The 71,697-nt window shown below is 43.9% G+C and overlaps 1 long non-coding RNA gene and 1 other non-coding gene across 2 annotated transcripts; both read left to right on the top strand.

Moving 5' to 3' along the window:
* The first annotated feature begins 11,661 nt into the window (after positions 1-11,661).
* Positions 11,662-11,733, top strand: TRNAR-CCG (transfer RNA arginine (anticodon CCG)). The gene has a single exon. It is a non-coding gene; the product is annotated as a tRNA-Arg (tRNA).
* Positions 11,734-12,690: 957 nt separating this feature from the next.
* On the top strand, positions 12,691-47,653 carry LOC145504822 (uncharacterized). The gene is made up of 6 exons (XR_014052539.1): positions 12,691-13,135; positions 14,613-14,727; positions 22,016-22,098; positions 40,245-40,395; positions 41,102-41,398; positions 46,557-47,653. It is a non-coding gene; the product is annotated as an uncharacterized LOC145504822 (long non-coding RNA).
* The last annotated feature ends 24,044 nt before the right edge of the window (positions 47,654-71,697 follow it).

The following is a 71,697-nucleotide window of genomic DNA, read 5'->3' as shown; positions in this document are numbered from 1 at the left end:
GTTGCAGCACATGGGCTCAGTAGTTGTGGCACGTGGGCTTAGCTGCTTCCCAGCATGTGGCATCTTCCTGGATTGGGGATTGAGCCCATGTCCCCTGTTTTAACAGGCAGACTCTTTCCTACTGAGCCACTAGGGAAGCCCTAGGACCTGGTGCTTAACTGAGAAGTTAGAGCTGAAGTAGACTTGGCTTCATGGGGATGAAGGTGGTCATGGAGGCTCTGGGCTTGGACGAGGTCCTGCTCTGAAAGTATACAGAGAAAGAAGACTAAGGTCACTGCCTGGAGAGCAGTGGCCTCCTCCTTCGTGTGCAGAGGCCCTTGTCCTTACCCCGGGCCCTTTGGCTTTCATTTTCCCTCTCCATTTCCCTCTCCCACCGCATTCCCCTGGTTATTCTTGGAACACAGCTAATAGCCACCTACTTCGGCTTCTTTGGACTTGCTGTTCTATTTTCCACACGTACGCTCCCCTAGCTCTCCACATCAGTCCCTCTCTCACATTGTTCCAGCTCTGATGTACTGTCTCCTTCTCAGAGAGCTGATTTCTGATCACTTTTATCCAGTGAGATTCCCCACCTCACTGTCACTCTCTATCAGCTTTGCCTTGCTTTATTTCGCTGCCCAGGATTTATGACCCTTTGACATCGTCTGACATACTTCTTCATTTATCGTTCACTCCTTGCTCTTCTTCCTTCCTTCTGTGTTGGATTGTAAGTTCCATGAAAGGAGAGATTACTGTCACTGCTGTATCTACTGGCAAATAGTTGGTGCTCCACAAATGTTTGTTGAGTAAACGAATGAGCATCAAAGAGGAGTTGAGGAAAGCTTAAGAAGGGACACAGACATAGAAAGGAAGTCAGGGCAGATAGGGGTGCAAATATTTCCAGTAGGAGTTAAAGGGATCAGCAGTGCTGGATGTCAGCATGATGACTAAAAAGATGAAGGCCAGGAAACTTCCACTGGCTTGGCCTTGGGAAGATAGTGGGTCACTTTAGTGATGGCAGAGGGGCATGGGGCAGAGGGCAGACTGCAAGGGATTGGGCAGACACTGGAAGTGAAGATGGATGCCCAGTGCTTAGGACTTCCTCAAGAAATTTGGACTGAATGGATGAGGACAAGGAGGACAATAACTAGAGGGTGACCAGCTTTTATTTTCCCCCCAGCTTGCTGCTTGTTGGTTTTAGGGGCAGCAGTCAGACAGGTGAGAGGGTGCAGTCTGAATGGAGTCTGGTGGGCAGCATTTCTGAGCATCTGGGGTGGCGGTCGCAAATGTGGGTGACGGGAGGGACCCCAGGGGCTCTGCATCTCCTTCTTCAATATCTACCTCACTAAGGTCAAGTCAGGATTAGATTCTCCTCCTGCCTCATCCCTTCTGCTGCTCTTGATTTCCTTTTATGTGGTATTCTAACAAAATTGGCTTCGGTAAATATCTGTTTTCTGCCAGGGAGATTGCTGCTAGAAGCAAATAGAAGAATCACAGCCCACTGTCTTATAGAGGGGGATGTAAGTGTATGCTTGTGATCCCCCCACCCCCAGATTCATATCTTGAAATTCTAATCCAAGAAGTGATGGTATTCGAAGATGAGGTCTTCAGGAGATCGTTAGGTCATGAGGATGGAGCCCTCGTGTGGGACTGAGTGTTAGTCATGTCCCACTCCTTACAACCCCATGGGCTGTCACCCGTCAGGCTCCTCTGGCCATGGAATTCTTGCCATTCCCTTCTCCAGGGGATCTTCCTGACCCAGGGAGCAAACCTGCATCTTCTGCATTGCAGGCAGATTCTTTACCGTCTGAGCCACCAGGGAAGCCCATTGTAGGATTGGTGCCCTGATAAGACAGACTCAGGAAGAGGGTTCTCACTCAGCCCAACTGAACTGGCTCCCTGATCGCCGACTTCCAGCCCCCAGACCTGTAAGACATACGTGTCTATTGTTTAAGCACCTTGCCTGCGGTATCTGTCAGAGAAGCCTGAACTGACTAAATCAAGACAGAAGGAAAAATTATGTGAAGGACAGCTCTAAGGATTACAGATAATAGCATTTCAGAGAGCACAGAATGGAGATGAGGGCAAAACCAATAATTAAAGAAATAACGGAATTAAAGAAATTTAAAAAAAAAATAGTGGAATAAAATACCCATGAACCCTAAAACAGAACTCGAAATTGAGGAAATCATGACTGGAAAGAGCAGGGGGTGTGTAGAGTTAAATATTGAAATTGAGGTAGCAATTTTTAGAACAAACCCACCATCTTCCTCAAAGGATATTACAAAGTTTACTTTCCTGCTGACTCTGATGACTGGTTTCCCTTCAGGTAAAGAATACATTTTAAATGCATTTAAAAAATCTATGATGTAGTAATTAACAGAATTAAAAGGCTGTTTGCTCTACAGATGACAATGAAGTCTAGCATCATAAAAGAAAAAACAGAGAAACCAAAACCTATCAGAACAAAACAGAGCAAGCAATTAGAAAACAAAGAAAAAAAACATCAAAAAAGATGACAGAAGCAAAACTGAATATAAATGATGACAGTGAGTATAAGTGGGTTATTCCTCTAAGTTAAAGGGGAAAATTGAATGAAAAATCCCCCAAACCCAACAATAGGCTCCTTACAAAAGTCAGTCTTAAAACTTGATGAAAAAGAGATAAATTGAGGCCAACACATATCAGGTAAATGAGAACTAAAAAGGAAGTGAGAGAGGATATGTTAGTATCTGTCAACAGAGTCAAAGTGAGAAGCCTTCGCAGGAAAGTGGAGCTCAGTTCACTTTGAAGACAAAGGTCTCACCCTCTCTCCTTGGGGAGAGGCACTCAGTTCCTCATCAGCCAAATGTTAGCAGCTCCAATTTACACCTCAAGCCCCAATCCATCCTATCAGCTCAGCACAACTCTCTGCTCATCACCCCTTCCCAGCAGGGGCCACTCCTACCTGCTAAGTGACTAATCAATTTCCAGTTTGCCCAGGACTGAGTGGGTTTCCAGGGAATTTTGCCATGAAACTGAGACAATCCCAGGCAAACCAGGGTGGTTGGTCAGCCTGAGTCCCTCTGCACAGAGAAGGGAGATATCTTGCCACTTTCCTTGGGGATGCTCACCACAGATTGCTTTAATTCCAGGCTTATTTCTGTTTCCTTAGCCTCCAAGTGAAAGAAAGTGAAAGTGAAGTGGCTCAGTCGTGTCCAACTCTTTGCGACCCCATGGACTGTAGCCCAGCAGGCTCCTCCATCCATGGAATTTTCTAGGCAAGAGTACTGGAGGGGGTTGCCATTTCCTTCTCCAGGGGATCTTCTTGATCCAGGGATTGAACCTGGGTCTCCTGCACCACGGGCAGACGCTTTACCATCTGAGCCACCAAATACCTCACTTAGCCTCCAAGTACAGGAGGCTAATGGTGTTTGCAGCCATGAAATTAAAAGACGCTTACTCCTTGGAAGGAAAGTTATGACCAACCTAAATGGCATATTTAAAAGCAGAGACATTACTTTGCCAACAAAGGTCTGTCTAGTCAAGGCTATGGTTTTTCCAGTGGTCATGTATGGATGTGAGAGTTGGACGGTAAAGAAAGCTGAGCACCGAAGAATTGATGCTTTTGAACTGTGGTGTTGGAGAAGATTCTTGAGAGTCCTTTGGACTGCAGGGAGATCCAACCAGTCCATCCTAAAGGAGATCAGTCCTGGGTGTTCATTGAAGGACTGATGTTGAAGCTGAAACTCCAATACTTTGGCCACCTGATGTGAAGAGCTGACACATCGGAAAAGACCCTAACGCTGGGAAGGATTGGGGGCAGGAGGAGAAGGAGATGACAGAGGATGAGATGGCTGGATGGCATCATCGACTCGATGGGCATGGGTTTGGGTAGACTCTGGGAGTTGGTGATGGACAGGGAGGCTTGGCGTGCTGTGATTCATGGGGTCGCAAAGAGTCGGACTCGACTGAGCGACCGAACTGAACTGAACAGGAGGGCAAAGCTTGTGGGTGTTTGCCTTTGTATTCTGCCCTCTCTCACAGGGTCTGACACTCAATCATTCCTGGCTGAATGAGAGAATAAATGAAAGATGGTGTAATAGTCAGGAGAAGGAGAAAGTGGAGGCAGAGGATGAGACGGTGAGATAGCATCACCAACTCAAAGAACATGAATTTGAGCAAACTCCAGGAGATAGGGGAGGATAGAGGAGCCTGGTGGGTGCTGCAGTCCATGGGGTCACAAAGAGTTGGGCACGACTTGGCGCCTGAACCACGGCAACATAATAGTCTGGAATCTTCTTGTGCTACATAACAGCATCAGAACATGCAAGGCAACTTCCAAATAATTTGTTCATTTAAACACAATTAAAAAAAAAGCACAAAATGATAAAACAGAACTGTATATAGATGAGTGTGTGTGTGTGTTGCATTTGGCCACCTTGTCTTTTAGAGATGATTCTGGAATACCCCTATAACCTCAAAACCCATCCACTGTCATTCAGTTATCTGTATCTCTTTGTTGTGCTTCCCCAAAGCTTAACTTCTGCAGGCATTTTAGTTTCCTAATATTTTGGAGTTTCTTCCATTTTACTAAGTACGTTTGGATCCCCAAAATCAAGAATTAAAATAGACTCCCCACTTATTACCAACCAAAGTTATTCCTCTTGATGTTAAGGATTGTTCTTCTTGGTATTATTTACAGAAACACTTTCACTTCCCTAAATATTTATTAATGAGATATTTTTATCGGCCACCATGCCTTATAAATATTTACTTCTTAGGAATCCTCTCGTGACACTCTGTTTACAAAAGCACTCGGAGCAGGCGAGACAAGCCCTGCCTCACAGGACTCAAGTGACTTTGACAACAGAGGAGAAAGTTGGTTTGGCTGTCGGCTTTGCGGCTATTCTCTGAATAGATTTGGTGCTGCCATGTTCTATACAGTGGTTCCGATGTTTAGAAAGACTTATCCAAGAATGAAAGTGTTAGTCGCTCAGCCGTGTCCAACTCTTGCAACCCCATGGACTGTAGCCTCCCAGGCTCCTCTGTCCATGGAATTATCCAGACAAGCATACTGGAGTGGGCTGCCATTCCCTTCTCCTGGGGATCTTCCTGACCCAGGGATTGAGCTGGGGTCTCCTGCATTTGCAGGCAGATTCTTTACCATCTGAGCCACCAGGGAAGCCCTATCCAAGAACAGGTGCATGCGGATTTTCTGAAGGGGCTCTCCTCTTGGTCCCAAAGAGGACAGTGAAATGTGAGACACAGGACTGGGAACTCGAAGTTTTGGTTCACAGCAGTGCAGGCTGGTGGACACAGCCAGGGTTGCCTCACCACACCCAAGGACACACCCACCGCGCACACCTCATGCTGTATGGATCAAGTAATGATCCCCATTCCTCTCTGCCCTCCGGATTGTCTTCCAGTCCTAATCATTCGCTTCTGTCCGCACTTTGGCTGAGCATTCTCCCTGCTTCCCATACCTGACTTCACAACATCTCAGATATTACGGAACCATCTTCAATTTATAAATATTTAATCTGGTTTTTCTTTTTTTTGACCACCTGTAGCAGATTTGTCCCAATCTAGGGCTTGGAAAATGTGATCCTCCCATAGCTGGGTGACTTTCAGTACTTTCGTTAATAAAGTAGTGTAGTTGTGTTAGTCGCTCAGTCGTGTCTGACTCCTTGAGACCCCATGGGCTGTTGCCCACCAGGCTCCTCTGTCCATGGGATTCTCCAGGCAAGGATACTGGAGTGGGTAGCCATTCCCTTCTCCAGGGGCTCTTCCAGACCCAGGGATTGAACCCAGCTCTCTTGCACTGCAGGCAGATTCTTTACTATCTGAGTCACCAGGAAAACCCAAACATAATGTACGTGCTAAGATGAGTGGCAAATTCAAGTTTTGTGGTTTTGGAATTTCATGGAATTTTTTTTCAAATATTTTCCATTCTTCAGTTGAATCCATGGGTATGCAGATATAAAGGGCCGACTGTATTGTCTTCTCTCCACATATCAAATGCCTAACAAATATATAATACCATATACAGTTTCAAATTAAAGTAAATTCATAGGGTTTTTGTTTGTTTGATTTTGCTTTAGCCTGTCATGTAACATACTAACGACAGAGGATGAAATGGTTGGATGGCATCACTGACTTGATGGACATGAGTTTGAGTAAGCTCCAGGAGTTGGTGATGGACAGGGAAGCCTGGCGTGCTGCAGTCCATGGGGTTGCAAAGAGTCGGACATGACTGAGCGATTGAATGGATATTACTGATAACATACTGTCTTGAGTCTTCAGACGAAGCATCTAACCAAAGAAAGTTGCATATGCTCACTCTTGGTATGAAAGGTGTAAATACGTAAGGCAACATTTTTGTGGTTGGTAAAAGAGAATGGATAGTCTTCAGTGTGCCTGCAGCCAGCTTCCCAGGAGACTTCGGGCTTAGATTTTACAAATTTAGTGCGAACCACTCAGTTGTGGAGAAGGCAATGGCACCCCACTCCGGTACTCTTGCCTGGTATATCCCATGGACGGAGGAGCCTGGTAGGCTACAGCCCATGGGGTTGCTGAGTCGGACACGACTGAGCGACTTCACTTTCACTTTTCCCTTTCATGCACTGGAGAAGGAAATGGCAACCCACTCCGGTATTCTTGCCTGGAGAATCCCAGGGACGGGGGAGCCTGGTGGGCTGCCGTCTATGGGGTCGCACAGAGTCGGACACGACTGAAGCGACTTAGCAGCAGCAGCAGCAGCAGCAACTCAGTTGTGTCCCACTCTTTGTGACCCCATGGGCTGTGGCCCGCCAGGCTCCTCTGTCCATGGAATTCTCCAGGCCAGAATACTGGAGTGGGTTGCCATTTTATGTATTCGGTTGCTTGCGAAATAAATGCCATTTTTGGGGGGGGAATGTGTATCACTTAAGATGTCAGGATTGTTTGATACTCTACATGAGTTCTTTTCATCCTCGCTGTTGCAGCACATGGGGATAGCCCGCACGCTTGGGATACTCTAAGTCATTTGTTGCTGGCAGTGTATAGAGGACTCAGGTTGGTGAATGATTTACTTTACAATAAATGAGAGCTGCTGCTCCCAGGATGCGATCCTCCCTGACTCACATGTGTTTTGCTTTATTGGAAGGCAAGAAGGGCTGGAATGACACAGCCAGCAAGCAGGATCTGTGTCATGCCTGTGAACATCATCTGGTCTGTGTAGCTGGGGGGACTCAAGTGTGAGAACACCTGCGTTAGGTCACTTGTTTGCCAAAACTGCTCTTTTCTTTCTCTCTGAGGTGAAGAAGGCAGTTCTGGAGAAGGCACTGCGTGCCTTAGTGGAAACGGAAAACTTTAAGTAGAGCTAAGGAAATCTTTTGTTATAAGGTTCATAATAGTTTCAATGTACTTTATATAACTGAATTATTTGTGCTAATGGAGGAGGTAATGAGAAGACAATGCAAAATGGGCACAAAACTTAATGGTTTTTATTTTTAGCTTTAGAGTATGTCTCCAACCAATCGTCCTGACCAAATCTGTTTTCTCAAGTCAGAGCTGCACTGAGTGGCATTCCCATTTGTGGTGAGCAAGCTGTGGTCAGTCACAGGAAGATGTCTCCAAAATGGCTATAGGAGGAAGCTTGGAGGTTAATACTGATTGTAGGAATCCACAAACTGGCTACTCTGCACTCCCTTAGTTGCTGCTGCTGCTGCTAAGTCGCTTCAGTCGTGTCAGACTCTGTGCGACCCCATAGACGGCAGCCCACCAGGCTCCCCCATCCCTGGGATTCTCCAGGCAAGAACGCTGGAGTGGGTTGCCATTTCCTTCTCCAATGCATGAAAGTGAAAAGTGAAAGTGAAGTCGCTCAGTCGTGTCTGACTCTTAGCGACCCCATGGACTGCAGCCTTCCAGGCTCCTCCGTCCATGGGATTTTCCAGGCAAGAGTACTGGAGTGGGGTGCCGTTGCCTTCTCCACTCCCTTAGTTAAGTGTTGGTTAAGAACAAACAGATGAGGGAGAGGGGGTGGGAGGGATAAATTAGGAGTTTGGGATTAACAGATACACACTATTATAATTAAATAAACAACAAGGACTTATTGTATAGCACATGGAACTATCTGCAGTATCTTGTAACAGCCTATAGTGGAAAATAATCTACCAAAGAATATATATGTATATGAAACTGAATCACTTTACTGTACACTTGAAATTAATATGACATTGTAAGACAACTGTACTTCTATTAGAAAAAAACAACAAACAGAAGTCAGTACTATATTCAAGTAAATGGAAATGTAATAATTTATCAATGTTCTAATAATGAGTGATGCCATCAAGATCTAGTGGAACTGACGATTAGCAAATTGGTCCAGATTACTCATTCTGCTGAAAAATATGTGTTCTAGATGTCTATGAGAGTATGCCTAAAATTCAGTATTCTTCAAATAGCACTTTTATTATTCTAATTCACCTAGCAATTATTCCTCAACTGCCACATGGTATCCACCCAGTTGTTACCTTTAGCTGCTATTTAGAATTTTAGTTTTTCAGCTTTTCGCATGCTTTCTTTTCATCTGTTCAATATTGGTGTTTGTTTTAGTAACCGGAACCCTCTGAAGTGCCAAGAACAATGTCTACATGGGGTAAAGTTCCAGCCAGTTTTCATTTGATTTGCTTCTTTCCTCTCAGAGCAGTAGATAGATTTCAAGGTCACATGTTCACAGAGAACATTAAATACCATCTCTTTACACGTGCAGAACTCACCCCAGACCTGGGTTCAGCTAAGTATCACCGCAGGTGCTGGGTTCATGGAGCTGGGTTGTTGCTGTTGTGGTTTTCAGCTTCGGCCACTTTGAGGACGTTGCCAAGAAACCTGGGTGACTCAGGGTCTTGCAGCCTTGCGGGTGTTGAACATCTCATGCTGCTCACCTTCGCTGGGCTCCAGAGCCAAGCTCCTTGTGAGTGCCCCACCAGCAGCTCAGTTCTCTTTCTTTGCTGCATTTGTCTCTCAACAGTGAGCCGTGGAGTTTCACTGGACACTAAGTCCCCTACATACAAGTGAGATCTGTTCCAAGAGTGTGTTCATAAGCCCAGTTTGTTTGTAAGTCCACAAAGTTAGCCTAGGTACCCAACTAACACCATGGGCTACACAATTCTGTACTGTGATAGATTTACAATACTTTTCACACAAATAATACATAAAAAATAAACAGACAGAAAAAAAAAAGAAAACATGTTTCAGCCCTACTGTATAGCACCTTATAGTGCTAGTGGTAAAGAACCTGCCTGCCAACGCTGGAGACTTAAGAGATGAGGGTTCCGTCCCTGGGCGGGGAAGATCCCTTGGAGGAGGGTACGGCAACCCACTCCAGGATTCTTGCCCGGAGTATCCAATGGACAGAGGGACCTGGAAGACTACAGTCCTTGGGGTTGTAAACAGTTGGACATGAATGAAGTGACTGAGCACATAACACGCATAGTACCTTGAAAAGCACAGTTGTACAGTATAACAGCTGACTCTTCTTAGCAGTACCAACCACATCACTGTTGCTTTTACACTTTGCTTCTGGATATCCTGGGCTTGAGATAAAGACACTATACTACTGTCCTCTATACAGCACCGCACAGTAAAGTACACAAAAGCACAGCGAGTTGTAGAGAATGCACGCACACGCCAATGTACTCCAGACACATGAACTAACTTATGTGATTGGACGTGAGAATGCACGTTCACATGTTTGAAAGGTTGCAACTTGAAGGTTCATATATAGGGGACTTACTGTACAGACTTTGCTGCAATGATCTTCTTGCTAAGTTGCTTCAGTCATGTCTGACTCTGAGGCCCCGTGGACTATAGCCCACCAGGCTCCTCTGTTCATGGAACTCTCCAGACAAGCATACTGGAGTGGGTTGCCATGTCCTACTCCAGGAGATCTTCCCGACCCCGGAATCAAACGTACGTCTCCTGTGTATTCTGCATTGCAGGCAGATTCTTTAGAGCTGAGCCACCAGGGAAGCCTGATGTGTTCTTCACCTGGCTGTGTATCCAGGATCTGATAAGGGCAGGCCAGACAGATAGGCAGCTCTCAGTGATGGAAGACCTGGCTCCCTGAATGTTCCCTGGGATTCATAGGTTTTCCTGCACATCTCTTGGAGCAAGTCTTTTGGGTCAGAATGGCCCCCCGAATCTGCCCTGGTACTCAAACAGGTTTCCCAGCTCTCCCAGCTCAGTCGTGGAGGACTAGCTAGAGAACTCCAGGGACTGCCTGTGGATGCCTGAGGTCTACATTCTTGTCTCCTTTTTAACCCCCCAAAGACAGAAATTCATACAGATGAATGCATTTTCCAGAAAAATGGAAAGCAAATCAGGAACAAATTACCAAATGCTCCTGATTCTTCCTATTTTATTTCCTAAAGTAGACCAAATATCAAACGATGTGTTTTGAAATCTGGCTGTTCTAGTAACAGAATTTGTGATTCAGGATTATGTTGAGAAGCAAGTTTTAATATGTCTCCCCTGGTATTTCCAGGAATTTGCCCTTTAAGATGGACTTGCAGATGGACGTTTATATGCACCCTATTCTACTGTACATGACTCTGAGTGAGCTCTGAAGAGTGCTAACAGTGCACTCCTATTTTCTGAATATTTAACACCCTAGAAATGTGTTTGCTGTACCATCTAAATGCATAGCCATTTGCCTTTCACTGTAAAATGCATTGTCAAAATGATGTACTGTTCACTCAACTGTGTATCAAGGATTTTATATCAAATGTCTTACTCCAATTATAAGAGATCTCAAACAGGCAGGTATGGCTGGAAATATTATATCACCATAGAAACTGGAAGTTTCTAGCAGAGAGTGAAGTAATTAGCATCATGTTATCTTGAAATCTTGAAAATGCAGTATTGTTAAGGAAAGTCTATATTTACATCTATCAATCTATCGTAATCCTCTATAGTTTTAGGAAGATGTAAATTATATTAGCTTAATGATTATAACTAGAACTATTCTTAGGTTAGGAGCTGTCTTTTGAAGAAAACATTGTGATAAGCCACTTGATGAAAATTAAAACCCAAAGGGTATTGGATGGTAAAGTACAGAGACAAAAAGATAGCTAATTTGCTTCATTTTAAAGCAATTTGTGAGAGAAAAATGGATGAGAGGAATAAGGGGAGATGAGAGATACAGGCAACGATGCCAGAATCTAAGTTGTGAAAATAAAGGACTTCTAAGAATTTGCACATTGGTCATTGTATTTTAAATTTTAATTTAATATTATAAAAATATAACATACACATGAAAATCTTTACAGTAGGTCTTGAAATCAGATAGTGTTAGCTCTCCAATTCTTTCTGCTTTTTCAATATTGTTGCATTTCCAAATCAATTGTAGAGTCGGCTTCTAAATCACTACCAAAATGCTTGCTAGGATTTTGGTTGGAGTTGCATTCAGTCTATAGATCACTTCTGAGACACTTGACATTTGGGTAATATTGAATTATCCAATTCACTAATTTGATATATCTCTTTATTTATTTCAGTCTCTTTTAATTACTTGAAGCAACGCTTTGTAATTTCCAGCGTGAAGGTCTTAAGGTAGTTTGCTAAATTTTTCCCTCAGTATTTCATAAGTTTTTGATACTGCTGTTAGTGCTGTTGTTTTTGTTTCACATTATATTTTCCAATTATGTGTTGCTAGTGACTTCCCTGGTGGCTCAGAGGTTAAAGCGTCTGCCTCCGATGCGGGAGACCCGGGTTCGATTCCTGGGTTGGGAAGATCCCCTGGAGAAGGAAATGGCAACCCACTCCAGTATTCTTGCCTGGAGAATCCCATGGATGGAGAAGCCTGGTAGGCTACAGTCCATGGGGTCGCAAAGAGTCGGACATGACTGAGCAACTTCACTTTAGTATACAGAAGTACAATTGCTTCTCATATACGGATTGTTATTTTATCCTGTGGTCTTACTAAATCCACGTCATAGTATTTTTTATTGGAGTGTAATTGCTTTACAATGTTGTGTTAGTTGCTGCTATACAACAACGTGAATCAGCTATGTGTATACATATATTCCCTCCCTCTTGAGCCTCCCTCACTTTGTTATCATCCGGTCCTTTGGATTTTCCCTATGAATGATCTGCAAACAAAGGTTTTACTTCTTCTTTTCCAATTTTATGCTGTTATTGCATTTTGTTTTCTTGTTTCACTGTCTGGAAACTCAAGGACAAAACTGAGCAAGACTGGTGATTGTGTAAACACTTGCCTTGCTCCCAGTATAAGGGGTAAGCATCCGGTCTCTCACCATTATATACAATGTCAGGCACCGTTTTTTCATAGATGCCTTTTGTCACCTTGGGAAGGGACATTTCTATTCTCAGCTTGTTGAGAATGTGTTTTAAAAATCATGAATGAGTATTGGATTTTATTAAATTCTTTCTATTTTTTGCATTTCTTCAATTTATTCTGAATTTATTCAAAATAACTTATTCTGTTCATGAATTATGTTGATGGATTCTTAAATGTTAATTCAACCTTTCATTCTTGGGATAAACTTAACTGATCATGATGTAGTCTCCTTGTTGTGTGTGTGTGTGCATGCATGTACTCAGTTGCTTCAGTCGTGTCTGACTCTTTGCAACCCATGGACTGTAGCCCACCAGGCTCCTTTGTCCATGGAATTCTCCAGGCAAGAATACTGGAGTGGGTTGCCATGCCATCTGCCAGGGGATCTTCCTGATTCAGGGATGGAACCTGAGTCTCCAGCGTCTCCTGCATTGCAGGTGGATTCTTTACCCACTGAGCCACGAGGGAAGTCCGTTTTCCTAGTTACTGGGTTCACTTTGCTAACAAAGGCTGTTGTTATCTATGTTCCTAAAGGATATATGTCTATGATTTTCATTTATTGTAATGTCTTTGCTTGGTATGAGGATAACACCGGACTTGGGGCTTCCCGGATGGCGCTAGTTGTAAAGAATCCACTTGCCAATGGATTCTCTTATGAGACACAGGCTGGATCCCTGGGTTGGGAAGATCCCCTGGAGGAGGGCATAGCAACCCACTCCAGTATTTTTGCCTGGAGAATTCCATGGGTAGAGGGGCCTGGCAGGATACAATTCACGGGGTCACAAGGAGTCAGACAGGACTGAACAACTGAGCACGAACACAGACAGGGCTCACAAAGTAAGTTGGGGAATGTTTACTTTTTTTGAATTTCCAAAGAAATATAGAGATTTAGTCTTATTTCTTTCCTACAGTTTGGCTAGCATTCATAATAAAGCCATTTGTTTAGTGTTTTCTTAATGGAAATAATTTTTATTATTTTTTAACACATATAAAAGCTACCCAGATTTTATATTTTTTCCTTTGTCAGTTTCGGCTATTTGTATCTTTCAAGGAATTTATCTAAGTTGTTACTGGCATGAAATTGTTCATAATATTACCTTATTATGCTTTTAGTAGCTCTAATATCAGTAGCAATGTCCTCTTTGTTATTTCTGATGTTAGTAATTTGTATGTTTTTGCTTTCTTAGTGATTTTAGCTAAAGGTTTATTGATTTTAATAATTCTTTTTCAAAAAGCTAGCTTTTCATTTTATCAATAGTCCCTGTTATTTATCTGTTTGCAATTTTATTCATTCTCACCCATACTTTTCCACATTTAACTTTTAAGACACATTTATTCATTTATTTGGCTGTGTCAGGTCTTAGTTGTGGCATGTGGGCTTTAGACTGCTGGCTCAGGAGTTGCAGTGCACACGTTGCCCTTCCATATGTGGAATCCAGGGATCCAACCTGTGTCTACTTCACTGGAAGATAGATTCGTAACCATTGGGGAAGTCTCTTGATGCATACTTTTTTACTTTCTTTTACTTACTTTGGACCTAATGCTCTTAATTTTTACCTTAAGTTGGATGATTAAATAATTGCAGAGGCTACAGTCCATGGGGTCACAAAGAGTCACACAACTGAGTGACTAACACAACAACACAAATTATACTTAAACGTTTCTATTATAAGAATTTCAGCTACAAATTCCATCTTCAGTGCAATTTTGACATGTTGTGTTTTTATTTTCATTCATTTGAAAATATTTTCTTGTATCTCTTCTTTGTTCCTAAATGCATGGGTTGTTTTAAAATGCGTTATTTAACTTCTACATGTCTGGGAATTGTCCAGGTTTGTAACTTAATTCCATCATGCTTAGAGAACACACTCTGTGATTTCAGCCCTTCTATATTTATTAAGGCTTGATTTATGGATAGCACATGGTTTTTCTCAGTGAATGGTCTGTATGCATTTGTAAAGAATGCTCATAAGAATTAAAAAGAATGTAAAGATCCCAGAAATTCCCTGGCAGTCTAGTGGTTAAGAGTCGGCACTTTACTGTGGCCCAGGTTCAATCCCTGGTCAGGGAACTAAGATTCCACAAGCTGCAAGGCATATCCAGAAAAAAATAGCAAATGTAAAGAACTGCATTTATTGGGTGGAGTTTTCTAGCAATACATTGGTTTACATCAGTTTTCTATCAATACGTTGTCTGGTATCCTTTACCGTTACTGATATTCTGTCTATGTTCTATCAGTATTACCGTTTAAGTTGCTAACATTGTCACAATATAACTATTTCCATCTTTTTCAACGCAAATGTCTTTTCTGAAGTTTTCGTGAACCAAACCAATTAAAAAAGCTGAATTTCAATGCAGCTGGAAGAGAGATAGCCCAAGAAGCATGGAGATAAGTCACCTAAATGGAACTATATTGAAAATCCCAGATGGTAAGAACCGGGATTATCCTTGAAACATCTAGACCTCCCTAGAAAACTTGGAGAAGGCTTGGAGAGGGGAGCGGTCACTGGACTACTGTATAATACAGGGAGTGTGGTTTAAAGCAATTCTAACTGAGTGATACTAACTTCTATACATTAAACCAGTGTTGTTGATTTTTTTTTTTAATTGTGTTCCTCTATTTGGATTCAAAGATAGGAACCTGTAATTTTATTTTATTTTAGGTATTTATCTATTCATTTGGCTGCACTAGGTCTTAGCTGCAGCATGCAGGATCTTTGTTGCGGCATGTGGGATCTAGCTCCCTGATCAGGGATCGAACACGGGCTCCTTGCCTTGGGAGCATGGAGTCTTAGCCACCAGACCACCAGGAAGTCTCTAAACCAGTATTTTCTAATTGAGCACTTACTATATTGTGAATACTATTCTAGGCGTTGAGTCACAGTAGTGAACAGAGTAGTTAGTCCCTTTCCTAATACGGATTACATTTTTGTGGATAAACTATCTATTCGGCAAATAGATGTATGAGGGACAGGTGATAATAAAGCTATGAAGACAAATGAAGCAGAATATGATTATGGAGATAATGGGGACATACTTTAGACATGCAGTTGTGGAGGTCTGAAAGTGAGCCATGTAAAGCCAAGAGAGACTATTTCAGAAAGAACAGCAAGTGCAAAGAGCCTGAGGTGGCAGCTTGCTTGAAGTGGAGGAAGCAGGAGACATGTCATGTATCTGTAATGTCTTATGATGCTGGCACAGGAATCCCCCTTCCCTCTGACCTTTGCTTTGGGATGGGCACTGCGAACAGAGATTATTTTGGCTACACTCAATGTGGTTCAGGAGACGGCAATGGCAAGCCACTCCAGCATTCTTGCCTAGAGAATCCCGTGGACAGAGGAGGCTGGTGGGCTGCTGCTCCATGGGATTGCACAGAGTCGGACACGACTGAAGTGTCTCAGCATGCATGCATGCAATGTGGTTCAAACCAAGCAGATTTATAGTTTGGTTATTGCAATACCACCAGAAGAGGGAAACTTCTGTGTCCTGTGAGAAGTTGCAAGAGGAGATAAGGATGGAATTCTCATGGAAAGGGGGGCATACCCACCAATTTAGAATGAGGGATGGTGCTGTTCCCTAAGGAGATGCTTTCTCTTGGGAATATTCTGGTACCTTTGGGGAAAATTCATGTAATTGCAGGAATGCTTAGTTCCTCAGTCATGTCCGACTCCTTGAGACCCATGGATTGTAGCCTGCCATGCTCCTTTGTCCATGGGATTTTCCTGGGCAAGAATACTGGAGTGGGTTGCCATTTCCTCCTCCAGGGGATCTTCCTGACCCAGAGATAGAACCCGAATCTGCTGCACTGCAAGCACATTCTCTACTGCTGAGCCATCAGAGAAGCCCCTTTGAGAAAAGAGGTAGGAAGGGCCTCCCACCATCAGCCCAAGGTCTCTAAAGCAGGGAAGAAGGACTCACAAAATGCAAGTAGGTGACTAATTGTCTTGTTTGCCCAAGACTAAGTCAGTTCTCAGAACATGTTTTAGGCAAATCAGGACAAGTTGGTCACTCTGAGAGCAGATTCAGGAAATGGGCTGCACCTTCTTGTCCCCTGAGGCACAGTCCTCCCCTAGGGATCCTGGGACCTGTCGACCACCCAGCTGTGACTCAGGACACTTTGCTACTGGGTGGAGCTGAGCTCTGTGACAAGGAGTCAATTTTTGTGGTTGATGCAAGAGGCCTCATGAGGCCCCAGTGACGTCTCTTAAGGGAGTCTCCTGCTCGGCCAAACCTTGTTTTCTTTTTTAAAAAATATTTATTTATTGGCTGCATTGGGTCTTAGTTGTAGCACTCGAGGTCTTTGGTGTGGCGTGGGGGTTCTACAGCATGAGTGGGCTTAGTTGCCCTGCGGTATGTGGGATCCTAGTTTCCTGAGCGGGGATTGAACCCAAGTCCCCTGCATTGGAAGGTGGGTTCTTAACCCCTGGACCACCAGGGAAGTCCCCAGCCAAACATTGTTGAAGAGTTGGGCAATCTTGGAGCAGCAGGGCTATCGAGAGCCATTGTAGCTCCTTATCTCATCTTTCCAAGAAAAAAGCATCCTTGGGCAAGGAAACAAAAATTGGCAAAGGACGACAAACTTTATTTAGGAAGAGGAACCCTGGAGCCTTGACTTGAATGTGAACCTTGTCCGCACATGACTGGACACTTAGCTGCACATCCCCACCGAGACTAGACTCTGTGTGCGGTCTCCACAACGATTCCCTGCGGGGTTCCAGCAATGACTGGGAGTGAGGTGGGCTGGGAGTTGACATAGCAGATGGTGGCCAGAACAGTGACGGAGTCTGGGAGCGGTCACTACTGGGATCGGAACCTTCTCTGCAGGCTGGTGCTATCTGGACCCCTCACCTATGGAGCTCTTTTATCTGTGATGCCGAGTCATTCGCCACACTGCCGTGGACACATGCCAGAAGCTCTTATTTGCTCTCCAGCGCATGTTTGCGTCAGCAAAGGGTACACTAAGTGTGCCACCTATAATTAGAGATCAAGAGCAACAGCAGGAGAAGCAGAAAAACATCGCTGAAGGGGAAGAACCAGAGGTCAAGGCTTCTGCTGGATGTGACTGTAGACGTGTGTCAAATGGGACTTGGAAAGAGAGCTCTGGGTTGAGGGACCGCCATGAATCCAGGTAGAAATATGCACTCCGCCAGACACCGGAAAACGAGGCCCATCTGCTGGTTAGCATTTCTCTATTTAATGACTCCTTCTTTATGGAAGATTTAGGGCCTGCTCACAAGAAGCCAGTCATAAAATATGCACAGTTTCTAGGACCAGGATTTTATGGGCTCGAGGGGCAATTTTAACTTAGGACAGTGAACTTTCGTCTTTAAAATGTGATTTTTTTCCCCCTAGGTTAGTGAACATGCTGAAAATGTGATTCTCCCTAAAGGGTTGTTTTAAAATGCATCTCATGCTGATTCATGAGATGAAGGGAAAAGAATACAAAGATGAAGGCTGCTCATTTGACATGTGAATACAGAAGTGATTGGACATTCTTCTCATGAAAAATAAAAGGAAGATAGTAAATGAAGCCAAGTTAGGATTATGTATGAAGACCCTGAGAACTTTGCTGTGTGTCTGGGATGCAGTTATGTGCAGGGCCCACATCTGTATGCGGCCAATGAGGAGGCCCAGACCACTGTCACTTTAGGGACCATGGAGGTGGCTGCCCCAGTCCCTTGAGTGGCCCGAGGGCAGGGTCCGACAGTGCCCCTTCTCACACCCGCTGTCTCATCTCCTGCTTCTGGGCATCCCCATTGTCACTGAGGATGGGCCATGGGAGAATCCCCAGGGTCATGCGAGCCCCAGTCCAGAAATTCAGGGCCCTGAGGCTCTGATGAACAAGCTTTGACCAACCTGGGGTAGAGGCTGGAGGGTCCATTTTTCTTCCCTCCTCTCTCTGGATGGACAGTTCGGATTCACAGTCACTCACAAGAGTCTCTCTCAAGCCGTCCTGAGAGACACTCGGTCAGCTTGTCCTAAAGTGGTGGCCAGCTGGTAACAGAGTCTTTCTCCCCTCTTCCTTGCCAAGTTTTAATCTGGGCCTCTAAGTACTCAATAAAGATTTTCAAATAAATAATTTAAAAAAATTCACAGATATTTGGAACATTTCACTGTTAGCTGTTCTGAATATTTATACATATCTATATCTATATCTATATATATGAAGGTATGTGGGTGAGAGTTGGACATGACTTAGTGACTACACAACAACAAAAATGTATATTCTCAATACGTATACACTCATGGACTTCCCAGGTGGCTCAGTGGTAAAGAATTCACCCGCAATGCAAGAGATGTGGGTTCGATCCCTGGGTCAGAAAGATTCCCTGGAGAAGGAAATGGCAACGTACTCCAGTATTCTTGCCTGGGAAATCCCATGGACAGAGCGGCCTGGCGGGCTACAGTCCACGGGGTTGCAAAAGAGTTAGACATGAGTTAGCGACCAGACAACAACAACAACATACACTCATACATACACATGTATTCAGAAGTGATGGCCTTGAATTTGTTAGTTCAATTTTACCTGTATTATTCCTTTATTTCAAATTGAAATTTGCAAAGGCTGTCACATATCCGTTGACTAATGACAGTTTGTGGGTCAGAATGGCTGCTCTTTCTACTGTAGGATAATTGCATTGACGTCTCTCTTCGGGACGTGGTCACTGCTGGTCATTAAACCTTGGGCTATGGGCTCAGCCTGTGGGGTCCATTAGTCATTCCCCTCCTTCCCAGGTGCTCTGTTAAGTAATCAGAGTCCTGTTGATCATCCTGGCAGCTCTTCCTCAGGCGTGTCCAGACTGGAGACTGGAGCTGACAGCACTCCTGGTTAGTGATAGATAAACAGAGGCTTTTACTTTCTGTTGAGAAGAGTATATTTCAACCCAATATTTGATGATTTAGATCCATGCATTAGGATATGAAAGGATTTTGCCTTTGTAGTCTGCCACATTACAGGCAGATTCTTTCCTGTCTGAGCCACCAGGGAAGCTCCCCCACACACATTAGGATATGAAAGCATTTCACCTTGTATTTGATTATAAGCCACATGTTCAAAGACAAATTGAGCTGCATTTGACGGTGTGGGATCACAGAGACCAGAACCAGGGTAGCTCACTTTCATTGCCCCTGGGGGAAACTGAGTCCCACTGTGCCCTTTACTCGAACTTGCCCTGGGTCTCGCAGTCAACACTGGCCCTAGGGCTGGAGCTCAGGTCTTCCAATGATCAGTTCACAGTTCTCCTGTCACAAATGCTGTTTTGTTTTTTTAATTCATTAGTTTGCATTCCAGTATCTTTCCATCTGAGTATTCTCCACCATTTTGTAATATTAACAGAGACTCTTTAAGAGAGATATAAACACAGCTCATACTGGTTTAGGAGGAACACATGTCATATATTTTAAGTCATTGATAGATGAGGGAACCAGTAAGATGTTACAGCCTGTTCAGAGGAGAATTTCGAGTACTACGCATGCAACGGTAGATAAGAGATGCAGAAATGATGCTATAAATAGATGCAAATGGGTCAGTAATCAGTTGCATTCCACCAACACAAATAATTTACATTTTTATGGGCAAAAATAATTCACATTAATGTAAATTTTCTAAAACTTTACAAAGTTGTAAGATAACTCAAAGACAGTGAACCGGGACCTTGGAGAGGCGTGCTAGACAAGACAACTGGGAATCTTTTTCCCCACCGTAAACTCTTTTCCGGGCTTCCCAGGTGGCTCAGTGGTAAACAATCTGCCTGCCAATGCAGGAATGCAGGAGACTCAGGTTCGATCCCTAGGTTGGAAAGATCCCCTGGAAAAGGAAATGGCAACCCACTCCAGTGTTCTTACCCAGAGAATTTCATGGTCAGAGGAGTCTGGTGGGCTACAGTCCATAGGTTCATAAAGGGTCGGCACAACTGAGCAACTTGAGCACACACAAACTCTTTTACAGTTTTCCTAACAATGGTGGGAACTAATTGGTGTGATCTAAGAACTCAGAGTCTATAGTAGCAGGATTTAAAGAAAAGTTTCTTTGTGATTTTCTTCTCTTGGTATATGTACTGTTTACTTATGGAACAGAAATCTGATTTTTTTTAAAGCAATTAAGTTTGGGAACACATCCTAATTATTGTCTCCTCCCCTTCCTCCCCATTTTTACAATAAGGATTTTATAATCACTGGGTCAAATGAAGTGATTTTATGGCCTTGGTGGAATGACTTCTGTTTAATCATATTTTCTAGGGCAGTTCCTACTTCTTCCGTAGCCCAGCCTCAAAGTCCCTCATCTTTCTTTAGCTGGGGTTATAGGGACATTCCATCCTTCCCTTTTCCTTCCTGGACAGATATTTAAACTTGTCCAGACCAAGCCTGGGAGGCTTAGCAAGATTTCCCCTTTGCAACTATCCTCTCCGACCAGGCAGCAGCTATAAATGAATCCCCTATGGTTCTTGAGCCCCAAGATGCTGGACTTATTTCAGATGCATCAGAGTAATTCCACCTGGACCTTGGTCTGGGTCCTTCTTTTCCCTCCCGTGATGGGTCTGCTGTTTGTCTGATTTCCACTTGTGTCGCTGCCCTGCAGAGTTTCGGGGTGTCCATCTCAGGGACTGAAATCTAACACTTTCCTGTACTACCCTCCCCCTACAGACCAGTGTTACTTCCTGCCTGATGTCTGACCATCTTCCATCCTAATCAACAAACCTCCTGCTATGATCTTGCTGTAGATTTCCTGAGCCATGTATGGATAGCTTTGTATCCCTTCCACCTGGTGGTTGTCTCTGGATGGAGCCTCTCTGGAAGTCCTCCTAGCATCCACCCTGCCCCAGGGAAGAGCCTAGTGTCCAAGCCAAGGGCTTCTCTCTTGCAGAACTGGCCATGAGAAGTGAGCAGTTCAAGGTGTCACAGATTGTGCATGCTCATTAAACAGACACTTAACAATCACCTTCTATGTGCCTGCACTCTCAGGCTTATCAGAAAACCAGTGCTGAGTGTGATGTGAATTCAGACCTGTTGCTGACGTCCAGCCACACATGAACACAAGCACTGTGATGGGGAGACAGTGTCCCAGAAATGTTGCTTGTGTATAATTATATTCCAAGTACATATATTTACCTTATAACATTAATATATCATTAATTATAATTGTATCACAAGTCAACATAGTGTAAAAATAAATATTAGATTAAAAAAAAAAGAAATGTTGCTTGTGTAACTTCAGTGAGACCCTTGTAATTAAAATTATGCATTGATCTATGTGTACTGCAAGTCTGGTTATGCCTTTACATATCAGGGCTTTTTATGAAAATTCGTCAATCTCTCTAGCTCCACGGCAGAACAGCATGGTGCAAATAATAACAGTAACAATATAAGTAATAAAAATTTAGAGGAGTCGCTGGTGAAGAGTAGTGGAGAGAGAGACAGGGTTTCTGAGGCCTTGGAATCTGCATGGCTTAGTAGGGGACATTGATCTCTGGCACCGGAGTTTTGGGGAGGCAGAAGACAGTGACCTTGGCCAGAGCTAGTTGCTCTGAGCTAATGCCCTCCACATCCTGCTAGATCAGATTCAAGAAAGGTATACGTTTACACTCTTCCTTGTTTTTCTAGATGGTGCTTATTTAGCAAAAACAGTTTCGAATGTTATCCAAAAATTCTGCTTTAGAGACTACCTTTGAATGTGGCAAGCAATTAACCCTTTGTTTGCAATTCGTTTGTTATTTCCAGGATCAAGCGCTATTTCTGGGGAGACCTTCTTTATGGAGTAGAGATGGCAGTCTGCCCTGGGAAGCACAGGAGAGGAGCCAAAGGCAAGAATCTACTGGATCAATGGAAAAGAGCTATTTTTTTAAAACTAAAATTTAAGGTTGTAATTATCTCAGTTTAGTTAAATGTAGGATAAAATTAGTACCCTTTCTTTAGCATAGTATTCCAGCGAGAATGTGGCTATTAAAAGGATGACTTAGAAAAAGGTGTGTCATAATTCTATCTGGGCCTCTATTATTTAATACATAAATCTATGATATGGTGGCAAATAGGAGTGGTTTCCAAACCTTGGCTCTTATAATATTTTTTTTTGATAACGACTTATTAAGTCTTTTTTTAGACAGAAATGACTTATAAAGTCCTCTGTTTAGCAGTTAATAGCTAATAAAAATAATTGATTTTTAGTCTCATTGTTCTAAAATTCTGGTTAAATGTTTGTTGCCAATTTAAATTAATAATGTTGTGTGTGCTAAGTTGCTTTAGTCGTGTCCAACTCTGCGACCCTATGAACCATAACCTGTCAGGCTCCTTTGTCCATGGGGATTCTCCAGGCAAGAATACTGGAGTGGGTTGTCATGGCCTCCTCCAGGGGATCTTCCCTACTCAGGGATTGAACCGACATCTCTTAAGTATCCTGCATTGCAGGCGGATTCTTTACAACTAGCACCACGAAAATTAATAGCAGCAGAAAATTCTTAGTTATGTGTTTTATGAAAGAAGTGACCCTGTAGATAGAGAGTCCGATAACTCTAAGAAAAAGCTGGTGATTTTGATTTCTGCGCTGCTAGAGGCTGTGGCTATTGAAAACAGCACTGGGTCCTGGATTTGCAAGTCTGTTTCTGGTAAAGCCATCAGTTCAACTGACTCATCTCTTTTCGGAGGTGTCTGGTGACTTCCTGAGAGCCATGGACTGTTTTTTCCCCCCAAAGTCTGTCAGATTGCTAAACAGGTGCCCCCAAAAGTGTCTGGCACAACTCTTCAAACCTCACGGGCCCTCGGAGCCACACTGGTGATGGGTACTCTCTGTCACCTTGACGACAGCAGACCCCGGGGCAACCTGTCTTTCCCTGCCTCTCTGGACTCTACAGGTGAAGTAAGGAGGTTCCTCCCCTCCTGGGTCACTCTGTGGCCTTTGATCACCACCACTCAGCTTCCTGAAATTGCATCCTCGATGCCCTTACGGCTCTCCCAGCCTCCCTTCCTGTGGGGCTCCATTCTCGCTTCTCTCAAAAGTGAAAGCGAAGTTGCTCAGTCATGGCCGACTTTTTGTGACCCCCATGGACTGTAGCCTACCAGGCTCCCCCGTCCATGGGATTTTCCAGGCAAGAATACTGAGTGGGTTGCCACTTCCTTCTCCAGGAGATCTTCCTGACCCAGGGATTGAACCTGGGTCTCCCACATCATAGGCAGATGCTTTACCATCTGATCCACCTGATCTCAGAAGGCAGGTCTTCTCTTAAACCTGCAAATAGCAGCCTTGAGGTTGCCTAGGAACTCCATTATGTCTTCTTTACTAGGAAGGGAAAGCCTATTATTAAGTTTGAATTTTATCTATCTATATATTATATCCTTAAAAATGTACTTATATAATACATATTTTATGTATATATTTATAAAATCAAATTGTTTTTATTTACCATTAACTGCTTTGGGAAGAAAAAGACAGATGGGTCAACCTGCACCTCTTGGAAAGTGAAATAAATACAGTCTTGTATGTTTAAGATACAGCTTCTCGGTTGGGTTGAGTGTCCACTTTCTTGCTTCTTTGTGTGTGCAAATTCTTGAATCTGGAGGTCTTTCCCGTATATTGCCATATATAGTCATCTGTAGTGTTTCTTTAGTGAGTTATTTGTTGTCATTTTCCTTACACATCTTCCTTTAAGAGCACTTGTAAAAACCCTTGTATGAGTTTTTTCTTTTTTAACATAGTAACGCTGTTAAATCCTTTATTGTGTATGTGACGCACGTATATTTCAGCTTGCTAGTTCATTTTAAGTTTTATTCATGGGTTCTAGTTTGTTTTATGAGAAAGTGATTTTTCAGTGTTATCAAAGCAGATGCTTGTTAGGGATTGGGTGTATCCAGCATGGGCACAGTGGGGTGCATGCCCTAAATAACAGCTGTTTTGATTAACGTCATTCAGCTTCTAGGAAACTTCCTCACCTCTTATCCACGTCCTCGAAAAAAAAAGGAGCTGTGTCTCCACCCTAGGATGGTGTGTGTATTGTGTGAGGCTAAAGTTGGGAAGAGCTGCTGCTCCTGAGTGGGGAGAACCAAGTGACTCAAGCGCTTTGGGCATAAAAAGGACAGACTGGTCAGACCATGCCTCTTAGAGTGTGAGATACATACAGTCTGCGTATTAAGATACTCTTGGTTGGATTGAGGGTCCATTTTCTCATCTCTTTGCATGTGCAAATTCTTGAATCTGGAGGTCTTTCCATTTACAATTGCACATGGTGGGGAAAGAACATGCTGCCCCAGTGAACAGTTCGTAGTATCTCTGTCTCTCTCTGTACGTGTGCACACATTGCACTCTCTCTGTAAAGATTAATAGCATGCATACACACACACATATATACTTGTAAACACAATGGGTGTGAAGCCTGATTCTGTTTCTTTCTATTGGCAACAAGGACAATGAATGTTGGACTTGCAAATGTTTGTTTTTATTAAAATATTAAGTAAGATGTAATAAAAATAAATTTGAAGATAATTGTGATTAAAAATTCCAAAGCCATGAATTAAAATTTGGTCTTTTAATTTTAGTTAAAAGCTTAAATATTTTATCTTATTTTTGTCATACTGCATGGAATGCGGGATCTTAGTTCCTGGACCAGAGATTGAACCTGTGCTTCCTGCAGTGGAAGGGCAGGGTCTTAACCACTGGACCACCAGGGAAGTACCAAAGTCTTAAATATACTAGAAGAAAGATATTCTTTGAAAACTCATGGAAATAATTTTAGAGGTTTTTATCTTCATCCGATTTCTATTTTTGAAAAAAATAATTCAAATTTTGCACATTTGAAATGCAATTAAATTTTACTCTTTAATCCTTTAAATCATTAGTGTCAATGGAGTGCAAATTATAAGGAAAAATAATATAGTGATTTTTGCTGAAGTGAAAACAAGAAAATAATTTTATTGAATAAATATAACATGTTAATTATGCACACATTTGTTATATGACTTCCCCAAATATTGCTGGCTTAGTGACAGAACATCCAGACACAACATAATAGTGGTTGACTTTGGTTTTTGATATTTTGCCAACTTCCATTCATATAAACACCATGGCTTTATGAAAAATTGTTTTGCTTTTGTTGTTTGTTGTGGTAGCATATTTGTCAAGTTAGAAGGATGCATCATGTTTACTTTAACAATATGCTAACCTGATTTGTAACTTGTGGATATTTATACATGTGAGACGTGGGCCAACAAACATACCCGGTGTTTCAGATCTCATAATTGTCTGGCAGTCCTGGTGGAAGCCATCCAAGACTTGTCTGTCTTGGGTGTTGAGTTTCTAAGTCTCCATTTCACTTTCATGTAATATAAATCTTTCACCAGTATTTTTCTCTTATTTTTATGGCTTCAGATGAATATTGGATAAATTTTTAAGGATATAAATCCTTCATCTGTCAGGAATTCATTTTGGTTTAAGATGAAAAGTAAGGGCTTAATCATATCTCTCAAATTCTTAACCAATTGTACAAAAGTGATTTTGATGAAAAAATCCTTCATTTCATTATCAATTTGCAATTTTATCTTTGTCATATGCTACATTTCTTTATAACATGCATTTTTGTTCTTCTGTGTTGTTTAATTGTTCCTGGGCCAACATTGTACTGTTTTAATTTTTTGTTGTCCTTGCTTTGCCTCAAATATTCTTTAGGATATGTCTCACCTCACCATCCTTATTTTTCAAAAATGTGTCAGATAGTATTAAGAATTTATTTCCCAGATGAGCTTTACAATATCTGGCACATGAACTATAATTTTCTTCTTTGTTAAAGCAAGAACAAACTATTCATGAAAAATTTTGGGTATGAAACAGAAAGAAAATTAGTTGGGTGTCTCTTATAGTGTTGCTTAAAAAAAATATTTTCTCTCAGACTTTGGGGACAATGCAAACACATTTTGCACATTGACAAGTTGTGCTTTGCTTTGCTTTGCTACTGGGCATGCTGGGAATCTGTGACAGGGTCAAGACCCTTATTCAGTGAGGGATGCCCCACTGAGTTGGTGAGGCTGGCTTTGTTCCGCGGTGAGAAATCCAGGGAGAAGGGTAGCAGGGAGGCTTGCTGACAGCCCTAGCAGATGAATAAGAGATTCTGTGCGGAATCCACTTAGAGAAAGGAGCTGTGTCTCTAGGTTTCCGTCCTGTTACGTTCCACGGCACAAAGGGAAGGGGTCTGGAAAGAACAGGAGAGAAGGAGTGATCTCACCAGAGGGTCAAGAGGGGCCTTGATTCTGGGAGGGACTTCGGGCAGGAAGTAAGTCAAGATGGATCACAGACTGTGGCTGAGACTGAGACGGGTCTGCGGGCAGAAGTGAAGGGAGAGGTACCGTGATGAAGGGTGTGCAGGGGACATGGGTGCTAGGTGGCTGGGGGCCTGAAGTTTACCGAATCTGCAGACCCAGGGGATCTTTAAGAGCTGGAATGTCATCCAACAGCCCATCATCATACTATAGGGTTCTTTTCTTGTTCAGTCTTCTTTTTTTCGGGCACTAGAGATTGTAAAAACATATTTTTACATATTGATGCATTCCAGTCTTACTGGAAACGTACCGCTTTCAAGGCAGGCTGCCTAGGAATGCTTTAAAGAGCCTGATCACAGAGCCTCTCCTGGGCTTCCTTCCATGGAAACCAAGTGGGAAATTCAGCCATATCCTGCCCAAGTCTCAGAGGGATGGTCCTTTCCTGGTGGACCTGCTGTCACAGGGCACAGAGGTGTGCAATTTTCTCAGCATCCAGTGATCAAAGACATACATGATGGTATGGATTTTAGAAAAGGCGCCTTGCCAAGCAAAACTAGCTACATAATATGCAGAGCCTAGTGCAGACACAAAGAAGCTCAAGATGCAAGAGCATTAAACCCAGCTCGGCCCCCCAGAGCACGGGGCCCGTGAAGTGGCTCCTTCTTCAAAAGGACCTTGATGGTGTATGATGTCCTAAAACAACACATTCTAATCACCAAGGGTTTACCCTGTGCAAGGAGAATCATAGTCGTCCTCACAAAAGATTCTGACTATACTACACTAGGCAAATACAAGACTTTCAAAATTAGGATATTATACAGGAGATTTTTTCCTTTTTTATTTACTTTTATAATTAATTTTTACTGAAGTATAGTCACTTTATAATGTTGCGTTAGTTTCTACTATACAGCGAAGTGCATCAGCCATACATATACATATACCCCCTCTGTTTTGAATTTCCTTCCCATCTAGGTCACCACAGAACTCTGAGCAGAGTTCTCTGAGCTCTACAGTAGGTTCTCATCAGTTATCAATTTTACCAGTTCAGTTCATTTCAGTTGCTCTGTCGTGTCCCACTTTGCAGCTCCATGGACTGCCGCACGCCAGGCTTCCCTGTCCATCACCAACTCCCGGAACTTGCTCACACCCATGTCCATTGAGCCGGTGATGCCATATACATAGTAGCAATAGAGTATGTATGTCAATCCCAACCTCTATTCATCCCACTCCCCTCTCTTTCCCTCTTGGTGTCCATAAATCTGTTCTCTACATCTGTGTCTCTATTTCAAACAGAAATCTTTTGTTTTGTTTTGTTCTTAATCACTAGCACCACCTGGGAAGCTCTCAAACAGAAATCTTTTATGTGAACAAAGCAAGAAATGAAAGTTAAACCTTTCTGGAAAACAAAACCAGAACAAGACAAACCAATAAAATAATGGGCACCTCCTAGTCCCTAAAGCAATTTCTTCTGGCTGAGAACCTTGCAGGTGTTCCCAGGCCAGCGGGTGCAGAAGTGGTAGCTGACCCGAGGCAAAACACAGAATATGTTCACATCAGGGTCCATCCTCTGCACCCCACTATCTGAACAGGAAAACTGGGAGGATTCTTACTACACCTACCACTTGCTTTTTTCTGACTTGACTAGCGTGTGTGTATGTGTGTGTGCACGTGTGTACATGTGTGTCTGTGTGTGTGTTCACAGCCTGGAGGAGAGAGAAAGAAGTTGGTATTTTGAAAGAGAAAGTGTGTCTGTTGGGAAGACACCTTACAAGTTCTGGTAGAATAGCAAGGAGAAGAGGTCAGGAGTCATGGTGGCCAAGTTGCAGAGAAGGCGTTTTGAGGGGCTCTTTTGGAGGAGACTGACATTTGGGGGAGCCACTGTCAGCTGTGGAGCAAGAGGAAGAAGGACAGAGAACAGGTGAGGACATCAAGGAAAGCTGGCTTCTCCGTGTCGTTTGTTTCTCTTGGGCATTTTGGAGCTCCTGATGTAAAGATCTGAATTCCTTCCCCCTCTTTGCTTCCTTGGATGCAACTCCATGGATCAAGCATGGTGCTGCTCTCATCTGGATTGGAGTTTGTTGGGCGTCATGTATTGAGCACCTACCAAGAGAAGGAGGTGGGCAAGATAGCGAGTGTCTTGAGCATGGCCCATTCTCTGGGAAGCTTTTCTCGGGAGAGCAGGCTGGATCACCAGTGCTTCGTGGAGAAAAGCTGAGACTGCATTCCAGCTTTTCCTAGTGTTGCCTAGAAGTGACAGACCTCATTCTCGTTTTCCATATGGGGACAGTGAACAATGTTATCACGTTATTATAGTATCATTCAATGAAATATTTAATAAACATCAGCTCTCTAGCGCCACTCCTGGTGACTCAAGGGTAAAGAATCTGCCTGTAATGCAGGAAACCCAGGTTCAGTCCCTACGCTGGGAAGATCCCCTGGAGAAGGGAATGGCGACTCGCTCCAGTATTCTTGCTTGGAGAATCCCATGGACAGAGGAGCCTGGCAGGCTACAGTCTATGGGATCACAAAGAGTCAGACATGACCAACACACACACTCTGGCAAGCTCTTTGTCAACACTGCAGATGGTCAAGCCAAAACAGTAGGTGTCATTAACTTGGCAAGCTACAAGTAAGACATGAGGGGCACAGGTTGGTTACAGCAGCTCTGCACTGGAGTGTTGAGACCCCCCAGCCATCCCGAGGTTGTCTGGAGTGAATGTCAGCTCACTTTTTCTCAGGGGTGCTTTCTCCTGTAACCATTCTGAGTTGTTACATCTAGGGCAAATCCAAGCATTTAGTCTGAGTTAATGAATGTTTGAGATCTCATGATCTCAAACTTTCAAATATTAACGATGAGGCACCCAATGTGTTATAAGGACAAATATGGTGCAGGATATAGAATGGATGATCCCTGGGTCCCCAGGGCCTCTCGTGGCTGAAGACTCAGACTTCATGGTGACTTGGAAAGAAGACAGTGGTTTGTACTTGTCTCCAAACTCAACAGCCACCCTTCCTTCAAGCTATCTCAATCCAAGGCTCTCACTGGGTCCTTTTGGGAGGGGAAAAAAGAAACACTCTAGGAAACAGAATAAGTCAGCACAGAGAGGGTAAGAAATTCATTATCACACAAACGGACTAGAATATATTTGAATCAATAATGAGGGAAATACATCCCTTTTTGTCCTATACGAATATTTGAAATTCAAGATAACTGGTGTTTATACATATTTACAGCATCTATTATTATAGGTCTTTGTTGCCCATTCCATTAGGGAAGACTTGTGCTATCTAACAAGAGATGAGCTCAGAGTGATTTGTAATGGACCCGCCTCCCCGCCCCTCCCATGCCACACCCCCCTGCCCAGAGTGGGGAGTGACCATCCCAGCCTTCTGATCCTTCTTGCCATACCCATCTGCTCACAGGAAGCCAAACTTGTACTCTTGGCCAGGGAAAGTCCTCAGGCAATTATAATTCGGCCTTGGACAATCCATCAGGAGGAGAAGACACCCATAAATGATGTCAGTTAAGGGGGGAATAGGAACATATCTGTTTAGCAATATAAATTATTCTTTCCAATTCTTCTTCTTTTTTTTTTTGCCCTTAAAAAACAAACTTGCTTCTGCTATGATGGTGCCAACATTTTTCTTTAATGGCTTCTGTGGCAGCCACTGAAAGAAATTTTATTTCATTTGAGTATACTTGCCCTGGTTGGACAATATATGAAAAGTAAGGTAATTTTTTCCTTCAGTGAATTCATTCCATTTCCTGCAATACCCAGATGTTTTCAACTCAAAGGTGATTTCCAAAGATACCTGATGATTTCCATCTTACTGCACACTGGAGATAAGAAGAGGATATTCAGAAATAATATTTAACATAACATTTCCTCAGCAAATAACTTTAGAGGCTGTGTGCATGTCTACCTCCATGGATCAGAGGCTTGTAATGGAAGAACACCATTTTCTCAGCTAAAATCCTGCATGTGTCTTTATTAATACAAGGCCTGATGTGGGTAGCACTGATTTCTGTCTAACCTTTATTGGTTTTTAAAAACAACTTCCCCAAGTAATTAGTCTCTTTGGGATATATTGTTTATATGCTTCTCTTTCCAAGTGGAATGTGAAGGCAGTATCCTTGAAAGATGGGCTTCCCCGATGGTTCAGCAGGTAAAAATTCCACCTGCAATCCAGGAGCCACAGGAGACGTGGGTTCAATTCCTGGGTTGGGAAGATCCCCTGGAGGAGGAAATGGCAACCCGCTCCAGTTTTCTTGCCTGGAGAATCCCATGGCCAGAGGAGCCTGGCGGGCTACAGTCCATGGGGTCACAGACAGTCGGACACGACTGACTGAACACACACAGCACATCCCTGAATGGCAGTGATGCTTCTTATACATTGTTGGCAAACCACCCATCTTCCACCGATCGGTGCAATTCTCTCCTTGAATGTGACTGGTCACTGGTTGACGGTGGACAAAGACACGGACCTTTGTGTTGAGTTCCTCGATGCTCTGTTCTCCCCACGTTCATGCCATGAGGCCCAGGGAGACTTTCTACTCCCCTCGACATTTATTTTGGCACCACCAGGCCTGGACCACATCACTCAACTCAACCCAGTTCATTCCCTGGCACCGTGGCCTGAGTGTTGCCGGGAAACAGAAATCAAAATGCCCTTTTGGTCATTGCTACCTCTTTTCTGTGCCCCTCTCTGGGCCCATCATCTCTCCTCTGCTTCTCTGTCTCGCTGTCGGGGCTGCCTGAGACGACTACACTTGTGTTTGCTGAGAGGCCACCCGGAGAACATCCAAGTGGGACTGCTCCCCGCTGTCATATCAGTAACACCATCAAGGCCTTCCAGGGTCACAGGGAGAAGAAACAGTTTGAAAACTTTAACAGAAGATCACCTCCTTGATCCAAGCACTGCTTAAGCACTTTTAGTTCTAAAAGAATCAAAAATGTTTCTAAACAAAAGAAATACGGTTTGAAATGACTTGAGAGAAGCAGCGTGGTGTGGGGGTTAAAGTCAAGGGCTCTGGAGAGTCAGATGGGCCAAGAGCAAGACCTGGCATTGCCGCCTCCCAGTCGAGGGACCTCCAACAGGTCACGCCTCCTGCTTTTCATCTTAGAAACAAAGATAGTGATGGGAGACAGGTCGCATCTTGGCTGATGTGAGGGTGAATGTGATGGTACATCAGACACAGAGTAACCACTTGTTCTTGTTTTGACTTTAAGGACATGAAAGCATGTTTATTCCCCGGGTGAGACATAGTCATCAGACCTTCTCCCCGGCCCCGTCCATCCACGGTCTGGTGGGGATGGATTTCAGGGAGGTTAAGTATATACACCCTGTAAGAAACATCCCCCCAAACTGGAATGTCACCAGCTCCTTGTCATATGGACCTGCTGGCAGCTGGTCCTCCAAGAGCTCAGGGGACAAAGCTAAGATGCTTTTATCGGCCAAATTATGTACCCCCCAAATTCAGTGCCCAGTAGCTCAGAATGTGATTGTATTTAGAGATAAGGCCTTTAACAAGGTGATTAGGTGAAAGTGAGGCCCTAATCTTATCTGACTGGTGACTTCATAAGAAGAGGAGATTAGGACACAAACAGACACCAGAGGACAGGTTGCAAGAAAACATGGCGAGAAGGTACCCCCACCTGCAAACAGAGCAGAGGGTCTCACCAAAAACCATCCCTGCCCACACCTTGACCTTGAACTTGCAGCCTCCCGGACAGTGAGGAAGCAGACGCCTGCTGCGTAAGATGCCTGGTCTCTGGGATTTTGTCACAGTGGCCCGAGCTTCCTAAGACAGGTGCCATATCACTTGACAAGCACCTTCTGGTGACCTGGCGCCTCCCCACACCTGGGGTGGGAACCAGCCTCTCCAGGAGAATGGGCCACAGGCACCACAGATGCACCCCGACTGCCTTCCTCCAATCGCCTCTTCTTCCTTCTTGTCTGTCTCAGTTCACAACCCTCTCCAGCCATCGTGGCCCCAAACCTCGGTGGTTCTCAGCTCTGGCCATTTGGGGGAGTCACCCACGGAGCTCCTGCAGAAACAGCAATGACCCTGCATCGTTGTTTAATAAGAGATGCTCCCCGGTGACGGCCACGGGCACCTGGCTGTGACCCTGTCCAGTGTCTGACTCCCTCCTCCCTCTTCCCGTCGGTAGCCAGACCTTGGCCTCTGCCGCTGCTCTCCAGGGGTCTCCAGGCTCTCGTCTAGATCAGGTCACGGCAGTGGCAGCCAGACTCGCACGCTTGTCCCTGCTCCCTGTGTCTCTGAGTGTCCTCCAGAGGGTCCTACCAGCATCCGGTTGGGCGTGTTCCTGCTTCGTCGTCCACCCAGTCGTGTCCTTGCTCTGTTCTTCTGTCAGTGGTATTTGCTGGCTCCTTCTCAAGTTCAGGGTGACTCTTAACACTCTTGACAGCCCAGGTGGGGTCTCCCAGTTATTTCCACCCCCACTGATTGCGCCTCCCCTCCGTGGACCCCTCTCCGTGGTCACACCCTGCTGTTCTGACATCTCAATCCAGCGGAGCCTCCAGGCTTCCCACGTGGGCTCCCTGGGATGCTCTCCTGGGGCTGGACCAGGCTCCTCCTGCCTGCAAGGTCTCCCCACCAGGGGTCTTCCTCCCCTCCTCACCGCACCTTCAGGTCTCCTCATATCGCCATGTATGTCACGTACAAATACACACACATATATACAAAACATGCACTAGTGATAAAGAATCCTCCTACCAGTGCATGAGATGCAAGAGATGAGGGTTCATTCTCTGGGTTTGGAAGAACCCCTGGAGGAGGGAATGATAACCCATTCCAGTACTCTTGCCTGGAGAATCCCATGGACAGAGGAGGCTGGTAGGCTACGGTCCATAGGGTTGCAAAGAGTCAGATGTGACTGAAGCGACTTAGCACGTATGCACAGTCTACATTTATGTATGCAAATTATAAGTGCCATAGAGCTGGAAGCGTTTTGTTACCTTTATTTATTCCTTGTAAAATTAGTCTACGTGGAATATATAAGCAAATGTAATAAACTAGTTTTCAAAAGAAGAGTATAAAATATAAAATAAGTATTTAAGTTAAAAAACAATTTTGCATAACTATAGAAATAGGGTATACATAGCTATATCAATGTATTAGCATATTGACATATAGATGCATTTTTATAAGTACGTTTTTTTTCCAAGTGAAAACCTGAATTTGTCCCCAGTCAGGAAGGGGAAGGATTTGAAATGTCATCTCTAAATTAAGCCAGATTTTCATATCAACATGTGCCTATTTCTGAATTCTCTATTTTGTTCTATTAATACATGTCCTTTCTAATGCCAATACCACACTATTTTAATTATAGCTTTGTAATGTGTTTCGATACTTGGTAAGATAATTTCCTTTTCGTTCTTTTTCTTTTTAAAATGTCATTGCTATTCTTGCATACTTTCTTTTCTATATGAAGTTGAGAAGCAAGTTTCAATAAATCCTGCAGGAATGTCAACTGGGAGACATTGAATTTACAGATTAATTAGGGTGAAAATTGGGATCATTATGGTAACAAAAATTCCCATCCAGGAATATTCTGTTTTTCTATTTGAGGCTTCAGGTTTTTCCGTTAGGCATTATAGATTTTTTTTTTAAAGATATAGATACAGTACATCTCTTGGAAGGTTTAATTTAATGTGTTTGCTGCTTTTTGTTCTAAATGGGATACTTAAAAAAAAAAGACTTTCATGGTGGAAAGTTTCAAAAGTACATGCTACTTGACAGAGTAAAGAACCCTTCTGTACCCCAATCCCGGCTGCAGCAATGATTAACTCATGACTTACTCTCCCTTCCGCTCGACCCTACCCAGTCCCCTCCTCCCTGTACGGTTATTTTGAAGCAAATTCTGGATTTCATATCATTTCCGTCCTTGACTCTTTCATGCTAATTTGTTATTAGTTTTAACAACATGGAGTTAATCTACTTTGCTGTTGTAGGTGGAGACTCTCTTCCTTTTGAAGGTAGGGCTTTAATACTTGGTTCAAATATAAACTTGTTCCTAACTCATGGTCATGATTGCATCTCTCACTTGCTGGGTGACCCTTGGAGGTCATCTAAACCCTAGAGTCATGTGACACCAATGGGCAGTTCTTCCCTGCACCCAGAGGGCCTAAACTCACTCTCAGGTTTAGTAGAGCGAGGCCAGCCTCCTCTGCTGTTTCGCTTGCCGCAGACAATGCAGGAGAATCACCCTCTGGTTTGCACCAGGCTCTCCCCATCTCCTCTGAGTCCCCAGGTCTCCGTCCTCAGAGGTGAGCGCCTTGGGTTTGTTCCCTAAGAGCCGCAGCAGCAAAAGTGGGACACGGTTCACCAGAGCACGAAACCTAGCGCAGCCTGGCTAATCTTTTTTGTAGAGTTTCTACTGCTCAGGACCGGAATCCATTATTCAGCCTCAAAGCAGGAATAAACGATGCAAATGCAGCCTGCAGAAGGGCAGGCACAGCACTCATCACACTTCAGCTTTGGCAACTGCGAGGCCTACTGGAATTTTGAGAAAAAGAGAGATGCTTTATTTTCTCTGCCTGCAAACCTATAGAAAGAGCTGCAAGCCTTGGCCACCACCTGGGCATTGGCTGATATAAGGTGATACGAGGGCGCTGGCCAACTGTTTGTCTTTAGACCTGACTTGCAGAACGCCCTCTCCAGCACCCAGCAGCACAGGAACAAAAGACCTTCCTCCCCCCATCCCACCCCCCGCCCTGAGTTCTCCGGCCCCACCACCCCCTGGTTCCCGCCCGCCCCTCCCCCCTGCACCCCTCCCCCCCGAAAAAGAAGGTAAACTGTGCCTTTTGTTGTCAGCTTCAAATGCAAGAATGTGCCCTTCTCAATCTTGTTCTCCCATTAAGTAATGTATTTTGGCTGTTATCTTGAATTTTGTGTTTGACTTTTTTGGGTTATCACGTTCTGCTATGTACTGGGTAAAGTCAACACATGTTTTTGACTCTGATATCCACCTTGATTAGGTAATTTGCTGAGCAGGTACATTTGCTTTCTCCACCCCCACCACAGTCTTCAGATTCATCCATAATACATCCCTAAGGGTTCTTCATCTGAGAAGCTGACCCTCATCACAGCTCCCGTGGCAGCCTGGACACGGGCATCTTCTCTGGCTCCAGTGGAACTTTCTTAGTCCTCTCATCTGAAATGGAAACCAGCTTGGTTGTCTGCCCCAGGAGGGAAGATTCAGTTCAGTTCAGTGGCGCAGTCATCTCCAACTCTTTGTGATCCCATGGACTGCAGCACGCCAGGCTTTTCTGTCCATCACCAACTCCCGGAGCTTGCTCAAACTCATGTCCAGCAAATCGGTGATGCCATCCAGCCATCTCATCCTCTGTCATCCCCTTCTCCTCCTGCCTTCAATCTTTCCCAGCATTAGGGTCTTTTCCAATGAGTCATTTCTTCACATCAGGTAGCCAAAGAATTGGAGCTTCGGCTTCAGCATCAGTTCTTCCAATGAATATTCAGGGCTGATTTCCTTTAGGATTGACTGGTTTAATCTCTTGGCTTGTTATTATTTGGTTGCTAAGTCATGTCTAACTCTTTGTCACTCCACGGACTGCAACCTGCCAGGCAAGAATACTGAAGAGGGTTGCCATTTCCTCCTCCAGGGGATCTTCCTCACCCAGGGATCAAACCTGGGTCTCCTGCATTGGAAGAAGGATTTCTTTAACCACTGAGCCACCTGGGATGCCATTTAAAAAGTGTGTGTATCTATGCTAAGTCGCTTCACTCGTGTCTGACTCTGTGCGACCCTATGGACTGTAGCCCACCAGGCTCCTCTGTTCATGGGATTTCCGAGGCAAGAATACTGGAGTGGGTTGCCATACCTTCCTCCAGGGGATCTTCCCAACCCAGGGATCAAACCCATGTCTCATATGTCACCTGCAATGGGACACAGGTTCTTTACCACTAGCGCCACTTGGGAAGCCAAGTTTAAAAAGTAGCCATTGTTTAATGAAAAGAGGGTTGAACTTCAAATTCTTAAATACGAGTTTAGGGCCTGCATGCAAAACTTTTATTGGGGCTTTTATTATTATTGGGGCTACCCCTAGGAGGGTCATTTATATCCTAGGGCTTTGGTGGCTACATCTGTGAAATGGAAGAGCAGTTATACTCAAGTGTTATTGTAGAATCAAGGTAATGGGTGGGAAAGCACTTGGCAGATGTGTTGTTTCTACCAACATCACTGGTACCACATGCAACTGACTGGCATAGGAACGCAGAACCAGTCATTAAAGTGAAGTAGCTCTGTCCTACTCTGTAAATTGCTGCCCTCCCAAGCCCCCTCCCTCCCTACCCCTAGGGACTCCTCACAGCTAACCGATCCAAGCCCTTGTTTATTCCTTCCTCCCCATCCCACCATCTAGTGACAAGAGTGTTCATGCCTGGCACTATTCAGGAGACATGCAATTTTCTGCCTTTGGTTCCAAGCAAGACACATTTATTTTCAGTGTTTCAGCTTAATACAGTGTTAAAATCTAGGAAATGCAGAAATTAAAATTGGCCACTTTAGGTAAGCAGGGTGACAATGTACAGCCTTGACGGACTCCTTTTCCTATTTGGAACCAGTCTGTTGTTCCATGTCCAGTTCTAACTGTGGCTTCCTGACCTGCATACAAGTTTCTCAAGAGACAAGTCAGGTGGTCTGGTATGCCCATCTCTTTCAGGATTTTCCACAGTTTATTGTGATCCACACAGTCAAAGGCTTTGGCATAGTCAATAAAGCAGAAATAGATGTTTTTCTGAAACTCTATTGCTTTTTTGATGATTCAGCGGATGTTAGCAATTTGATCTCTGGTTCCTCTGCCTTTTCTAAATCCAGCTTGAACATCTGGAAGTTCATGGTTCATGTATTGCTGAAGCCTGGCTTGGAGAATTTTGAGCATTACTTTACTAGCATGTGAGATGAGTGCAACTGTGCGGTAGTTTGAGCATTCTTTGGCATTGCCTTTCTTTGGGATTGGAATGAAAACTGACCTTTTCCAGCCCTGTGGCCACTGCTGAGTTTTCCAAATTTGCTGGCATATTGAGTGCAGCACTTTCACAGCATCATCTTTCAGGATTTGAAATAGCTCAACTGAAACTCCATCACCTCCACTAGCTTTGTTCGTAGTGATGCTTTCTAAGGCCCACTTGACTTCACATTCCAGGATGTCTGGCTCTAGGTGAGTGATTACACCATCATGATTATCTGGATCGTGATATTGTCACCCTGCTTATTTAACTTATATGTAGAGTACATCATGAGAAATGCTGGTCTGGAGGAAGCACAAGCTGGAATCAAGATTACCAGGAGAAATATCAATAACCTCAGATATGCCGATGACACCACCCTTATAGAAGAAAGTGAAGAAGAACTAAAGAGTCTCTTGATGAAAGTGAAAGAGGAGAGTGAAAAAGTTGGCTTAAAGCTCAACGTTCAGAATACTAAGATCATGGCATCCGGTCCCATCACTTCATGGCAAATAGATGGGGAAAGAGTGGAAACAGTGGCTGACTTTATTTTTCTGGGCTCCAAAATCACTGCTGATAGTGATTGCAGCCATGAAATTAAAAGACGCTTACTCCTTGGAAGGAAAGTTATGACCAACCTAGACAGCATATTAAAAAGCAGAGACATTACTTTGCCAACAAAGGTCCGTCTAGTCAAGCTATGGTTTTTCCAGTGGTCATGTATGGATGTGAGAGCTGGACTATAAAGAAAGCTGAGCGTCAAAGAATTGATGCTTTTGAACTGTGTTGTTGGAGAAGACTCTTGAGAGTTGCTTGGACTGCAAGGAGATCCAACAGTCCATCCTAAAGGAGATCAGTCCAGAGTGTTCACTGGAAGGCCTGATGTTGAAGCTGAAACTCCAATATTTTGGCCACCTGATGCGAAGAGCTGACTCATTTGAAAAGACCCTGATGCTGGGAAGGATTGGGGGCAGGAGGAAAAGGGGACAACAGAGGATGAGATGGCTGGATGGCATCACTGACTCAATGGACATGGGTTTGGGTGGACTCTGGGAGTTGGTGATGGACAGGGAGGCCTGGTGTGCTGCAGTTCATGGGGTCGCAAAGAGTTGGACACGACTGAGTGACTGAACTGAACTGAACTTTAGGTAAATTCTCTCTTCCTCTCTCTGAATGTATGAATTAATACTTCTACCTTCTGGGTAAGATGAACTGACTATAACAGCCCAACTCTTGTTTGTTCCAATAGAATATTTCATACTCTAGAGGAAGGCTAAATTATGTGTTTTGAAATTCCCTGAAGCTGCACTTCAAGAAACGTGTAATTAAGCCCCAGCATTACCAAAGAGTAGAAAATATTTTTCTTCCAACTTTCCTATGGTTTAAAAACTATTCAGGGCTTTGACTTTGATAACAGTAGGGTAGATAACACATAAAAAACTCTAAGAAGCACTGTTAAATAGTAAATGAAAGTCCACAAATATTTTTAGATGTTTTTTATCAGTTTCCTAGGACTGCTATTAACAAATTACCAAAAAATCTCATGGCTTAAAAACAACATAAATTTATTCTTTTACAATTCTGGAGGTCAGAGACTCTGAATCAAGATGTCAGCTGGACCATGTTTTGTTTCATCCGAAGGCTCTAGGAAGGAATCCTTCCTGTCTCTCCCAGCATCTGGGGGTTCCAGGTGGTCCTTGGCTTAAGGCCCCATCACTTCAGTCTCTGTGTGTCTTCACATGGCATTTTCTTTGTGTCTCAAAGACACAAAGGTTACCTGTCTCTGGAAATGACACCTGTCTTTGGATTTCAGGGTCATTATAAATCCAGGATAATCTCATTTTTAGATCTGTGACTTGATTACATCTGCAAAGATCCTATTTCCTTTATTCATTTCCAAATAAAGTCATTCACAGGTACTTGACATTAGGACTTGGACATAATTTAATTTATAATAAATATATATTTAAAATTCCCAGGAAAAGTACCTAAGGGATTGATAACAGTGATTACCTGTTTGAAGAAAGTGATAGAAGTCAAGAGAAAGCAACAGAAGAAAAAGGAAGAATTTTGCCCCTAAATCACTTTCAGATTGCTCAGATCTTTGAGCCCAGTACAGAGGTTACTTACTAAATCCCAAATAACTGAAGTTTATTTAAAATTGACAAAATGAAAGTATTATCAATTATGATGTCAACTGAGCTTGTCAACACAATTAAAGCTTAAAGACAAAATGTAAAACTCCATTAAGATTTTTAATAAAAGGAAGCTGGAGGTTTTAAATTTGATAGTCATTTTTACGTATCACAAGCTACACAAAATGTCAGCCCCAAAATGTAGAAAAATAAGGTTGTATTGGCCTGACTTTTGGTATGACTCCACGGTCATGCATTCGGCACACACGTGTGTTCAGATGTGCCCGCTTGCTCACTCACTATTTGTTGAGCAGCTGCTGGGTGCTGGCCACGGCCTCCTCACTTGGATACAAAATGAACACAGTGAGCAATAATCATTGAAGGGAATTAATCATCTCATTCAATCCTTAGAAGGAACCTGAAAGGGGTCATTATTAAAAACCTCATCTTATGGATAAGGAAGCAGGTGGACTGAGGTTTCTTGCTCAAGGTCAAATGCTAGAAAGTGGTAGATTTTTTGAGGCAAGAGCTGTTTGACTTCAGAAATACATCCTCTTGATCACCGTATGTAACTTCATTGAAGGTCAGACCGAAATTACATTTACTCCTTCGGCTGTGCTGAGTGGCACTCAGGGTCTCAGGGTCCCGTCCAAGGAACTCATGCCCTCCTGCAGTGGAAACATGGAGTCTTAACTGCTGGATCACCAGGGAAGTCCCCAGACCACAATTAAAAGGTTAGTTTTTGAGTGTGGAATTATATTGATGGAAATTTACAGGATTTTTTGAGAAATTTATTCTTTATCAAAGCTTAAAATATATGAAAAAGTAAAAATTGCAAAATGGAAAATAAAATTTAATCCTATAAGCCAGAGATAAATAGCTTGCAACTTTCTGGCATTTGTTCTATTCATATAAACAAGTAAACAAATAAATACTCATACTTTCAGAATATAATTGGCAATGTTAAGTACACATATTTATTCTACTGTTTCAATTGTATTATGATGATCCTGACATGTACACTGCTAAATGTTCTTTTAGAAACATACCTTTTTACTGCCTGAAAAAAAAAATCATCCAAATGATATAATCTATTTGGCCAAATCTACATTGTTGGACATTTAGGGTTTGTGTAATGCTTTGCTCTTATAACTCAGGAAAAATATCCCAATATGTATTTATTTATATTGGTTAAATAATCTGAGAACTGTCATAGTTTCATCTCCATTTGCCTAAGAAGAGAATTTGCTATTTGATCAGGTAGTATGTCACCTAATGTGCTGGGGACATTGACATACCCATTCCTGGGGTTCATTAAGCTAAATTCTGGCTGTCTTTCTCCCTCTTGTTAAAAAATTCCAGTACTTTTACCTTTAAAAATTAAAAAAATTTAATTTTTTTATGGAGTTTAGTTGATTTACAGTGTTATGTTTGTTTCAGGTGCACAGCAAGTGACCATTTGCCTTCATTGTTTATCAAGTTCTCAGCTGCAAAGGAACATAGAATTAGTCAAATTATGCTGAGTAATGAGAGATGTGTCACAAGGGTAAGGGTAGTAAAAACTAAAAAGTTAGCCACATATCCAGACCTCATTAAAAATGCAGAAACAGCGTAGAGCTCAGACCACAGAGAAGGAAATGAAGATCATCAGAAGCTAAGGAAAATATCTTTGGCCCAGAAGTTTATGAACAATCTTTATGGTGCTTCAGATAGTTTCTTCCTCTGATTCTTCTCTTGGTACGTAGTGATGATGCTTCTCTCATTATCTCATCTCTGTTTAAATTCCCAAGAGAGAGAATCTCATTGGCCAAGCTAATTCTGATTCTTGTTACTGAGGGGCAGGGTCAGCTTTGTGGACCTGGACTTGCACTCAGGGGGTCCCTGTGCTTGGTTTAATGCTTTGCTACTCAAAATTATCAACAATTTCATGTTTGAACTTACATTTCGAGGTGAACCCCAATGGGACAGGGGGCACATGTATGAGCAAAGGAGACACACACAGTTTGTGATGCCCCATGAGCACAGAATTCCCGTGGCACTGTGATGCCTGGTGGTCATGTTGCTGCATCTATGACTGAGCAAGGGGAGGGAGCCCCAGATGGCCCCCCTAGTCCATACTTTTCTTTAGATCTAGAACTTGTGTTACCAAATGCAAGTTCATGTACCCAATGCACTGTGAGGTCAAACAAACCAAAACATTGGAAGTTGGAGCAGAGAAAGTTTTGTTGCAGGACCATGCAAAGAGACAGGTAGCTTGTAACCCCAAAGCATTTTTAAAGGCAAAATGAAGGAGTGGCTGTAGTTGGCCTTTGCAAACTTCTTGGTATAGGAATCCTTTGTCCTTGTAGCTGTCCATGTAGGTAAGGTCACAACTTCCTGTAAACTCCAAGAAGACAAATGTTATTCTCTGTTTTGCAACTTTTTATCTCTATATGAATGGAAAAGTCTTATACTCTTAAAGGTCAGAGCCTTGAGACAAGGCTTCCCTGTATATTTCAGGCTACAGGCAACATTCTTTACTCAAGAAAAAGCAATAGAATGCGAAGATTAAAGTAAAAGAAACAGACCTAATATGGAGTCATATTTGCTCTTCCCTAATACATTTGCTCCGATGCAGAAAAACATTGCTGTGACAAACACAGATGACAAAGGAACGCTATCATACCCTTTCTTACTCATGTTACTTCCCCGTATTAGCCAACCTATGCTGGAAATGATGCCACAGAAAGAAAAGACACAGGAAGGGAAACTTTTCTTCTTAATTTCCATCCTTTCTTACTCATCAGTAAGCCAAAAGCAGAGGGCATTAGTAGAATATAGGATATCAGGAAGTGAGATAGAAACCATTGAGTTAACGTTTTGCAGTTTTCTATGTTTTGGTAAGAAGGAATTGTGCATGAACAAGCTACAGAATACAATTTTTTAAATAATTTTGACTATTCAGCATCTGCGTTAAATGTGCTTACATTTGCATTTCAACAGGAATTGCACAATACAAAGAGAAATGATAAAACTCATGGTAAATTTTAAAAATTTTATTTGTTTCTTTACTTCATTAAAGAGCAAATTAGAAACATCATGATAAATTGAGAGAGAGACTGTGGAAGAAAGAAAAAAGCTTTATGTTTTGTTACCTTTAATGGCCCTTTCCCCTGCTTTTTGAACAAGGGAATTCACTTTGCAGTGGGGGCCCCTGCAGGGAACCCTATTGCAGGATCTCATCAGGTTGTGGGCCAAGGGTCACAGGGCAGAAACACAGCTGCTTCTGGGGTCAACATTGGCAGTTTTTCTTAGAAGGAAAGGAAATTTTTTAATGCCATAATACTTGATGTCTCTCTCCCCTCTTTTTATCCATGGAGGTACTTGTGGCATTGTTATGTTTTAAGACAATATCATGTTTGGGGGGCATGAGGTTGTCTCAGCCTATAAACCCTGAGTGTTATTCTTTGTTTCTGAGAAACTGCTAAAATGGGTGTTCCCTCCTTTTTCATTGGCCTAAACTATAAACTACACCTTTCACATACTAGGCTTCATTTTAATTAGAATGTAATTGATTATTCTGAGTAAGGCACACACACACACACACACACACAAAAAGAAATGGTTTGAAGGTGTTTAAGCATCTCAGGGAGGTCCTTGATAGCTCAGAGGTTAAGAACCCGCCTGCCAACACAGAGGAGTCACTGAGCCCACACCCTAGAGCCCACGAGCCGCAACTGCTGAAGCCCCGTGCTGCAGCTGCTGAAGCCGAGCACCCCAGAGCTCATGTGCCACTCCAATGAGAAGCCTGTCACCAAAGCTAGAGAGGGGTCCCTGCTTGCTGCAACTGGAGAAAGCCCACGGGCAGCAATGAAGCCCCAGCATGGCCATAAATAAATAAAAACAAATGATTTTTAAAAAGACATTTCAAGTGATGCTCAGAACAATTAATTATTCCAAAAACAGAATTTCCAGGTAGTCTCTCTGCAGAAAACTGGATATCAATGAAATTTTAGGACTTCAGTTCTTTTCTACACCCCACCCGCTCCCTCCCCAGTTTTGCCTCTGTTATTTAGGTGCGCAGATTTGTGAAGGCACTCCTCTTCCCGAAGCAGGAGGTTCCAACTCCAGCACTTCCTGAGCACAAACCACTAAGGATGCATAAAGCTCTTTCTGGCTGTTTTCCTCATGTTGCTGCACAGACACGCTCCCCCGCCTGGCAGTCATGACCATCCACACTAGGGCACATGTGTTTGTGCGTTCACCCCAGTGCCTACCTCCACCCACCTGTCCACCTTCACACCCCCTCCCTCCCACCCAGCCAGAACTTCAATCATGGACTCTTGGTCCAACCTCAAGTACTAGTAACAGAGCAGAAAGGCCCACTCTTGCAAGTGATGTGGAATTTGTCTTTCCATGGAGTCCCCTGGGAACAGATCTTCAGAAAGATTCACCATCCCAGGGGTTACAGAGCTCTCACAACCCCTCTTCTCTCAGGGGAAAAGTGCAAACCTAGACTCAGGTTTTCTCCACCAGGCTCCACAGAGAGTAACTACCAGCAGCTCTGCAAGGCCACAGGAGATTGGGTGATCTCTCTGGAATCCCACTGTTTGCTTTCCCTGGTCTCATAACTTGTTCTCAGCTCTTTGAACTGTATCCAAGTACCACTTCATGACATCATAATTGCTCACCTGGGACCTGGGCAGAGATCTGGTTTCTGACAATCAAGTGTGAGCACCTGGGAAATACATAATAGTTCTACTAAGACGCACATTACATCAGCTATGATTCATAGATATGACCTGGTTATTCACCAGAATCTGATAACATAAACCGAATACTTCAGCTGCTAGAAGATACTTAACTGGAAAAAAATGAAAAGGATTTCTGCTTTTCCTTTTGACTTTTGTCTTAACTATATATGTATATATTCCAAATAATTCATATGACTTTTAAACAATTTAAAGGCCCATGATAAAGGGCCTTTATCATGTTGACCTTGAATGTACTTTAGGGTCATGAGCAAGCTGTGCCAAGTAGTATATGAAATGGGTGAGATAAGCTTTGATGTATATTAGCTGTGTGACCTTAGGCAGATGACTCAGACTCCCTGAGCTGACATTTTCTTTATCTATGAAATAAAGATTAGTGATGCCAATCTTACAGAATTGTTGGGAGGAGTAAATTAAATAAATAAAAGCCTCTTGTTCCAAGCCTTGTACACAATATAGGTTCAATACATGACAGTCATTTTCTCCTTTCCATCTGTGGGAAATACTATGTGACACACAGGTTGAGTTTCTCTGCGGGGTTTTGGTCCAGAACAACCACTAGGCAAGGATGCAGCTGCATCATAGAGCGCCCGTTCCAGCATTTCCACCAGTTGAGTCTTTGGCATGAGTGAAACCTACACTATAGACAAAACTCAGTTGTATACACTTGCTTCAATTTTTCCCCTGATGATGGGAACCTCTTGCAGAATGCTGCACCTCTGAAAGCCCTCCAGACCATGGGAACTGGCACAGTTTCTAGAGCATACCGTTTAACCCAGTAATCTAACATCTAGATAATTCCCCTGAGATGTAGCCCTAAAGAAGAAAAACAGCTTGTGGTGCAGTTATTGCAGCATTACTTATTTACATGTTTTAATTAAAATTAGAAAAGCATTTCATTTAATTGTAAAATATCTGATAATGGAAAAGGATATAAAGTGAAATTTATTAGCACATTCCTATCACATGATCGCCTCTTCTCACCCCTGGTCTCACTTCTCAGAGATAGTCACTGATACCAGTTTTATTCTGAACATTTCTATTTACATAAATGAATAAATTGGAAAAGTTTCTGTAAAAGCCCTATTTTGTGTTTCAAAAAGATTTAAGTGAATATGGAAATAATAAGGAAGTCGATGATATTGTGCTGTGCTTAGTTGCTCAGTCATGTCCAACTCATTGGGACCCCGTGGACTGTAGCCCGCCAGGCTCCTCTGTCCTTGGGATTCTCCGGGCAAGAATATTGGAGTGGGTTGCCATGCCCACTTCCAAGGGATCTTCCTAACCCAGGAATTGAACCCAGGTCTCCTGCATTACAGGTGGGTTCTTGACCATCTGGGCCACCAGGGAATCCATGATATTAAACTACAAATAAAAACCAACCAACCAATGAATTCTGAAGTAAGCTAACCATCAGCATGGGACTGGGCAAGTGTATTTGATATTATCTAATGGGAGATGCTTACTCCTTGGAAGGAAGGTTATGACCAACCTAGATAGCATATTGAAAAGCAGAGACATTACTCTGCCAACAAAGGTCCGTCTAGTCAAGGCTATGGTTTTTCCAGTGGTCATGTGTGGATGTGAGAGTTGAATGGTGAAGAAAGCTGAGCGCCGCAGAATTGATGCTTTTGAACTGTGGTGTTGGAGAAGACTCTTGAGAGTCCCTTGGACTGCAAGGAGATCCAATCAATCCATCCTAAAAGAGATCAATCCTAGGTGTTCATTGGAAGGACTGATGTTGAAGCTGAAACTCCAATACTTTGGCCACCTCATGCGAAGAGTTGACTCATTGGAAAAGACCCTAATACTGGGAAGGATTGGGGGCAGGAGGAGAAGGGGATGACAGAGGATGAGATGGCTGGATGGCATCACTGACTCGATGGACATGGGTTTGGGTAGACTCCAGGAGTTGGTGATGGACAGGGAGGCCTGGTGTGCTGCAATTCATGGGGATGCAAAGAGTCAGACACGACTGAGTGACTGAACTGAACTGAATGGAATGCTATATAACCATAAAAAAGTCCTCCATGTACTGATATTTAAAGATGTCTAATGTATGCTATTAAGTAAAAAAAGTTACAAAATAGTAAGTATAGCATTACTTCTTTCTCTATCTTTTCTTTTTTCTTTTTCTTTTTTAGCTATACCACCAGGCATGTGGAACTCCCCTGACCAGGAATCCAACCCGTTCCCTCTGCAGTGGAAGCATAGAGTCATAACCACTGGACCATCAGGGAAGTCCTACTATCTCTTTATGTCTGTATACTACTATTGCTCAACCTTATATTTTCCAAGCTTGCCATAATCATTTATTAGTTCCCAGAGTTCTTTGCTCAGTTCTTTCAGATTTTCTACATAGATGATCGAGACATCTACAAAGAAGCACAGTTTCATGTCTTCCTTCCCAATCTGTACTCTTTTTCATTCCTTTTCTTGCCTTATTGCATTAGCAAGAACTTCCAGAATGGCGTTGAAAAGGAGTGGTGAGAAGTAACATCCTTGCCTTGTACTCAGTCTTACTAGGAAAGTTTCTAGTTTCTCACCATCTATTATGTTATTAGATGTAGGTTTTTTGTAGACTGTCTATCAAGTTGAGAAAGTTCCTGTGTATTCCTAGTTTACTGAGAGTTCTTATAATGATTGGGTGTTCAGTTCAGTTCAGTAGCTCACTCATATCCAACTTTTTGCAACCCCGTGGACTGCAGCACGCCAGGCCTCCCTGTCCATCACCAACTCCTGGAGTTTACTCAAACTCATGTTCATTGAGCCAGTGATGCCATCCCATGTTATGGGCATTAGATTTTGTCAATACTTTTTCTGCATCTGTTGACATAATATGTGGTTTTTCTTTAGTCTGTTGATGCAGTGGGTATAATGTTGTACTATTTAATTTCTATTCATGAATCAAGATATTTTTTGAAAAGTCACAATACTTTGAGAGCATGGATCTTGGGATTTATGCCCTAGTATTAGTTGCTGAGAGTCAGAAGGAACATGGGAAGAGGGCTTCTGTTAATGAAGTGATGGTCTGCGTTGCTACAGCCACTGGTTCAGGCTCCCTCCGTAGTCTCCACAGTATGCTGAGTATCTGATCTGGCTAACAAAATCCCTGTAAATAATTTTAAGTTCATCGAGCCCATAGAATCTGGAAGGGATGAAATGTGTCAGAATCTATGTTGAATCCCAATAATAAACAATCAAGGACTACCACTTCCAGGAACTGACAAAGAGAAAAAAATAGATATATAGGAATATTATAGAGAGGTTTTCCAGTGACACGGGATCTGTAAGAAAATAGTACAGGTTTTCCACTGTGTATTCTTTCAAACCTTCAGGAAGATACTGCACTGCAGATAGTGAGCAGACGGCCATAGAGAAAGACCAGTGAGATCAGACAAGAATATGTGGAGATGAAGAACACAGTGGTGGAAGTAAAAAACCCTAAATGGAAGCTCTGAGTAACAGATTTAATGCCTCAGAAAATCAGATGGATTAAGAAGATGAAATTCTCTTGTACCTAAAAGTGAAAGTCAAGGATATGAGAAAGATGAGGAAGTGAAAATGGGAGGGAAAAAAGGGGACAAAGATGACAGTTCAGACAAATTTCATGTAGAGCAGATGGTGAAGAAGTGCTAAACAAATAGAAAAAAATTTTGAGCTACGGAAACAGTTGGATCTTCAGATTGAAAAGGCTCATCAAAAACAAGGCTAAAAATAGATCAAAGGGCCCAGCACCTAGGCTTAGAGTAGTGATGCTTTCAAATTTCAGCGACAAAGAAAGGACTCATAACGACCAGAGAAAACAACAGCAACAATAACAAATCAGGTAACTCCAAAGAACCGAAAGTCATCCTGGCTTCAGACAATGGAGCTATGTCCCTAGAATTTTGAGAGAAAATGATTATGAGGCGAAAGAAACTGTTTAGAGGAAAAGGTCAAAGCATTCGGACAGGTAAGGCAGTCGAACAGAAATGCAGAGGGGAAGAGCTGTTTAATCTCTTCTTCACACGTGCAAATTTAAAACCACCTTTAGCAAATAAAGATATTAGTCAGAACCCCCATAAATACGAGAAAAGAGAAAAAGATAGCAAAATGGAGAGAAAAATGTTTCTGTGTCGACAGCAGAAAAAGTCAATAATTTTCCTTTAAAGCAAACCTGGAAAGATCTCAGAAACATGCTCGCCTATACGCAGAAAGCAACAGCAGATGTTGATCTGCTGAAGCGTTGCACCCTGTCCAGAAGAATCTCAGAAAGAGCCCCATGCACCCCTCCTCCCTGCCTTCCAAAGCTCCCAGGGAACATAGGTGTTGCTGGGCAGTGTCTGCCCTTTTGCTAGGAGGGAAGCTCAGACCTGATGACTCAGCTGATGAAATGCTTAATTGGGGAGGCTCTGTCTCCTTGTCAGAGAGGGCAGAAGAATCCTTTTTGGCTCACCTTGCAGCCATGCAGATTAAACCACCTGCCCAGCCCGAGGAGGGATGTGATGGCTGCGATGGTGTTTTTAAAGCTTGTCCCAGCCCTGCTCACCTGCCCTCTCTGTGCACACCTCTCTCCCTCTCTGCAGAGCTGCAGCCGCATTGTATTTCCACATGCATCCACTCTGTCCTCTCCATCTGATGTGCCATGATTCAACCCAAGCTTCGGGGACCCGCTGTGCTTTGTAGCCATGTGGAGAGGAGCCAACACGGGAAGCAGCCTCCTTTGCGGGCTGGTCTGGAAACAAAGCCCCACCTTTTCCAAAGGGAAAGCCTCAACTCTTATTCTCAGACTCCAAGTTTGCTTTTTGGTTACAGGAAATTTCTTTTCTAATTTCCCACCCAATTGACAACAGGCATCCAGTGACTTCCCACTTTCATCCTGAGGATGCTTGTGTCTGTGTCTCCAGAGCTGAGCAGTTGCCATGGCTGAGGTGCCGCACCTGGGGGTTCTCTGTTTTTCTTCTGGGGGTTCTATCCTACTAAGATGCCAATGTGATGCTGGACCACGTGTGTGCCCTGGGGATACAGCCTCACTCATCTTCCTGCCTTAGCCCAACAGCTAGGCACCTGCCACTCCCACTGGGTCTGTCCAGGCCACCTCTGGGCTTTGTCTCTGATTGTCCCAATGCCGCTGGCTTTCCCCAGGTCTCAGACTCTTCTCTGACAACCCCTTGTCCTGCTTTCTCTGCACCTTCCCAGAGAGACATCTTGCTGTGTTCTGTCCATGGATCCAGAGTGATCATCCCACCTCTTGGGACAGAGTTCACATCAGCCCAGAGATGAGGCAGCTCCCTTATTCCAGTGTGAGTCTTTTCTGCCCAGGATGTATCTTGAGGGGCCAGTGCTTCCTGATCAGACCTTCCAGGCTGTCTTATCTGTACTACAGGGCCCCCAAGGCCCACCAGATGTCCGCTGAAGACCACTGTTGGTCACATCTGAAGACAGTCTTTGCCACTGTTTCATGGATGAATCTTTATCTCTCTGACTACTTAATTCTCCGTTTCTAGGCCACATGCTGGATTATCCAGTAGGAAGCTGGCTTAGTGTTCAAAGTTATAGGGACCATCCTTTATTCCTCACCTGGGGACATGGTCAAGTCTGGTTCAAATCTGGATTCTACAGGCCAGAATGACCTTGAACAAGGCATGGAACTTCTCTGAACCTCAATTTCCTCATCTGTAATTGTTGTTTAGTCTCTGAGCCTGGGACTCTTTGTCACCCCGTGGGCTGTGGCACGCCAGGTCCCCTGTCCTTCACTATCTCCTGGAGTTTGCTCAGACTCATATCCATTGAGTTGATGATGCCACCCATGATAGTTATCTCATCATCTGTTGCCCCCATCTCCTCCTGACCTGAATCTTTTCCAGCATCAGAGTCTTTTCCAGTAAGTCGGCTCTTCGCGATAGGTGGACAAAATATTGGAGCTTCAGCTTTAGCATCAGTCCTGTCAATGAATATTCAGGGTTGATTTCCTTTAGGATTGACAGGTTTGATCACCTTGCAGTCCAAGGGACTCTGAAGAGTCTTCTCCAGCACCATACTTTGAAAAGATCGGTCCTTTGGTGCTCAGTCTTCTGTAATACGAAAACAATAACACCAGGTTCTGGGGCTGTTGTGAGAATTAAATGGGTTTGAAAGTATAACAACACTGGAGAGACTCAATAAATGCCACTTCTCTTTTTTTCCCTGCCATGTACCAGGAATTCACTTCTGGCTATTCAGACAGGGATCCAGAGACATTAGCCTCTATTTTTAAACATAGATCAACTTTAATGAGAAAATGTCATATATTTGTAAAATGTTGCTATTTGTAAGGCAGGACCAATTACCTTAGTGTGCTTGGCAAATATTCCTTTTTTTTCCCTTCGTTTTCTGAGACATGCTGTCCTGGGTAACTCAAAGTGGAAAATTACCCAGTAGGGATTTTTATGTAATCAAATCCAGAGGACAAGCAAATCTTGCTCTGGCCTTTTATGCCATTTGAAATATATAAAATATTGTGAGGTTTACCTAGGTGATTGATTTGGAAAACATTTTGTAGTTAAAGAAGATATAGAAATTAGTTATATTTGATAGGACAACACATTCGATGGTAATTGAGAGGCCTGTAAATAATTTGCCTGCAATGCAGGAGACCTGAGTTTGATCCCTAGGTCAGGAAGACCCCTGGAGAAGAGAATGGCAACCCACTCCAGTATTCTTGCCTGGGGAGTTTCAAGGACAGAGGAGCCTGGCGGGCTACAGTCCATAGTGTCGCAGAGAGTCAGACACAACTGAGTGACTACCACTCACTCACTCAAGAGGCAGGGAGCCAGAATGTTTTTGAAACACAATGGGTATGGGAGTTTGACCATCTAAATTAGAAACAAGAGGGCAGATGAAAAGGAATTTCTGACTCCTGGCTCACAGCAGAGTCAGAAGATGGTCAATTTAAACTGGAAAGGAAAGAACAGCTTCAGTCTGGACGCCAGTGGACATTTCTTCACATCCTCCTGTGAGAAAACAGCTTCACACCATGCACTGTGCCCTTGGAGTGAAGTCTGGCCAGCTACTGATCTAACTCCTATGGAAATGTTGCTGGCCCTTGACTAAAAGCCCAGAGGGGTTTTGGCACCTACTGGCCTCCCCTCCCCCACAGCACCACAGACTTGCTTTGATTATAGACACCGTTTTTTGTTGTTTGTTTCTTAAAGAAGGCAACATAATGCTTGCAAAGGCAAAGTTATTGACATAAAATGGGGTAAATTCCTGAGAATTTGAGATTAAGAGGGGCATCATTCACTGAGCATTTGATCCCTAACCCATGCAACTCAGAGAAGCAAGAGTCAGAGTCATTATGTAAAGGCGCTTGCTTTATCGGGAGGAGAAAACAGTGTTGTCTCCAGGGTCACAGGCCAGGGCAAAAGCATTAGCACGACAAACAATCTTTTGTTGTTCTGGGCACATTCTGTTTTAAGATGATAAAACACAGAACAAGAGTGGGTATTAAAGGACAGTGCATGCATCAGCCTGTTTCTTAGAATGGTATCCTGAGGGCTGGCATGCCAGGAGCCCTTCCCCATGTGAGTGACTTCATCTGAGCTTCTTAATGACGTGAGAGGGGATATTGCACAGTGTCCATTCAGAAGGAGGCCAAGGAGCAGCACAGTTTAGACCCTCTGAACCTGCCAACAGTGGGGAAAGTGCTAATTGGGATTTCCAGTGCTTTCCAGCCAAGGCAGCAGGTCCCCAATGGTCACCATTACCAGATCTAATGAGCTAACTCAGGTCCTCCTATAAAGATTTGTTATATCCAAGGCCGTGGAAAGGTTATTATTATTATTGTTGACATATAGTTGATTTACAATGCTGTGTTAGCTTTAGGTGTACAGCAAAGTGATTCAGTTGTACATACATATATATCTTTTTTTTGGATTCTTTTCCCTTATAGGTTATTACAAAATATTGAGTATAGTTCCCTGTGGTATATAGTAGGTCCTTGTTGGTTATACATTTTATGTACAGTAGTGTGTGTACGTTAATCCCAAACTCCTAATTTATTCCTCCCCACTCCCTTTCCCCTTGGTCACCACAAGCTTGCTTTCTTATTTTTTTTAAAAAAAACTATTGAAGTACAGTTGATTCACAATGTTGTGTTAATTTCTGCTGTATAGTAAAGTGACTCAGATATTAAATATAGTTTCCTGTGCTATATATTAATAGTAGGACCTTGTTGTTTATCCATCTTATATATAAAAGTTTGCATCTGCTAATCCCAAATTCCCAATCTATCCCTCCTCACACCCTCCCTCTTAGCAGCCACAAGTCAGTTCTCTATGTGTGTGAGTCGGCTTCTGTTTCATAGATAAATTCGTTCATGTCATGTTTTAGATTCCATATATAAGTGGTATCATATGGTTTTCATCTTTCTCTTTCTGACTTACTTTTCTTAGTATGATAATCCCTAGGTCCATCCACGTGGCTGCATATGGTATTATTTCATTCTTTTTCATGGCTGAGTAATACTCCATTGTGTGTGTGTGTGTGTGTGTGTGTGTGTGTGTGTGTGTGTGTGTGCGTGTGTATCTCACAACTTCTTTACCCATTCATATATCAATAGACTTTTAGGTTGTTTCCCATGTCATAAAGCCATGAAAAGTTTAAAGAAAGATAAGAATTTCATAATCTTGGAAAGTATTTCTTTCCAAGTAATTTCTTGGAAATTAATTTCCAGGGTAATTTCTTGGAAATTTTGTTTTCCTTTGACTTGTATAAAATGGCCAGTGTCTTCTCTCTTTAACCAGATATTATATGTCAAATCAGACTTAGAAAGGTAAGTCTTAGGTTTATTATAACACAGAATATCGTGATTTTAATGGATCAGCAATACATTGGGAGGATGTAAACAGGAAAAACTTTTCTGATAGAGGAGAAATAAGGAGAAATAGGAGGAAGTCACTGAAAGAGATTTTGACTCTACTGATCTCAGCAGTGGAATCATGAGTGCAATAGCACGCTGGGTCAATTATGCAAAGGTTTAAATAAGGAGGAAAATGGGCCGTGCATGTTTGGTGTATATGAACAGCCTAAGGATGGTGGCCAGCTGGGAGAGGGCAGAGGCAGCATGACCTGGGGAGCTGGGTCACACAGGAGAGTGTATGCCCACTGGCCATTTCTGTTGATTAAAAAACCTAGTGAGAAAATTTCCACCTAGGTGGGCACAACGCCTAGAGGAAAGCTGCCCTCCTGACCCAGGAGTATCTATTTTAACCTTCTGAGTCCTCAGGTAGCCCCTTTGAGGATGTGATGAATGCTACAATCAACTTTTAGTGAGGAAAAAAAAACCACACATACACACAAACACAAAACACGCTGCCAATGATTTCAAGGGATTTGTGTGCGTCCCTGAGTGCTTCCAAGACTCCGTGTCAGGGTGACTAACAGAACTACGATAACTGTGTCATTTCCACTTTTGAAGAAATAATTATTAATTTTTGGCTATGCTGGGTCTTTGTTGCTGCGTGCTGGCTTTCTCTAGAGGTTGCAGCTAGTGCGGGCTCCTCTCTAGCTGTGGTGTGCGGGCTTTTCATTGCAGTGGCTTCTCTTGTTGCGAAGCATGGGACCTAGGGTGCGCAGACTCCAGCAGTTGTAGCACCTGGGCTCAGCAGCTGTGGCTTGTGGGCTCTGGAGCACCGGCTCAGTAGTTGTGGTGCATGGGCTTAGTTGCTCGCCAACATGTGGGATCTTGCCAGGCCACGAACTGAACTCGTGTGCCCTGCATTGGCAGGCGGATTCTTATCCACTGAGTCACCAGGCAAGTCCCATTATTTCCACTTTAAAACATAACTAAAGGATTTGGGGTATGCCTATACCAAAAGAATGAACTGATAAAATCTGTGAAATCATTTAAGCTATTACTTTAGTGTATATAACACAAACTGGACTGAATCTTTCCTGACATTGATGGACTTGGTTTTGGGAGATTATGTCTAAGAATGGGACATGTGAACTATTACTGCCTTGATACATTGGGCAGGATCTATTGTGTAGTGAACGGGGTGAAATTAAAATATAAAGATAATCTCCTTGAAACTAATATAGCACAATAATTTTTTAAAATGCACGAATGAATTCCAGATTAGGAAATGAATCAGGTGCAATAAATTCAAATAAACTATAGCAAGAGTACCTTTCATAATGCTTCATCCCATTTATCAGGCAGTTGTTAATCATCGTGGACACATCGTTAGTTTTGACAAAAGTGAACTGCTTCGGTGGATAGATCTCTCAGATTCGCATGGGTTTGTGAACCGATTCAAGTCTGTTCAGTGCATCTTTATAGAAAAGAGTTCAAACTGTGCTTCCTGGGAGCAATTTGTATCGTGACTGGAAAGACACAATTCATGGCAACCAAACCAGACTAATCAATACTCTGCAGCTCACATTTATTATGAATGCCACAACAGATAAGGTGCCCCTGTGTGCCTTGGTAGCCTGGCTTATGTCTTTGCCCCCATGCAAATATTGAGTGTCCCTTTTAGTTTTAGAAAGTGTCTCAGGTGGGTGAGAAATGATTTGGTCCTTTTGTTAATTAAGTAGGAAAGACTGTTTCTCAAGGTAGGATGCAGATTTGTGTAAATAAAAGGGAATGATTTGATGATGGACTTATGTTCTACATATTTAAAACCTGGAAATTTCTTAAGGGTCCAATACAAAATAATAACCTCCAAGAATTCCCCCCTTTAATGAATTTTGACCCAATGATAATATAAATTCTGGGGGTTTTTTTGTATCAGATTCCTCATACTCTAAACATAGTACAATTAGAAGCATTTGAAAAAATAAATAATTTATGTGGAATTATGGTCCCTTTTTTGGTAAACATTTCCTGCTAAACACGCCACAGAGTTCTATGAATATACAGTAGCACAATTAATTTACTTACAGACGTTACTTAAACATACAGAAAGACAACAATAAGATTCAGTTATGTCTCAACATCAGAAGTGAAATGTATTTTGCTTAGAAATGGGGCTTGCCTGGTGGCTCAGACTGTAAAAAATCAGCCTGCAATGCAGGAGTTGTTGTTTAGTTGCTAACTCACGTCCAGCTCTTTTGCAATCCCATGGACTGTGACCTACCAGGCTCCTCTGTCCATAGGATTTCCAAGGCAAGAATACTGGAGTGGTTTGCTGCTTTCTCCTGCAGGGAATCTTCCTGACCCAGGGATTGAACCCAAGTCTCCTGCATTGGCAGGCAGATTCTTTACCACTGAGCTACCTGGGAAGGCCCTGAAATACAGGAGATCCGGGTTCAATCCCTGGGTCAGGAAGATCCCCTGGAGAAGGGAATGTCAACCTACTCCAATATTCTTGCCTGGAGAATTCCATGGACAGAGGAACCTGGTGGGCTATAGCCCTTTGGACATGACTGAGTGACTGACACTTTCACTTTACTTGGAAACAGAAATTAAAGCTAACACTATTTACTGTGTTTCTAAACTAGTGCATCTTCCAGTTATGTTAGCTTCCCCTCTAGCAGGCTTCTCCTGTCTGCATTTCCCAGGTTGATGTTTTAAATGAGCAGGAAGACACTTCTCTATGGAACACCCTATTCTGCTTCTTATCCTACTTAGGAGACACCTATGTTTGCAATTTGGAATTTCAAAAATTTTAATTATTAAATGACACTTTTGACTTAATTAAAAATTAAATGAGCAGTGGGTGGATTTGCAAACATGAATGCTCAGAAACCCAAGTGGTGCATGATAAAAATAACCTCCAATCCACTACCTCCATCAAGCTCCATTCCAATGTCGCTTTCAACTCTCATGGATCTTTTTAGAGACCTACCAGCAAATGTAAATACACAAGTCTTATCTTCCATCCCCTCTTTTTTTTACCATAATGGTGGTGCATGATGCATCTTGTTCTTGCTTTTTTCACTTAGCAATTTATCTTGGAGGTGTTTCCATGTCACACCTAGAGAGTTTTATTATGCTTTTTTCTTACAGCTATGTAGTATTTCAGAGTGGCAAAATGGATGTATCATATGACCAGTCCCCTATTGATAGATATTTGGGTTGCTTCCAATATTTTGCTATCACGAACAAAGCTGCAGTGTATCCTTTCATTTCTCTGTGGATAGCTCTGACGAATTCCCCAGTAGAATGGATGGACAAAGGGAACTGATTTATGATTTTGACAGATGTTGACAAATTGCTCTCCCAAGGGGCTGTGCACGCTTCACTCCAGTCAGCTGCATATGAAATCGAGACCCTTGCCAGCAGAAGTTTATTACACCTTTGAAATCTAGTGTAGTTTTGATTTGCTTTCCTTATTATGAGTGATGTTCAGTGTATTCTCATTGCATCAACAGTCCTTCATATTTTCATTTTCATGAAGTATCTATTCACATCCTTCATGCCTTTTGCTTTGTTTTTAAGTTTTATTCTTAATCTAGGAGTTCATATATATAGGGAGGTTGAACCTTGTCCTGTGATTTGGGTTGTAAGTATCTGTTGTATGTTTGATGTTTGAATGTTTCCACTGCCTTTGGTTGTAAAACTTGGAAGTGATTGAAGAGACTGGATGAAGTCAATGCAGAAATTGGGCACTGAGACTGACAGAAAGACTCCATGTTAACCTCAAAGCTTGTGTTAATTCCTTTATTCCACGCTGCTTCAAAAGTCCTCCCGCATCAGTGACTCTTTTACTGAAGTAAAATTGAGTGCTTATTTAAAATTATCGGAAGACAAGAGACGTATAGTCGCTCAGTTGAGTTCAATTCTTTGAAGAAGAATACCTGTTTTAGTGGCTGCACTGTTTCCCTGGTGGTTCACTAGTAAAGAATCCGCCTGTCAGTGCAGGAGACATGGGTTCGATCCCTGGGTTGGGAAGATCCCCTGGAGGAGGGCATGGCAACCCACTCTGGTATTCTTGCCTGGCAAATCTTATGGACTGAGGAGCCTGAAGGGCTACAGTCCATGGAGTCACAAAGAGCTGGACATGCTAGAACACACGTGCAAAGTGACTCCACTAGGATTACTTGTCCAAAGTACTACAGACTTTTGGATTCATATGTTTAAGGCAGGATTGAACAAATACATATTTTTAAACATGCTCTGCAGGTGTTTGTTTCGGAGTAAGCCAACCCTCCATAATATTGTGGTTCAGATGTGAATTCCTGGCACATGACTGGGACCAGACTATGTCCCAATTGGATTTAAAGAACTCTCGGTTATTTTGAAGTCCTGCATTACAGGATTCTCTGGCTCCCTTGCCATTCTCCTAATCTCGCATCTATCTTTCCCTTGAAGGTGTAGCTGGGCTGAGTGTGGGGCTAGCTGCCGGAGTCTTGTGAGGCAGGAGATGAAAGCAAGCTTTCTGAGTAATTACTTCTACACTTGTGGGTGTTCGGTTGAAGCATCTTTTGTTGTAGTTGTTTCGTATCAAATAATAGCTACTGTTTTGTTTTGTTCTTTTTTCTCCCCCGGCTGTCCAGATTGTGTTTTCCGAAGATCACCTTCACAATATCACCCTCACAAGATGTGGAGTCCAAACCTCGTCTCCTTGAATCTGGGCTCCCTTACAACCAACAGAATGTGGCGGAAGTGACTCTGTATGACTGCCAAAGCTAGGTCAGGAGAGGCCATGCAGCTTCCTTCTCAATCTCTTGGGACTTGCCCTTAGCCATGCAGTCACCACATAATTAGTCCAACCGTGTCCTGCCGCCATGTTGGGGAGGCTGCCATGTTGGGGAGGCCACCATGTTGACACCTGGGTGGATAAGGCCTAGCAGGCTTCAGCCCTCCAGCCATTCCCAGGAGAACACGGGAAAGAGTCCATTCTCATTTTTCACAGAATATAAATTTGTGCATTATCCTATTCACTAGAATGTATTTGTAACCCCCAAATCCACACTTGTAGCACCTTTGTGGTCATTCAGGGATGTGACCGGGGCACCAGCAGAGGTGCACGTCCTGGCTGAATTGATCTCACACTGGAAATAGATGTCCTTTTTTCAGTGCATCTATTGCTGCGTTTTCATCACCTTTGTGCTTATTGTTGGAGATCTTGCCATTTAAACTAGCTCCCAAGCCTAGCGCTGACGTACTGTCGTGTGTCCTAAACACAGGAAGGCTGGAATATGCCTGATAGAGAAAGTACCCGTTAGATGAACTTCCTTTAGAGTCGTTGGCCGTGAGTTCAATGTTAATGAGGCAACAATATGTTACATCTCCGCAAAGGAACAGGACCATTTGCCAAGCTGTCCGGGGGTCGCTCTGGAAACTGCTAAAGTAACATGTTATAGTAGGTATGAGGTGATGGGAAAGTGGCCAAATTTGTGGACTCGTAAAACAATGACTGGTAAACGCAGTGTAGTGGACGCCGGTGGTGAGGCTGGCAGCCAAAGGATATTCAAGTCACATTACCCAGCGTGGGAAGATGCTGAATTCGGCCCAGCTAGCGTTTTAGTGTTTAAAGCAAAATGTGCGTAAGTGTGCTCAGTCGCTCAGTCATGTCAGACTCAGCCACCCCATGGGCTGTAGCCCACCAGGTTCCTCTGTCCTTGGGAGTTTTCCAGGCAAGAATACCAGAGTGGGTTGTCATTTTCTCCCCCAGGGGATCTTCCTGACCCAGGGATGGAACCTGCATCTCCTGCATTTGCAGATAGATTTTTTTACCACTGAGCCACTTAGGAAGCCCCTTAGAATAAAGACATGCTAAATTATCATGATAATTAATCTAATTATTTTGAAGAACTATAGATCAAATAAAGTGACTTTAGACAGAAGCACTGGAGAAGGCAATGGCACCCCACTCCAGTACTCTTGCCTGGAAAATCCCATGGATGGAGGAGCCTGGTAGGCTGCGGTCCATGCGATTGCTAAGAGTCAGAACGACTGAGCGACTTCATTTTCACTTTTCACTTTCATGCATTGGAGAAGGAAATGGCAACCCACTCCAGTGTTCTTGCCTGGAGAGTCCCAGGGACGGCAGAGCCTGGTGGGCTGCCGTCTATGGGGTTGCACAGAGTCGGACACGACTGAGGTGACTTAGCAGCAGCAGACAGAAGCACTTATGAAGCAAGGTTATGTATTGCTCATGTGACAGAAAGGTTGGGTCCAAACTCTGAATAGCCCCCAGGAACATTGCCTTGGTCTCCTCTAAGTTTTACAAAACATAAAACTGTGAAGAGTGACCTCAGCTCTTTCTCAGTGAAGCTGACCTGAGGCAGTCATCACTAGCTGAGTATGAGACCCCTGTTTTCACCTGACAGCAGGAGACACAGGGGATCCTCCTGGCCAAACCGGACCGGAATTCCTGACTCAGAATCTGTGAGATCTAAGAATATGGCTGCTGTTTAATCTGCTATGCTTTGGGGGAGTTGGAGGTGCAGCAGTGGGTAAATCAGAACAGAATTTGGTACCAGATGTGAGAACTTTGGTAGGTGTGTCCTCTCTCTTTTCTTCTAATACTGCACGTTGGGTGAAAGTGAAAGTTGCTCAGTAGTGTCTGACTCTTTGCGACCCAGTGAACTATACAGTCCATGGAATTCCCCAGACCAGAATACTGGAGTGGGTAGCCTTTCCCTTCTCCAGGGGATCTTCCCAACCCAGGGATCGAACCCAGGTCTCCTGCACTGCAGGCAGATTCTTTACCAGCTGAGCCACAAGGGAAGCCAGCACATTGGGTTATTCCCAGCAAATTTACAGAGGAGGGAAGTGAGGTGTGGAGAGCCCAGCCAGTGCAGGGTCTCCCAGGTCTAAAGGGACAGCACAGTGACTTAAACCCAGCAACAACGTAGTCCAGACTCAAGCCCTCCCCCAGGGCCACACTGTCCGCTGAAATAATTCAAGTCAGCCATTTAAGGTGATCGTGACCAGCCCTCTTCTTTTCTTTCACGTCCGTCAGATTGTGTCTTGATGATGATTAAGAACACTGCAGAGTTTGTTTCTATAGCCCTTCAGTGGAGGGTTTTAGCAGAACCTTTGATTTACATGTGGTCTACACAGACTAACACGGTGACTGGTGCATATATTAAGCAGAAATGCCACCTGGAAATAGGTGTTCTGTCAGGAATGTTCAGGCTTCAAAGAACAAGGGTGGCTTAAGGAAAAGGTCCTGAGGACTGTGGGAACCGCCATGATGAGGAAAGACTCGGAGAGCGTGAGAGCTGGGAATTATTGTACAAGCTGGCTGTCTCGCGTGCACATGCGGGCTTCCTGTGTCCCTTCTGTGTCAAGGAAGAGGCTGGCCATGCACTTGGCTCCCGAGAGTGAGGCTGTGTTACTCCAAGGGCATATGCATGGTGTATCTGCTCCAGGAGGGACCCTGGAGCTTGGCTCCCAGATGTTGGAGGGGAAGTCTTAGATGTGCAATTCCATGTATTGAGTAGGGACCGTAGGCTGTGTTATCACTGTGGGTGGGTCAGGCAGAACATGAAATAGGGCTTTTGGGCATAGAGTGTGTTTATCGTTGTATTCCAGGCAGACAAAAGCAAAAGGGAGGTTGGCTGAACAATGGTGGATGGTTGCTTTCTCTAAGACTGGCAGGCTGAGGGGGCAAAGTTGGATGGGAACCTCCACTGGAATGAGGACAAGGCAAGGTTGCAGGAGTCTTCTGTCTTCTTGTGTTCCTGTGCCCACGTGTATCCAGTTTCCAGAGAAATCCACTCAGCACATGGCAAGCACTGCACTGCTGGTCCTCAGGTCAGCCTCACCCCACACCTTGAACAGGATCGCAGTCAGCAGAAAAACGGTCCCCTGAAGATGTCTGTGTCCTCATGCCCGGAACTTGTGATCATGTGACCTTACAAGGCAAAGGGGATTAAGATTGCTAATCTGTTCATCTTAAAATAGGGAGCATGTCTTAGATTATCCAGATGGGCCCAGTGGAAACCCTAGGATCCTTATAAATAGAAGGAGCAGGCGGTCAAGTCTTTAATACCCTGTGAGAAAGACCAGACCAGCCGCTGCTGGCTTTGAAGGTAGAGGAAGAGGCCACCAGCCTAGGAATGTTGGCAACTTCTGGAAGCTGGCAAAGGCCAGAACATGCATTTTCTCCCAGAGCCTGTGGAAAGAATAAAGCTCTGCCAACACCTAGACTTCAGCCCAGTGAGACCTCCCGAACTGGGAGAAAGTAAGTCTGGGTTGTGTGAATCCACCACGTTTGTGATCAGTGTTACAGTGGGAATAGGAAACTGATCCAGGTTTTATTTCCTTCACATTATATTTGTTGAACAGCGACTTGGACAAACCATGTATTAATAACTTACCTAAATCAGCAACATTTAAGGGCAAAAACGACAGAGCTGAGATTTGGTCCATGTGACTCCAGAGTGCGCACCGGCTGGTTCTCCATCAGGATTCAGGCTATTTCTTCCTCTAATTTGGGAAATGTTAGTGATGCCGGTGTGAGTAGGAGTGAGAGGGTCACTTCAGTATTGGGGATGTGTCCTGACCGCCACTAGACCATGTCAGGAGTAACTCAATAGAAATGCAAATGTTGAGGTTTGTGTGGGAAGGCTAAAATAATAATAGAATTAAGCTCAATGTCTTCTAAAACTGCGAGGGCTACATCTGAATTCAGCCTGGCTCCTTGTCCCAGGAAGTGTCGAGGCAGAGCTCAAATTTAGGAATATTCAGAAACTGCTGAGCCAACTTCCATTAATATTAATGAGCCGTCAGCGCCCGCCCGTGGATCTGACACATTGGCGGGCAGAGGGGGGCGCCCGGTTTTGGAAGCTCTGCCCTCTGTCACTGCCTGAGACGATGCCCCAACATTACATGCTCCATCCATCCATGCGCTCAGCCATCACTAAGCCTTTCCCAAGGGAGCCTCCTCTCGAATCATGAACATCACCTGAGGGAAAGGTCGCTTCATTCTCTTTGTCAGCATCCCCTTTGCCCGATAGAACTGAGGTGGTGAAACTCTATAGGCAACATAGTCAGCCCATAAATATCGATATCGCTGTATGCCAGGCACTCTTCTAGCCTCTGGAGAGAGAGCCCTAAACAAAGGAGACAGGAATGCCTGCTCTCGGAGAACTACAACCTCAGCAACGTGAGACAGTCATTCTGGGCTTCACTGCTTGTCCCTGGGATGGTCCTGCATTCTGCACTTTCTTGGCCCCAAGACTGAAGTTAAAATGGGTGTACTTCTCACACTTAGACACATATATCTTCTCCCTGCCTGCTACTTGATGCTTTGTTCCCCCTCCACCCAGTCCTTCTGGGGGGGTCTCTGGGAGATGTCTTATTTGTGCTTAAGAACGTGTGCCTCTGGCCCCTCCTTGGTGCCCAGCTGTTTCCCCAGCCTCCCCTCTCTGCCATCCCCTCTGCTGGTCCCATGACCCCTTCCCAGGGGGCTGCCCCTGAAGAACAAAGCCCCTCTCCTCTTCTCTGCTCCAAGTCTGACTGATCGTGAGGAGGACCCCTCTTTCCGTCTCGTCTCCACGTCTCCTCCCCAGGAATTTGGCCAGATGTCTACGGGCTGGATCAAGGTCACCTGGGTTGGGCACAGAGTCCTCACACTCTGAGGACTAAGGCTTTGTTCAGGGCTGAGCTTGCCTCTTGACTCTCTTTGGGGAAAATTCTCTTCCAGAGGCTCTCTTGACAATCCTTCCTCAGAATGGGCTTCGGTCAAGCTGTTCCTCCAGATTTCAAGACAGTTCTGATCAGGCCCCATGCCAGCTGCTAATTTAGCTTTTCCTGACACGGTGCCCTCTCTCCATACCAGTTTTCTGTTCTTTAATAAGTTGGGGGCTCCCTTTGTTTCCAGGCTGCTAAAAAAAGGCCAGCTGTCCTGTCCACCCTCGGCCTCACTGATTCTGAAGGACACTATCATTTATAAGACATTCATCTTTGGGAACCAGGGAAACAGGCAAGTCCCTAAGTCTTAAATCACGTAGAAAATGTCCCTAGACTTGCAGACTATGGGAGAAAACATCCTTGTTTTGAACTTTCAGAGCTGAAAGCATTTCTCTACAGGAAGCAGACTAATTCTCAGCCGAGCCTCACTGGCCTGGGCTCAGCAATCCTTACTGAGTTCAAACACACAGTGTGGTGGCCAGAAGTCATTCCAGATTTACCTGAGCTTCCTGAAAACTGGTGAAGCCAACCTCATTCCAATTTCTGACAACAGTTCGCAAAGCCCTCGGTTTTCTCAATTTGAGGATCCTGCCCCTCCAAAGACCTCCCCCCTTCTACTCCCACCCCATTGTTTTAGGCCTCAGCCAGCAGAGCCCTCCTTCTTGGACTAGAAGGATGGGGAGGGGGTCGGGCTGGAAGCACTCACGTTAGTACATTTTGTTTCTATAACTTATTTTTTTTTTTGGCGTGGACTGTTTTTGAAGTTTTTATTTAATCTGATGCAATATTATTTCTGTTTTACCTTTTTTGCTGTTTTTTCTTTTGGATGTGAGACGTGTGGGATTGTAGCTCCCCAAGCAGCGATTGAACCCTCTCCCCCTTCATTGGAAGGTGACGTCTTAACCACTGGACCACCAGGGAGGTCCCTACACTTTTCTTCTTTACTCTTGAGGGTGGGGCTGCTCCAAACCCCTGCAGCCCCTCACTCTACCTTCCTTCCCCCAGGCAGTAGGTTTTCTCTCCTGCTCTGAAAGCTTGAGAACGAAGGTATCCAGGACCACAAAGGTCGAGCTGGTGTCTCCTGGCTGCAGGCTGACTTCTTGGCCCTCCCACAGTCCTTGCCTTGCTCAGGATGGGGATGGGGGCTTGTAGAAATAGGAAGATGTTGTTGGTACATGTGGGGTCTTAAATATTTGAATTACACTTAAAACAGTGCATTTCACAGCAAGATCCAGGCTTCTGGATTGTCTTGAGAAGTTGGATAATTGGGTAGGTCAGGGGCCCGGAGGAGCCGGCAGCTGGGGCTGGCTCTCTTGGAGGTCATATAGTCCACCAGGCTCACTGCACCCCTTTCCTGTCCCGCCCCTGCAGGCTCTCGGGTTCTCAAGCCCCGCCTTTGTTGTGATGGTTTTAGCAATAGCTTGAGTTGACTTTAGAGCTTCCGTTCATTTCCTTGGGGCCACCCACATTGTGACCCAAGTGGGAACTGTGCTCCCAGGTGAAGAAGAGGGAGAGGATCCACTTGGTCTTGGTGAAAAGAAGGAAAGGGTGAACGAAGGTCACCGATCACCTCCCTCATTTTCTCATGCCCACTGTTGGTTCAAGTCAGGGAGCAAGACTCCAGATGGCTCTCTTTCCTCAGGATGGGCATGGCTGCTGATGGAGCTGGCAGAGCGATCTTCCGGGCCCAAGTGATGGCTGATGCTGTGTCTGTTGCTTGAGTCGTGAGCTCATGCTGGGTCTCAAACACCATCAGACAATGGCAACATCCCCCATCACCCCCAAATCAGGTGCGGCCTTCATGGCCTTCTCTGCTCTCCTCCATCTAAGTGGACATTTTCCCAGGCCCCTGCCCCAGGACTGACAATGAGAAGTAATGATATAAGCCCTCATGAGGGTTCAGTTCAGTTCAGTTCAATCACTGATTCATGTCCGACTCTCGGCGATGCCATGGACTGCAGCATGCCAGGCCTCCCTGTCCATCACCATCTCCTGGAGCTTACTCAAACTCATGTCCATTGAGTCGGTGATGCCATCCAACCATCTCATCCTCTGTCGTCCCCATGAGGGTTACTTACTTGTAAATCCAGAAGGAAGCAGACAGTGACTCTTGGCTCAACTGCTCTCTCTCTTATTCAAAGAGACATGTTTTGTACAGTAGAAATCAAAATTCTTCCATGGTTCTACCTCCCTAGTGGCTCAGTGATAAAAAAACCTGCCTGCAGTGCAGGAGACATGAGTTTGATACCTGGGTCAGGAAGATTCTCTGGAGTAGAAAATGGCAACCTACTCCAGTATTCTTGCCTGGGAAATCTCAAGGATAGAGGAGCCTGGTGGACTGCAGACCATGGGATCACAAAAGAGTCAGACAACAAGGATTTCAGCTCTCATGAGGATTACTCACTTCTAAATCCAGATGGAAGCACACAATTTTGGCTCAACTGCTGTCTCCTATTCAGGGAGACATGTTTTGTACAGTAGAAATCAAAACACTTCCATGGTTAGGTCGTGCCGAACAGTATAAAATTCTCTCTCATGAATTAAACGTTTTCAAACAAGGCATAATTCCTATCTATACCATGAACTCTTCAATATGACCTTTTTAACTTTTTAGTTTGAAAATAATTATATATTCATAGGAAATGGCAAAAATAGTACCGAAAGTTCTCCTGTACCCATCACCCAGTTCCCCCAATGGTGACATCTTATAATTCAATGGCAAAACCAGAACATTGGCATAAGTGTGATCTATAGACCTTATTCAGATTTCATCAGAATCACAGGCTCACCTCTGTGTGTGTGTTGCAGGGGGTGGGGGGGAGGTGTGTACAACTCTACCACCTGTGTAGACGTGTAATTACCACCCGGTCAAGATACAGAACTGTTCCAACATCTCGAAGAGGATGCCTTTTCATAAGCACACCTGTTCTCCGCTGCCAACTCCATGCAGCAACTCAGTAAATAGAGTCCTGTCCTATGTACCTGTTTAGTCCTTTAGGGATGCTATAACGAAGTACCCTAAGCCGGGTGGCTAACAAAAGCAAAACAGTCCTAGAAGCTGGGGAGCCCAAGATCAAGGCTCTGGTAGATCCGGTGTCTACTGAAGACCCTCTCTGGGTTCATGGACAGCTGGCTCCTGTGTCCTCACATGGTGGAGGGGTGAGGGAGCTCCCTGGGTCTCTTTTGTGAGGACACGAATCCTTTGCATCTGAGCTCTGCTGTCATGACCTGACCACCGCTCAGATGCCCCACCTCCTCATATCGCTGTGGAAGTTGGGGTTTCAGCATGTGAATTTTGGGGGAAACACAAGCATTCAACCTGTAGCAGTACCCCTTTAGAGATGGGCTTTCTGTCTTCAGCGTAATTGCCTTGAGATCCATCCAAGCCGTGTGTGTATCAGTAGCTCATTCCTTTTCTTTGCTGAGTTTATTCCCCTGGATGGACATGCTACCATATGTTTACTCAGTCTCACTCACCCAGTGAACGACATCTGGGTTGTTTCAATTTTTGGCTATTATGAATACAGCTGCTATAAACATTTAGGTCCAGGTTTCTGTGTGAACATGCCAATATGACTTTTTGTTTCTGTTTTTCTGAAGAGGAAAATTGATTTTTTTTTTTTTTAGGGAAATTCCCATGAAAAGACTAACACCTGATTTACTTTTCACAATCCAGTCCTTCTTCCCTTCCCTAGCTACCTCCATTTCCTCAAAATCCTTCTAATGAGCATTTATTATAGGTAAGATTCTCTGTGTAGGAGTCTGCCACAGACCCCCTTCATGAAGCTTATGTTCTAAACACACAAACAAATAACTGCGCTGGAGAAAATTAAGCTGCATGCTGAGGTAGAGAGCTGTAGGCTGGAGGTTCACAAACATAACTTCCAGAAAATCCTACGTAGCTCTGCTTCTTAACCTAGGGCGTCCGCACTCCTAGTTCCTGGAGTAGGAAATGGCAACCCACTCCAGTATCCTTGCCTGGAGAATCCCATGGACAGAGGAGCCTGGTGGGCTATAGTCCATAGTGTCACAGAGTCGGATATGGCTGAAGTGACTTAGCATGCAAGCATGCACACTCCTTGGAGCTTGAGGTAGACCAACTTTTCTCAAATTTTGCGAATGAGTCACTCCAGGGTCTGGTTAAAATGCAGATTGCGGTTCTTGGCTGTGGAGCAGGGCAAGCATCTGCATTTCCTATGTTCCCAAGGGGTGCTGAGGCTGCCAGATGGAAGCCCACACTTGGAGTGGTAGGTGCCAGACTAAGTATAAGACAAAGCCTCAGGGAACACACAGCACATTAATTGCTTGATGGTAATTTTTTGGATATTATTGAATAGATACGGAATATATGTGGAATTGGATAATGTGTTCCCAGGAATTTTAAGTGTAAATGAAAAGATTGACGTCAGACCAACTCTTTAGGGCAGTCGCTCCAGGCTCTCTCTGTGCGTCCTCTGCCCAGTCTTTGGGAGGCTTGGGTGGGAAATTCGAGAGGCGCCGCATCTGGGCCTTTTCTTGCTTCCTTGCTGGGGAAGCCTGGCCCTGGCTGCTGGCCATGTGGTTCTCATGGTCTGTCTCCTGTGCTCTTGGCCCCTTCTGCTGAGGTTTCCGATGTTCCAGCTCTGGCCAGAGCTCTGCGTGCCTGTGGGAGCAGCTTGCCTTTGGAGCTTGAGACCCATTTACATCTGTAGGGCAAATGTGCATTTTTGAGGACCCCAGCGGACTTTAAAGAGAGACTTGACTTCTAAAGCCTTTCTCCTTAGTAGGGAATCTTAGGATCCCTCGGCAAGGTTTAAACAATTAAAAAAAAAAAAAGTCACTCAGTTGTGTCTGACTCTTTGTGACCCTGTGGATTGTAACCTGCCAGGCTCCTCTGTCCACAGAATTCTCCAGTATTCTTGCCTGAAGAATGCCTTTTCCTTCTCCAGGAGGTCTTCCCAACCCAGGATCGAACCTGTGTCTCCTGCATTGCAGGCAGATTCTTTACCATCTGAGTCACCTTTAATCTGATGACTAGTCTCTGCCTGAGTTTGTTATGGGCTCAGAATTAATTCATCCACATCCCGCATCTTCTGTTCCACCTCCTTCCTTGGGGTTTCACTTGGGTGATGCCCATGTGCTTGGGAGACTGTGCACATTTCATGGTCTCTGTGGGAAGATGAGATCCCAGGTAGATGAGGAGTGCTGGGGCATGTGTAAGATTTCTTATTTCCCTGAAGTGACCCAGAGCACTCTACCATGAGAAAAGCTTGGTTTTCAGTCATCCAGTTTCTTCTTGGCTCTTGATATGTGGTCCAGATCCACCCCCTGACTTCCAGAAAAGAAAAGTATTGGAAATTAGATCAGCAAATTTAAGGCCACCTTTGCAGCAGAAGAACCCTGGCCGTGTCCTGGGAATGGCCAGAAGAAACTTGGCAGGGTCCAGGCTGCCCAGAGCAACAGACCCAGAAATAGACGCGGTCTGCCTTGTAGGTTGTAGGTTCCATCCACTGTCCGTCTGGGAGGTGTTTCATTTTGTTTTAGTTTTTATTTATTTATTTGGCTGTGCCAAGTCTTAGTTGTAGCATGTGAGATCTTTGATCTTTTTTTTTTTTTTAATTTATTTATTTTAGTTGGGGGCTAATTACTTTACAATATTGTAATAGTTTTTGCCATACATTGACATGAATCAGCCATGGGTTTACATGTGTTCCCCCTCCTGGACCCCCCACCCACCTCCCTCCCCATCCCATCCCTCTGGGTCATCCCATTGCCCCGGCCCTGAGCCCTTGTCTCATGCATCAAACATGGAATGGTGTTCTGTTTCACATATGATAATATACATGTTTCAATGCTATTCTCCCAGAACGTCCCACCCTCACCTTCTCCCTCAGAGTCCATAAAATTGTTCTATGCATCTGTGTCTCTTATTCTGTCTCGCATATAGGGTTATCGTTACCATCTTTCAAATTCCATATATATGCATTAGTATACTGTATTGTTGTTTTTCTTTCTGGCTTACTTCACTCTGTATAATGGGCTCCAGTTTCATCCATCTCAGTAGAACCGATTCAAATGTATTTTCACACCAGTCAGAATGGCTGCTATCCAAAAGTCTACAAGCAATAAATGCTGGAGAGGGTGTGGAGAAAAGGGAACCCTCTTACACTGTTGGTGGGAATGCAAACTAGTACAGCCACTATGGAGAACAGTGTGGAGATTCCTTAAAAAACTGGGAATAGAACTGCCATATGACCCAGCAATCCCACTGCTGGGCATATACACCGAGGAAACCAGAATTGAAAGAGACGCGTGTACCCCAATGTTCATCGCAGCACTGTTTACAATAGCCAGGACATGGAAGCAACCTAGATGTCCATCAGCAGACCAATGGATAAGGAAGCTGTGGTACATATACACAATGGAATATTACTCAGCCATTAAAGAGATCTTTGATCTTTAATTGTGGCACATGAACTCTTAGCTGTGAAATATGGGGTCTATTAATAGTTCCCTGAGCACAGATCAAACCTGGGCCCCTGCGCTGGTAGTGCAGGGTCTTAGCCACTCGGTTGCCAGGAAAATCCCCCAGCTGGGAGGTGTTGATCCTCGGTGCTGGGCTCCTAGCTCCCAGCTTCCCTCTCCCAAGCACAGGCGTCCGCAGTCTCAGTGGACGTGAGGGAGGGGCCAGTCTGCAAGTGTATGTTTAGGTCCCAGACAGGATGCCAGGGAGACCTGAGTTCACTTCCTTCCTGAGCGCCCTGCCCTTACAGGTAGCAGGAGCAACACCATTGAGATGGGACTGATGGGATGCGGGTAGAAAGGTCAAATCCCACTTGCAGGCTTGGCCCACAGAATCTTCCCTGCAGGATCCTCACCCTTCATGACCCTTCACCTATATCCCTGCATCCAAAGCTGAAAATAAACCTTTGCTGTATTAAGCCAATAAAGTTCAGTATTGCTCCTTACACAGTCTGACTTCCCTTCAACGTCAGAGAAAGGCCCTCACTTTGCTCAGACTCGTGTCCATTGAGATGGTGATACAATCCAATTGCATTCTCTGTTGCCCTCTTCTCTTTTTGCCTTCAGAAACTGAGGCAGAGCCCCCTACCCTTGAGCTTCCATTTCCTCGTGAACTTGACGGCCCGTCACTGCGGCACAGCTCCCGGTGTGCAGCAAGGACAATGCTGACCAGGGTCTTAGATGTGATTCCAGACTTATCTTCCCTCATATGCCTCCCTGTTTTTCACTTTAGAAAGCTATAATTGCCAGCTGAATATAAAAGCAATCCACACTTAGTGTAGAAAATGTAGGCCATACATAGAATATTTGTCATCTTTCAGTTGCTAAGTCGTGTCCAGTTCTTTGTGACCCCATGGACTGCAGCACGCCAGGCTTCCTTGTCCTTCACCGTCTCCTGGAGCTTGCTCAAACTCATGTCCATTGAGTCGGTGATGCCATCCAACCGTCTCATCCTCTGTCGTCCCCTTCTCCGCCCGCCTTCAATCTTTCCCAGCATCAGGGTCTTTTCCAATGAGTTGACTCTCCGTGTCAGGTGGCCGAAGTACACAGAATCATAAAGATGAGGAAAAAAAATCCCCCATTACTTGCTTATTCAGAGATAAACACTGGCAACAGTTGGTTGTATTTTTTCAGTCATTGTATATGTATATGATGGATTATATGCATATGTATCTATATATTATCTTAATATATTGTGAGCATTTTCTCATGTCATTGAAAAACATGAAAGGGTAGTTTTTTTACCAGGTGCGTAACATTCATTTCATGGCTCTGTTCTAATTTATTTAAGTCTTCCTCTGTTGTGGGGTGTCTAGGTTGCTTACAATCCACTAAAAGCAAACTGTGTTGCCATCTTTGTAAAAAGATCTTTATTCCAACCTCTGCTGCAATCCCAGGATACCTAAGGTACTTTAAAGCTAGTTCTCCTGAGTGGAATCACTGGGTGGCAGAATCCGATAGTTCTAAGAATTTTCAAACCTATGGCTAAACTACTTTCTGGCAAGATGGTCTGAGTTACTCTCTTGGGCAGGAGGAGAGTTAGCGTCACTCTCTTTAAAACTGACAATACTTTTACTCGACTTCCTCCTTGTCATCTTATTGAGAGGCTGTAATAGAAGTCAAGATCTCCTTCTGAACCGCTGGTTCTTAATTTGGGGGTAGGATGATGGCTATAGGTCCATGTGAGACCCTGGAGGAAAGGATGGAGCCTCAGCCTCCCATCACCCTCCCCTCCCCCGCAGTGCACAATTCAGTGTTTAGAATGGATTCATAGGCATGGGTTGTGGGTGGGAACAGATAGACCGGTGAGGACACTGGTGAGGGATGATGGAGCTGGGAGCGAGTGAGAGCAGTCAGGGTTGGGGGAGGGGACACGCAGAGTCCACGGCCTGGGGACCACCTGGGCCAGGGGAGGGGAGAGCGATTGTTTCTCTCTGGGATTTGGAACTTTAAAAATTTCTGTGTTATTTGTTAACTCTGAGCCCAAACCCTCACAGCCTCCCTGGTTCTGTCTCCAGAGTAATTTTCTCCCTCTCTTTCCATCTTTCAATGTTTATTCAGCATCTGTGAGCCAGGCTCTGCCTTAAGTGACGTGAACACAACTATGAACACACCCATTGGCTCCTCCCTCCGGAGGGAGAGAAGATAAACAGCAAACTAATTAAAAACGAACTAAAACATTGGCCCATGATAAAAGTGTGATGAGGAAAGAAATAGCATGCTATGGA

Source organism: Giraffa tippelskirchi, chromosome 5 (assembly GCF_054371585.1).
Source record: "Giraffa tippelskirchi isolate mGirTip1 chromosome 5, T2T-mGirTip1v1.2.pri, whole genome shotgun sequence".
Taxonomy (NCBI): domain Eukaryota; kingdom Metazoa; phylum Chordata; class Mammalia; order Artiodactyla; family Giraffidae; genus Giraffa; species Giraffa tippelskirchi.
The sequence above is the reverse complement of the archived record's forward strand: the minus strand, read 5'-3'. Positions and strand labels throughout refer to the sequence as shown.